Source organism: Larus michahellis, chromosome 13, assembly GCF_964199755.1.
Source record: "Larus michahellis chromosome 13, bLarMic1.1, whole genome shotgun sequence".
In the NCBI taxonomy this organism is placed as follows: domain Eukaryota; kingdom Metazoa; phylum Chordata; class Aves; order Charadriiformes; family Laridae; genus Larus; species Larus michahellis.
The window spans coordinates 14845031-14916430 of NC_133908.1; the positions used below are offsets into that span (position 1 = coordinate 14845031).

General features: G+C 52.8%; 1 long non-coding RNA gene across 1 annotated transcript; it reads left to right on the forward strand.

The window, feature by feature from the left end:
• The first annotated feature begins 34746 nt into the window (after positions 1–34746).
• LOC141750887 (uncharacterized) lies at positions 34747–37739 on the forward strand. The gene is made up of 4 exons (XR_012589819.1): positions 34747–34957; positions 35233–35416; positions 37079–37324; positions 37435–37739. It is a non-coding gene; the product is annotated as an uncharacterized LOC141750887 (long non-coding RNA).
• Positions 37740–71400: the final 33661 nt, after the last annotated feature.

Here is a 71400-nt window from a genome sequence, read left to right on the forward strand (position 1 = left end):
AATCCTTCACTGTGCGAGTGGTCCCGGGCTGCGGAATCCCCATCCCTGGAAATAGTCACAACTTGACTGGAAAAGGACTGGGACATCCTGCTCTAGCTGTGAAGTTGGATCTAACTTCAAAGCCAATCCTCCTTTGAGCCGGACCCTTCATCTCAGCCTGGGATAAAGGATGCCATCGTGCCACCTGCAAGCGAGCAGCCTCCGTCGGCGGTGGGTCCTCCGACGGCACCAGCTCTGCTCCTCCCTCGCCATCGCTCTGGAAGGAGTCCGTGTACAGATAATTGATGCATTTTTAACTTGCAAATGCGACACAAACTTCCCTCAGGAACGTCTAATTCACATTTTAAGTAACAAAAGGGCTCAAATCCCTTTCTTGCCTACTTAGTCATGCTGCATTTAGTATAAGCGAGATGAAATGCTAAGCCCAGGGAAGATCAGAGAGAAATTGTATGATTTCCACATTATAGGATAATTCCATGGCTGACTTACCCAAATGTGCAAGATGAGACACCACACTCAGACAACGTTCACCGCGCAGAGCTGAACTCCGGATCTCAGAGTCAAAGGAGGATGGAGCAAAGGGGGGAGCAGGATGAGCAGGGGGACATTAGATGGGGTCTTGGAGCATCGAGGCACAAATAGAGCAGTGGGAAGGCACCGAGGCGCCGGAGCCTGGCAGCACCAGAAGGGCAGTGCTTTGCACAGCAGAGAGAAACGCTTGGGAAGGACAGGAGGAGACAGCGGCCAGGCCTCGGATAAGCGACGCCTCCGAGGTGGGCTCAGGCCCACGGAGCGCCCTCGCTGTTGGCAGGGGGTCCCGTCCCCAAGCGTTGCCCAGCACAACACGGGCAGGAGCCGGCAGAGCGAGGCAGCGCAGCTGCAGTCCCCTGGCAACACACTTCTTTGTATGTTAAGTTCTTTATTTTTAAAGGGTGTCTAGACTTCTGCACCGCGGCAGGTGCCGTCAATGCCCCATTCATGGCCTCCCAACCAACTGCTCCAGGTGTTTACCTGCTCTGCAAGGTCAGGACACTGCTTTTCCTTCCCAACCCTTCCATTTTCTTTTGTTAATCAAGCTGAGTTTTATCTCGAAACAGAGCGTCTTTCCAGAACAGAAGGCTCAAGTGCTTCATTTTGACAAAGTCAAAACCAGGCTTTTGTTTTGCCAGAAATATCCCTTTCACTTTTTATTTTGTCCCACTAGTCACCAGATTAAATCCAAATTAACAAATATCGTCACTCGTCCCAGAACTAGATTTTTTGGAAAGCAAACTATTTGTTAAAAAAAAAAAAAAAAAAAAACAAAAACAATAAAAAAATCACCCTGCTTTTGCCAGTCAGGCTCACGCACACAGGGAGGGAACAGGAGCCTTTCCCAGCCCTTCGCTCGTCCGGAGCACACCTCTGCTCCTTCCCCCCCAGCAGGGAAAGCCCAGGAAGATCCCACTGCCCTTCCCACCTCGCAGCATCACTCACTGCTCCTGAAGTCACTGCTATTTATCTTACCACTCTGTTATGGGTGAGTGTATATTTATTACAGCTGTGTCCCCCCCCGACTCCCAGCCCTCTCCAGGAGGGCTCCTACAGCCCTCACCTGCTGGAGCTGCTTCTCCAGACCAAGGCTGGCCATGGTGAGCCCGGCATCCAGCCCTGTGGGAAGCACTTTCCACCTGAGAAGGCCCCAGGAGGACCTGGCTGTGAGGGGGCAGAGACCGTGGGGAGGGCGATCACCCATGCCCAGGGCTTGGTCCTATGGAGAAGCGGCTCCTGGCCAGGGAATGGCATCTGTGCCACTGGCCACCGGCCTCCAAAGCCTCTGCACAAGAGACACTCGTAGCCACTTATCTTGCAGCCCAGCACAATTTAATTATCAGCTTGGAAGCTATCCAGCAAAGCATAAAAAGTCGACCCATTCCAGTTGTTTAGGTATATCATTGCCCTGCTAATTGAGTTTGATGGGAATTTCAAGAGGACTTTACAATATTTTCCTTAAGTGCTGTTATGTTTAACTCTTCCATATTCCGTGTGTTGCTGATGGCAGAGGGAGGGAAAGCTCCCTTCATCCTCAGACTTGGAAGAGCAGATAATATCTGGGGAGATGAGTCCTTACTGAGCCACGTCTCTCTCCCCAAGAGCTAATTCCCTTTTAAAGAGCATTAACTCGTGCTCAACTACAACAACAACGCCCCAGTTGTGCCTGCTGCAGAGGAGGCTGTGCACGAGGATTGCCACCAGTGTGCGGAGGCCAGCCTCAGTAACGCGATGGAGCCAGAGGATGTGACAACCAGCTCACCAGCAATGCTCTTCCACCTCACCCCAAATCATTCCACCTCCAGGGAAAAAATCCACCCTGCTACGATATTCGGATCAAGGCCGAGAGCCCCAGCTGTAACCAGAGAGCCCAGATCCTTATCTCCGCAAGCCCCAAGCCGTGGGAAGCAGCCGCATAAAGGGGGCTTTGTGAGGGTGGCAGGGTTCCCGCAGCGCCTGCGCTGCCCTGGATGCGGCCCCGCACCACCTGCACTCTCCCGGGATTTGGGGTCCGGCTCCGAGTGCAAGAGAAAAGCAGGCAGCCCCCATTGGCGTGGGGGACCCTCCGGGAAAGGGGCGTAGGGTTTCTGGGAAGAGACTCTGTAATAGAGAGAGTCTGTAACTATTGTCTGTGCTGCTCTTATGTAAACTCTCAAGGTGCAACAAGGCTAAGAAAATAAGCAGAATCACTGAATTTGTATGAAAAAACCTTAAGGGGCTCTGCCCAGACCACAGTATACATTGTGCGGGAGTCATTTTGGTTCAGCTGAAGAGGCTTTTACAGAATCCCAGACTGGCAGGGGTTGGCAGGGCCCTCTGGAGATCATCCTGTCCAACCCCCTGCCAGAGCAGGGTCACCCAGAGCAGGTGGCACAGGAACGCGTCCAGGCGGGTTTGGAATGTCTCCAGAGACGGAGACTCCCCCACCTCTCTGGGCAGCCTGTGCCAGGGCTCTGCCACCCTCACAGTGAAGAATTTTTTCCCTGTGTTGAGATGGAATTTCCCGTGCTCCAGTTTGTGCCCGTTGCCCCTTGTTCTGTCACTAACCAAAAGTTAGGTCAGTAAGGCCAATGGGGCCAAACAAGATCTATTTCTTCCTGTAAACCCTGCAAGGAGCTTTGTTGGCCAGTTCCAGCTCCAGCTCATGCTCTGGCCCGCGGAGGATCCGGGAGCATCTCCCTGCCCAGGCGGCAGCTGGTCCAGCATCTCCCTCCCCGGCGCTTGGCTGCTGGGCCCGGGAACGCTGCCAGGGTGACGATATTTGCCGTGACGTCTGCTCTCCATCCACACCAGCTCCCAGACACAGGGGGAAGAGACACTCTTCTCTTCACATCAGGAGCGATGGCAGAGGCACACGTAATCCTCACTGGCACCAGATTCTCCATTTCTTGTTTGAATGATGCTGCCACAAACATTTATTGTCACAAAAGAGGTTATTCAAACACAAGCAATTAGGCAACGATATTAGCATATTTTTCATTGTAATATTACAACAAAGGGTATATTCCTCCCAGTGAATGTATTTATAGGCTTTCGGAGCTAATATTTGTTTAAATGATTAATATGTTTTTCAAATACATGTGACAAGTGTGGCAGAAATATTTTTATCTCCGCAAACAATGTTCTGAAAGGCACGAGCTCACGAGTCTCCAGGAGGGCTGTTTTCCAGGTTCAACCGAGTTTTTCAAGGCATACAAATTAAATTTTTATCATAATGAATTCCGAGAGAAGGGCTTTCTGCAAGGAATGTTTGGAAATAGATTGAGGCTGCGGGACCTCCGCCCCAGCCCAGGTACCTTCCTGTACGGCACGTTTCCAAAGAGCCCCCGGATTATCTCTGCAGTGAGATTGCTGTCTTCAGCCAAAGTGCCCACAATGCTCTTCCTTCGATAAGAGAATCCCAATATACTGATGGTTAAAAGCAAGGCTCGGGGCAGTCCTGTGTGTCACAATTTTTTAACCAACCCTTTACACACACTGAGCACCCTTCACACGAATGGATGTGGGATTTTAATCGAAATGCCGGTGCGTGGTTGGCAGGAGTCGACTTCCCGCATCCAAGTTACGTGTTCCTTTGGCTGGTCTTTACCTTGGATAAACGCATCCCTCCAACCCGGGTGATCCGCAAACTCCCTCTCTCTGTCTTCGCTTGCAAAACAAGAGGAAAAGCACAGAGAGAAGTCAATTCGAAAAGCTAAATTTTGACATGGCTGAGGCTGAGATGCTACTGCTGGAGGGAGCAGAGCTGTGGGGTTACAGCGAAGAGCCCCAAAGAGCCTGGACCAGACGTCGGAGACGGACCAGTGACCCCCTGCTACCCTGCCTGACCGGCTCTGACCAGCCTGCCCTTCTGCAGCTGGTATTTCCCCGCCTAATTAGTTTATATTAAAATCGGCCAGACCCTACTCCCTGCTGAGAAGGTGCTGGGCCAGAGCAGGGCATCCTGAAATGCTGCTCGTTATTTAATACCCTTCACAAAAGTTTGGAAAAGTTATGAATAAGCCCCTTAATTGCAGCGGGTCCCACGGGCAGGTCCCTGAACGGGGCTGTTTATTGACTCGCGCGTCTGCCCCATCGCCTCGCGTCCCGCTTCTCCCAAGCACGCTGGTTTTGGGGACGGGCTGGCTGTAGCAGTCACAGAATCATAGAATGGAACCACAGAATGTGTTGGGTGGGAAGGGACCTTTAAAGGTCATCTAGTCCAACCCCCTTGCAGGGAGCAGGGACACCTGGATGGGACAGCAGCCTCTTGTATCTGCAGTGTCTCTCCAGACATTAAAGGCCCTATTTTTTCCCCCACTGACAATCCCCGTGTCCTCAGCAGCTTTCTAGAGCTGGAGGAATAAAGCTGATGTTAACAGAAGAGTATAACATGTCTCTGATCAATACCGTGAGTGAAATCTCAGCCTGTGATTTTTCTGCCAATTCTAGTCATCTCCCTCCTCTCCTTTTAAACGACAACTGAGATGTTATTTACATTGTACTCAGCTGTACGAGGAAGTGGAGTCTAAAGAGGAATATATTAACACCACCTGTGGAACCGAAATAGCAATCATCTGCGGAGGAAGCCGGGCTGCGGGGCTTCAGCCTGACGTCTCTGTTTGGGAATGGCGAACGTAAACTCTGCCCAGGCTTCAGAGCCGGATCCCATGTTTCTGGGACAAACCCTCTGCGATGGGCTGGGAGGAGCGGCCAGGGAAGCTCTCCGGGGGCAAACCCACGGTCCCACCGCCCATGGGGGTGCTCGTCCCCCAGGCGACGCTGGGGCTGACGTGGTCCGTCACACGCTCAAACCAAACCGTGCCATAGATGTTTTCTCTGCATAGTTTTTACCCCAAGGGCTTGAACTCAGAGCCCTGACCCCCCTCCTCCGGCTCTGCTGGAGCTGCTGCTCCCCAGAGCTGACGGCAGCAGGCAAATTCCTCAGTGCAGTTTCAAGAGATTCCTCAGACTTTTACAATGACCTGGAACAAAAGGAGGTAATCAGTGTTTGGGGCGTTAAGGGTAAATGCAGGCTCTGTCTGTGCAAGGAGAAATAGGGGATAAAAGATCCAGAAAAGCTCAGGGATGGGCCCATGCTCCAGGCTTTGGGAAAAATCCCTAACTTCCAGGTCCTGAAGTGACCATGCCTTCTCTTCTGTGCAGGTCTTCCAGGATACCTGTGTCTTCGATGGGCTACAGAGGGCCATTTTGACATGTTGTCTTTCCAGTTAATTATTTCTCATGAAGGATAATACGACAGCCATTACTGTTTTGACTTTGTGTCTATCTAATGCCGAGCCCAATATGATTTTAGATCAACTGGCTCCATCCTCCCCAGGACTGCTCCAGACAGGCAGTGGGAAGGGTCGGTGTCTCCTGATTCAGAGAGGAGCTCAAAGGGCTTTCCAGCCAGGATTCTTCTCCCCTGAGAAACATCACGGCATCCTCTGAGACCCCCTTGAGCCACCACGATGGTCTCAGTGTCAGAAACGCCCCCTGGCAGTGGGCAGGTCCCAGCAGGACACAGCTTCTGGCAGAGCAACTCATGCAGCTCTAGAGAAGAGGAGGCTCTTGGAAGCACCAAGGTGAGATATCGGCACCGGCGAGCGGTTCCTGCCCCTCCTGAGCCCACCTGCAGCTCCCTCACCTCCCCATGACTTACCAGTTTGAGTTTCCAATGCTGCAGAACTTCCCTCGCGACTAACAACTGGAAACGTCGCTGAAATCCTTACAACAACTGACACCTTGCAGCCGCGCTGGAAATGTGGTTTTCCACCATTTCTGCTATCTGCAGCAAGAGTAAACTCACAGACAAATTCATGACCCTGGATTCTTTTGAAAATTCTCCAAATAGAGACTTAAAAATGCATGGCTTTGCTCAAGATCACCCTGTTTGTGTTGGTATGAGGCCAAAATCCATGAAAAATAGCATGTATGCCAAAAAAATCAATTTTATATAATAAATACAGATCATTTGGATGTTTCTTGCCAAAAACAATGCAAACATATACATCCTTCATGATTCTTATCAGAGCACAGCTGAATGTTTAATACACTCTACTGACAAGCTACTAAAAGGCAAGAACATGCTGTTTAACCACCACCGATCAATGGTTAAAGTTTCTTCATTTCCATCCATTACGATGGCTTCTAACACTCAAAATTCTGAAATGTAGGTTATTGCAAAAATTAATAAGCCAAACCCCAAAGATTCATTCTAAGGAAAAACCTATTTTTAATGAAGAAACATAGGATCTGGTAGCAAAATATATATATATATACATATATATATATATTTGGCAGCACTAAAATTGCTTTATGTTGCTGCAAAAATGTTTACCATGGAGTAACTGGTCTGAGCTCCACATTCCCAATGATCTTGTGTATTTAAGGTACACGAGCATGTCAGGGTGCTCCGTAGCATCCTACGCCCTTTTCTGGACCACAAATATCTTGCTGCAAATAGTTTAAATTCTCTATTGCAACCTAGGTGGAATAAATAAAATATTCCATCTGCCTAATGTGACGTGCAGATCAGACCCCGGTGGGTAATACTGGAGTTCGCAAAGGCGCGTGCAGGATGCTCCGGCAAATTTAGTAAATGTAAGGAGGGTTGTTGTGGGTTTTTTTAAAATAACTTTTATGTTCTCCTTGCTATAAATGATGTAAGGAGACGCTACGGAAAATGTGACGGACGTGCTGGCACACCTTGATGGGGGAAAGCGGGCGCTCAGCCCTGCAGCCCCGTCCCAGGGTCGGTGCTCCAGACCCTGCGAGGACCGCGTTTTTCCCCACCTGCCCTCACTCCGCCGGGCTGTGCAAGGAGGCGTTTTGTTTAGGGTATGAAACGCTCTGTTTCCTCTCCCGGCTGGCATTTCTCAGCTGCGAAGCAGCCGCCGAGTGCTACAGAGCTGCTCGCTAAGGTCCCGCTCATACTGGAGCAATTCCTAATTAAAGCCCTCCTTCAGTACAGCCTCCCGGGGGCCGTCGTCACGCTGAAGGTTTGCTGTGCGCCCCCTCTCTCAAGAGTCCCCCCCCGAATTATGGGTCTCAAAATTGTACACAGGGGCTGTTTAGAAACAGAGGTTTCTCTGCTCCTTTTAAAATACCCAGATTACCATCTCTAACACCGAACAAAACCCCTCTTCAGTGCGTCAGTGTCTGTTCCTGCGTTGCACGGAGGAGCTGAAGGTACAGGATATAATTTCAGTACGTCCCCAGAAACCCAGATAAAAGACAAACATGTAACTATATTAAGCAGCACCTTTTGGCCGTGCTTACAGAAAGCAGCCTCTGGTGTGGTTCAAGTCTGACAGCGCACATATGCAGAAAGCAGGAGGCCACGCTCCGTCCTGAGCCCCCCCACCCCGCTCACCAGCACGTTCCCTGTCGGGAAGGGGGCTTCTCCCCAAGCGTCCCATTGCCGCCCGGCAGCAATCAAAGAAAGCACGGGTAATGCCAGCCCCGGAGCTCGTCCTGGTCGATGCCCCCGTTGTGTGCGGGCTGCGCCGTGTCCCCCCCGCCCCATTGCAGAGGCTTCCCCAGTGCTGCGAGGTGGGGATGCTCAGGGGCGCTGCGAGGTGGGGATGCTCAGGGGCGCACCTGAGCCGACACGGCTCCTGCCATTTCCCGGTTTCACAAACCCGTGTCTCCTGCAGCATCTCACGTGTCGATTCCCCACCTGAAACGCCGGCGATGCTGAAAGGGCCTGGCTTGAAGTTCTTTCAAGTCATCTGCAGAGGATGCCCACCGGGGTCCGAGCACTGGAGCTACGCCCTGACCCGACCCGGCTCCGGGGTGCTTTGTCCCCATGTCTCCCACTCCTGGTGCAGGAACACGCACAGGGACTGGGGCACCCCACCTACTAATTTCCTCCTGTTTTCTGGGAAGGAATAAATAGATAGATAGATAAATAAATAAGTACATAAATCAGGATTATTTTTCCAGAGTTGAAAACACTGTACTGAGAAATTACTTCCTCTCGATTTGGGAAATGTAAATGGTCTTCCCCATCACCGCCCGGCCAGGGCAGCACTGTCCCCACACCACTGACCGGTGGGTAGCTCCTTCTGCGCAAGCGGAGCTGAAAAAGGTGTTTGAACACGGCTCTGGATAACATAAGCCTTTTTTTTTTCCCTTCTTTTTTAGATCATCACTGATAGTCGGAGAGGCTGCATTTCACTGCAAAGTTTGCACGAACTATAAGGGAGCATGTAACTGCTGGTGGTGGTGCCTAATGAACTGTGTTTGAAATATTGAAGTATATGATAAACCATTATGTAAATTAAATTCATTGATAGCTCTGCTATGAAATCGCTCTGGTAGCAGAATAGTAGATAAACATGGAGCTTAGAAGGTGTCATTTATTCATCCTTAAAATGGTTCCAAGTTTCTAGTGATTCATTATCATTCAGCAGAAAACAAAGAGAACATTAGTTTCACAACTAAACCTAAAAAGGAAGGCTCTCGGATTCTGCGCGCATCCATGCCACGCTGAGGTTTTCAGATGCCGTGACTCTTGCCAAACCAGGTCTTTTCTCTCCCCCTCTGCAGGTCCTGCCTTGCCCAGCTGCAAGGGGAAATTCATCCCAGGGCTGATGGGGCCCAGGAGGGACCAGGGGGGTATGTGTGGGGAGAGGATAAAGCGTGAGACCAAAGGGTCCCGCTGCTGCCCGTTGCTGGCGTTTGCTTCCCGGTGACCAGTACAGTCAACACCTAACGATGGAAATGGAGTTTGTTGTGTTCCCTCCGCTGTCAGCCCCTGCTTCACCGCTTCTCCAGGCAGGGAAGGAGAGTCCAATGCTGGTCGGCTTCTTGCTTTTAGTGCAGCCACGTGAAGGAAGGCTGAGGCCCTTCTGCTGTGGCCGTGGTGGTTTATACATTCGCCATTTCTGGCATTACCTGAAGTGCAGGTAAAGAATTGCAGGTAAAGGTGCCTCTGCTGCAGAGCAATGGCTGGGGACATGGCTCAGGGCATCCCACCGGGGAGCCTGGGCTGAACCACCAGGGCCACAATCAGGACATCGCCACCATGACTGTCCCCATGGCCCTGGCCACGGGAGCGGGATGGACGCCAAGCGTCCCCACAGCGCAGGGTGGGAGCGGGCGGGCGCGAGGGGTTAACGCTCCCGCAGCCGGCAGCCAGGCGTGCTGGGAAGCAGACAACCCGCTGCTCTGAAACTAATTTTACAGCTTAACTCCTATCAAATATCCCGGGCCCCCCTCAAAAACCCTCTTTGAGAGGAGTGCTCCTAACCCGTTGGAAAACCCGTGGCGTGTTTTGATTGGCAAGGTTTCTGCCAGACGGTGGGAGTTATAAATAAACATCTCAGCGGGGCCTGGAAAAGTCCGGCTCATTTTGCCAGCCCGAGACGGCGTGAGTGCCGCTCCGCGGGGTCGGTCCCTCGCTGGAGCCCCTCCATCCCATTACATAAGCCCCGAACAGGACATTACTGCATGTGTGTGAACAACTCGCGTTACAGGAACAGCAACTCCCATTCACCGGGAAAATTGCTCCAGCTCTCAAAAGGCCCCTTTTCTCGCAGCCTTTCGGCCTGAGAAGCTGAGGGAGCTGCCATCTGCATGACCAGGGATAAAACGCGGCTCGAACCCTTGCACCCCTCGCTCCTCGCTGGAAGCCGGGGCCACACGGTGGGGAGCAAGGGGTGTCCTGCCTGCCCGCACAGCCCCTCCGGCAGCCATCCTGCATGCCAGCAGCCCCAGAGAGCCAGCGGGGAGCAATAGCAGGGCTGTGTGCGGACCAGCAGCACCCCTCCATCCCCAGGGGGCAGCCAGCCCACCCGGACGATGGCCAGCAGTGGGTGACTCCCCAGGGACAGTCCCCGCGCTGGCATTCCCCCCCTGGTCAGACTGACGGGGTGAGCGCTGGGTCTCCAACGAGGGACGGGGACCCAGGTCGGTGCTGCGCCTGCCCCGTCCATCCCAGAATGACATGCCCCCTCCGCCACGCCATGTCTCCTATGGCTTCAGGGAGACAGATGGGAGCGGGGACACAGGCGCGTGCAGGGGTGTGCTCCTCCTCTCTGCCAGGAGTAGTTGCGCTGGCCCATGGAGGTGGCCAGGTGCCCCCAGGGCACTCCCCACACGCCGGGCAGGGACACTGCGTTGGGTTTAGCAGAGCTGCTCTGGGACGGGGATGTTCCCATCACGCAGCTCCGCAGCACCATGACGTACCCCGAGCCTCTCAGTGCCTTCCCTGTCCCTTGTCCCCAGCGTCCCTGGCCAAGCCAGGCCCTGGGGAGCCGCGCTGCACCCAAAGCCAGGTTCCCACCTGGTTCCCGGTGCTGGCGCTCGCTGCGGCGAGACGGAGCTTTGCTGATGTATGGTGCGAGCAACACTGGTCCGGTGATCGATGGCAGCCATACTTCACCAAATGCCGTTGCTCCCGTGATGTGTTATTGCAATCCATCACTGGCATGACGGGCAGCAGGACCACGAATCCGGCAGGTGCCCTTCATCAGGGCATTTAATTCTCCAGCTCTCAACTTCTCTCCTTTCCCCAGAAAATAAAGGCTGTGTTTCCAGCGTGTGGGCTGGGAGGTTCCCAAGTCACTCCATCAAAGGGCAGGGAAGTGGTAGCAGCAAGTTTAACAGCAGGAGCACCAACCTCTCCGCATGACGAGTAGATCGGATCGTCCCTCTGGCTGTGACCTCTCCCCACAATTTGGAAGTCACCACCGGTTTATCGATCCTGCTTCACCTTCCCTTTCACAGGAGAGGAAGGAATGCCTTAAAGAGGCCGTTTCTTTTGTAAGATGCGTTTTCCCCGAGTCCCACATCTACAACTGATCCCGTCCTGCCTCATCCCACGTCACTTCCCGCGTGCGAGCAGAGGCTGTGCGCGACGGCTCTGCAGCGGGCAGCAGCTACGCGAGTGCTGCTCCGCGTCCGCAGCGCTGGACCAAACCTGCTCTCCCACCAAACCTGCTCTCCCACCCGCCCGCGGCCGGGCAGGTAATTCCCGAGCACCCCGCAGAGCAGAGGCCATCGGTAACTGTGTTCGTTTGCACAAACTGAGTTAATCTTGGGTTAATCACCTGCTGCGACCACTTCTGTCCTCGTCCCCAGGACCGCTTCAGCCGAGCGGGTCCCAGAGCCCTCCAGGAGCCTTCCCTGCAGCATCCCCCCCAGGGGGGTTGCCGTTCCCTCCCCAGCCCTGTTGTGACAGCTGCCACTATACAAACGCCTCCGAGGCAAAACTACTCTGCAGCTCCAGGGCACACGGAGTTACTCTGCAACCGCTTTAGAAACAAGCCAAAAAATACATTTCTCCACCTAAATTTCAGGTTGAATTCAGGTTTTACGTCTCACTGTTGAGGGTCCCTGGCTCCTGGTGTCACTGCGGAGCAAACGGGAAGGGCTGGTGCCACGCAGTAACAATTCAATTACTTTCTGGGGATGCCAGGGAAAGCTGTTCTCATTTTAATGCCGCGGAGTAACTCATTTCATGCTGGAATTGCAAAGCACTCACTAGTCCCGCATACACATGGCCCCTGGAGAGCCTTTTCCAATTAATAATCATTAACATTCACTGCTTCAATAAGTAAAATGATTTCTGCATCATCAAAAAGGGCTGGCTTTTTTTTGCAAGTCAGGCAGTGTATCCCAGGCACCGGCATTCCCTCAGCCGTGCCAGTCTACGGGGCACGCGCGGGAACGCACGGTCTCCCCAGACGAGCTGCGGAAGCGTGGAACCCGCAGATATTCATCTATTTCATCTCCGCGTGCTCTTGTACTTATCTTTTACCTACTCAAGATCGTTCCTTCAGTGAGAAATTTCGGCCAAGTAGATTATCTTCCTATGAATATGTGGCTTTGGGAATGATCACTGTGACTAGTGTGGCAGATTTGGAAACGGCAGCTTCTCTGGTAAGAGGATTTGCTGCTCAGTATTTTTAACCGCAATTAGCTCGCTTTTGTAATATGCACCAGAAACCGAAACCTGGCACAAGAACCATCCTCGTGTGTTTACTTTGTGGGAAAAATTTTCTCATGCATCTGTTGGCATGCAAATTTTTAAAAGTTCATCCAATATTAATCATGTGGCCATTTATATTTGCGGGTGGCCTGTTGTTGTTCATCCGTCGCCGGCACTTAGATACGAAACTGCACTTCTAATTTTAGGCGGCGGCGGCGTTTGCCAGGTGTATTTCTGCAAATGAATTTTTGTCCTATTTTTTTCGGAGCGTGTGGAAGTGTCAAACCCCCAAACCCTTGCCGCGCTGGTGTTCGGCCAGCGCCACGGACGTCTCTTGTGGTACCTCGAGCAAACCCAGCCTGGGTTTCCCAGAACGGCCACGTCAATGGGGCTTCTGGGGTGGATCCGCTGAGATCTGGAGCAAACACAGAGCCCACGGCACCACCAGCTTATCTGCAATGACTTTCTTAAAGATCCCCCTATTGATGTCACCTTCCTCCTTGGCCTCGTCTGCAGGGTGCAGCCGGGGATGTCTCGGGTACAAGGTGCACAGCCACCAGCAAACAGCTCTGCTAGTCCGGGACCCGGAGCATCAGCTGTGAACCTGCCAAAGTCTTCACAAAACACAATCTGCCTCCGTCCCTATAAGTAAATCCTTTCTTTTTTCTTTTTTCCGCGGCAATCAATTTTCTCTTTGAAGCTGCAAAGAAATTTGGCATAGCCTGAATGCCTCACCCTGGCCAGTCAGTCCAGTGGAGGAACTGGTGCCTCCTGCACTACTCTGGGCTGAACCAGCTGCACCCAGAGGTTGGGTAAGTGGAAGGCCACCCCCATGGTCGTGGCCTTCCAGGTGGCAGAATGAGGGAGAGGGGTTGACTGTGCGCCCACCTCCTCGGGCAAACCCCGCCGAGCCTCCAGGTTGCTCTTCAGCACAGTCACCCCGTGCCCCGCCATCCCCCACCCACTGTCCAACAGCTTTGTCAGTCCTGCTGTCACCCCACACGAGTCCCGTTCTCCTTCGCCATGGCCCAGCATCACCCGAGGTGACAAAAGCAGCGATCAGTGACTGGTGCAGAGGGGACACAGAGCTGCCTGTTGCTCCAGGGAAGGGGCCGCCAGGCAGGGACAGCCTTGGCACTGCCGCCAACGCCGCCGCTCCTGCTACGGGACGCCCCACAGATATAGCACAGAAACCCAGGGTTTTATAGACACTGACCCTGAGGCACTGATCGCAAAGCCTCGGGCCACGTACTCTCTGAGAGGTACCGAGGATGGGCCGGGAGGAACGCGGTGCCCGGAACAACAGCAAGCGGAGGCATGTCGCAGCCCAGCAGCTCACTGCTCCGCCGCGGCCCGGGCTTCGCTTTCTGACCCTGCACGGCCCCAGTGGCACCAGCCACGTCAGCCAAGCAGAGATGTGCACCAAAACCTCCCCCCCGACCTCTGGCCCCAGCAGGGAACGAAGCTCCCAGCTAAACGAAGCTCATTTTCCAGGCTCCTCCCGGTCCCAGAAGGCAGGAAAGCGGTGCCAGCCGGGGGGTTGGGTGGTGTGCAGGGAGCTCATGCTCAGTGCTCGTAGCATCAGGGGCACAGGAACAAGGGACACGGCAGCAAATAGCTTGTGAGGGCAGGCTTGGTGCCAGCTGGTCAGGCTGGAGATGCTCGGCGGCAGGAGATGCCTCCCAGCACGCATTGTCCGGGAGCAGTGCTCACGCCAAGTGCCGCGGCTAGCTGGGAATAGGTCATTCACGCTTGAGCTGAAATCCCAGTCACATTATATCACTTACAGCTAATTAGCAGGCTCCAGGCACAATGCAGCAAGACACTGTTTCTTGCAGAAATGAATAACTCGGGACAGCCCTCAGCGCAGCATTTGCTGAATTCTGCAGAAGCAGAGACCGCATTCATCTCCCTCTCGGCGCGTAACCGCAAGCAGGGTTTGGGTATGAACTACCCAGCGCAGGCTTAACCCAACAAGTGACAGGTTATGCTAGGAGACTGCAGGAAGCCATTCCCAGAAGAAAGGCTGCATTGATCTGCAGGGGCAGGGTACCTTTGCACACCCACACTCACAAAGTTGGGTTCCTCAGGACTTCTGGATGTCCAGGCAGCAGCACGAGCTGAACCAGCCTCTCCCCTCGCCGCCGCTCGCCTCCAGCTCTGCAGCCAGGGCACCGCCGTAGCATCATCGAGTCCAAGTGCCACCGAGGGGTTGCGGCGGCGAAGCCACGCTGCTCCGGAGATGGCAACCAGGCTCCGTGACACAGAGCAGCCTCCATGGCCATGCTGTGCCACCGGGAGCCATATGGAACCACGGTGTATGCTCCTTGCCAGCGTGCTTAACTCCCCTGCCAGCACACGGTGGGGCTGGGGGAGCATCTCTAGACCTTCAGAGGATGCAGGAGACACCAGAAGGGTTTGAAACTCAGCGGGCAGGTGGAAGCAGAGGAAGAACCTGCTGGTCACCCATCTGATGACCCTGGGAAAACCAAGCCTGAACGCACAGCGAGCCACTGAAACCACTGAAAGAGCAAAGGCTTCCTCTGCTTTAGCATCTCACTTGGCGCTCTTTATGTCCTCTGGTCGCAGCACTTTCCCTGGCCCAGGCTCGGAGAAAGGATCTTCCCATTAAGGCAGGAGGGGGTGCAGACAGCGCAGGACCCAGCAGTGAAGGAGGAACCAGGGACTGGGGGCTCCTGGGAGGCCGGGGCGGGATTCCTCCAGCAAAGGATGGGCAACTCCAGCATAATTAGGGCCAAAGACCGATTCCATCTAATCCATGAGGCACTTCAAGCTGATGAATATCTGCCGGTTTTCCACGGCCTTGACCAACTGAGCCATGAGGTGTCTGACCTTTACTTATGAGAAAACTAGAAGAGCTCCAGTGGAAAAGGAGCCAAGCCCTTCCAACCGAGCGCACATTCCCACTTCTGTTCCAAAGCATTTTCTTTCTGAAGGTGCCCAAAGGGGATGAAAAGAAGGACATGGGAAGCACGCAAGTATTTTGCCTTCTGTCGTGACACAGCCAAGTAACTTGCTCATGCTACAGACTCCAGGTGATGCACAACGGGGGCAATTAAACCCATTTTTTCATTGGGAGCCACACTGGGCTGGCTCCGCGAGAAAGGAGCTGACTCTCCCACCACAACCATGGCCCCCAGGTCCCGCTGCCCAGCATGGGCAGGAAGGACCTGAGGAGCTGGGAACAAACACCCTCTGTCAGGCTTTGGGTAATTCAGGTAGTATTGATCAAGATTGGTTTTTTATTTTCTATGATTGTTATTATTTTTGTCAGTTCTGATTATTTGCCAGGAACAAAGGAATTATTTCTTTTTAGCCAAACATAGCAGCGGCGTAGACAGTTCAGCTCTAGCAAAGCCTCATGGAGGATATTTCGGAACAGATTTACCTTCCTTTAATCCACATTAGTGCAAGCTGAGCAGGCGCACCTCAGTAAATTCTCTCTGTGCGTGTAAGGGGGCATTTCTTTGGAGAGATGCTGGTTGTGCAATTTGACTAATTACTTGCAAAATCATTCTTTTACTTGACAATAACAGCTACCACCTGTTCCTAGGGCCGGCCTGTGCTCTGGTCAAACAGTTCTCTCGTTTATTCATTTCTCCGCCTGGGAAAGTGAGAAATGGTCTCCTTTTATACAAGTTATTTCTAAAAAGCCATTCTCAATAGAGGAATAAAGAGAGCACTCCCGCAGAAGCCAGGGAAGTTAGTCACTTTTGAAACGCAAACATGTGTTGGACTTGCACAGAAGGAGAAATTGCAGGATTAAAATCCTGGACTTGAGGAACACGGACAACAGGTCCCTTGTGCTGCTGCTGCTGAGGCAGAAGCCTCACCTCACCGGGGCGCTCCCCTGGGGAAATTGCTGGTGGCCCAAACCCGAAATTGTTTCCGTTTCTTCAACAACTGTGTCAAACCATTACCTAAGACCTCCTGAGGAAACGTTAGCAGCTAACCCCAGCTCCGTGAGCCCTGCAGACGTTCCACAGGCTGACCCAAAGTGTTTACGCTCATGCACTTGGAAACAAACCCAATGAACCCCGCACACCAAATAACGATAATTACAAAGGCTGGCAAAAAGGGAGATGGAGCTTCAGAGGCAATTAGCACATCCGAGCGTGTGAGCCACCCAACCTCCTCACCCCAGGCTCAGCGTCGCATCCCACAGGGAAAGGCTACCAGCAGTCATCCCTAGGGAGCCCCCGGCATCCTCCGCAGCCGCGCTGGCCACGGGGCAGCCAGGGCAGGAGCAGGTTGCCTCTGGCTCATCGGGTGCCACCAGCCTCCAAGGACCAGATCCAGACAAGGACACGGGGACTCGTGGCCACCTAACCCCGATGTTTCGCAGGTCTCACTACACAGAGCTCTCTCTCCTAACACAGGGCTCTGGGAAAAGCCAAAGAAATGAGCAAAAAAAAGCCGTTTTTGAGGCTGAGGCTATTTTGAGTGCCAGTGGATTATATTGTAATGCAGCCCAAGTGCCAAAATACACTATGCTTGGGGGTATGTAAACTAATTCCCAAAAAAATCTTGGGACTTTATTCCACTGTCCTGTCCCTCCATCTGACACGGAGCCAAGCCTTGCACAGCCCAAGTACCACAGCCTATTAGAGATTTTGCTCTAAGCGGCTTGAGAGTGTTTATTTGGTGTGCAAAGAAGATTGGAGCTGGGAAAAGCACAAAAAGGATTATTCTGTTTATCACTCAGCTTTCCCTGGCCAATCTCTATTCATGGAAAAAGTCATTTACTCGGGTTATCCACAGGCTTTGCTCGGCAGAAAGTGTTGAAAGCCCTGAAAATTAGAGAGATGCAGAATGGATTGGCAAAACATAAGGCACTTAGGAGCATCTGACACACAGAAATACACAAGCCTAACGCAAGGCTTTTTCAATCCCAACTTTCCCCCACTGCTAATAAGAAACTGTCCAAGTCCCAGCACGTGCCAGTTAAACCTCTCCATAGGCCAAGCAATAATTAGATGGATTGTCACATCTGGGAGGTTGTTTTTTGAGAAGAAAATTAGAAACCAAAACATCAGATTGAGATAATGAGTTCTTCATTAATTCTTTTCTTGAGCTTTTTGCTTTTTATATAGTCTACAAATGTCACTTGATTTTATTTCTGTTGTAGCAAACAGGAACCAGGAATCCACTGGGCTCTTGCAATAACTACAGACAGGGAAAAAAAGGGTCAGAGAAGCAGGACGGCCGCTTCTTCGTTCTCAGCCCCCGGCACATGGCATCACCTCAGCACCCAGCCTGACGCCGGCATTGCGGGAATGGGAGAGATGTGCAGATACGCCATGGGATGCAGAATGCCTCATTGCAAAGCACTGTAATACACCGGGGAGAGAGACTCTTAGGCTGGGGTTTGAAACCAGCACTGAAAATAAAACTCTGAAATTAAATCTTCTCCCTTCCCCCTCCCTGAAAAAGCAAAATTCATCATTTGACCTTGTGCAAAAAACTGCTGGCAGCGGTCCTCGGGGAGCCTTTGCGCCGGTGGGTGCTGAGGACGCCCAACTGGAAGAGCGTGGGTTTGCTTGGGTCCGTGGCTGCACGTCTGGCGGAAGAGCTGGGTCCTGCTGAGACCTCTCAGCCCAGTCCTTCCCAGTGCCCAGCCGAGAGCAGAGCTGGCCATCCTTCATGGGCTGCTTTGCACTGGTTTGGATAAGAAAACTAATTTGGAGAAACGGGTACTGAGCCAGATTGCGGAGAGCATTGGTGGGACACTCAACGGAGGAGAAACCCAAGCCCATGAACATGTGTGCTGCTGCTGCTGCCAGGAGAGCCCCGGCCTCCTCCCTGTCCCAGTGGCACTGGGAGCCCCGCGGCCACTTCCAGCCCCCCTGCTGGGATACGGCTGAAAATTCATGATTATTAAATGCTGATGCTGAAAAGCAGCCCGTGTAATGGCGGGGCCGTGGTGGTACTGCTTAACGGCGACACCACCTCCTGCCTGCTCAGGGTGACACCGGAGCCGCGGTGAGTCCTCCCTCCCCGAGGAGCTGGGGCTGGCGATGCCCGGGTGCCACATGTCCCTGGGTGCCATCCCAGCACCCCGGGGGAAGCGGGGACCCCCCCGCGGGGATGCTCGCCCCGTGGGTCCCCTCGCACCCCGGCTCTCGCTGGAGCTGGCCAGACGGCTGGTCTGACACCACGGGGCCTCCCTGAAAAGAGAGATTGTTTCTCAAAAAATAAATATTAAATAACTCTAAAATTTCAAATAATTCAGAGCTCTGCTATTTTCCATGCATTATGAAAATAAAATTGAGGGGAAAAGGTATGTAATACGTTTCCTATTTCCTGTTTCTGCAGCCCTGCATGTGCCCCGGGGGATCAGCACAAGTGGAATTATCTATCCTCTGGCTGGGAGCGTTCATTTCGGGCCAAAAACACCAAAAAAGTATGAACTAATCCCTACATAGAGCTAGGGAAGTGTGGGATCGCAGGCCAAATGCTGAAAAATGAGGCAATTTTCCCCATTTCAAGAAGTGACTAAAATCCCTCTGCTGTTTTCAGCACAAGCGCATTCTGTTCCACCCCAAACCACTTCAAGAGCCGGATCGCCTCTCCTGAGGGCAGACAGCGAGGAGAAACCGGTGCACAATGCAAATACTGTCTCTCTCACCAGAGTTTCTGCGTGGAGAAGGGGGCACTTCTCAGATATTGTTTCATTTTCACTGTGATGCTTGGAGCAGCTGGAAGAGCGGCATTAAATAAATTAAAAAGCGTGGAATACCAGAGCAAGAACTTCTGGAAACTGATAAACTCATCGCTGAAAGTGGGCTTAGCGCAGCACAAAAGCATCCCCTTCCTTGGAGGGGGGGAAAGACAAGCTGGAGACACCGAGGTTGACCTTTCCCAAGCGCCACCGGCAGGACCAGCGCTCCAGCTGGACCAGGGGTGGGAAGGAGCATCCCCCCTCTGTGGGAGATGACTTGACGGGGATGCCCATGGGCAGCACAGAGGGTCCCAGCAGCCTCACCCCCCCACAGCCCATTCACCGGAGGTTTTGCCCGAGCGGCTCAGCGCAGGGCAGGACGGGGCGCGTCTGCAGACCCCCCCTGCACAGGACGAGCAGCACCCAGCACTCCTGGGCACTGAGAGCGAGAGGCAGAGCAGGGCCTGCGGCTGCCGGAGCGGGGAGGACTGGGGGGAAGGCAGAAGTCACCTCTCCTTCAGGAAAAAACCTGCCAGCCAAAGGCAGGAGCCTGCACGAGATGCAAAAATTACAGGAATGTGATGCTCTGGTTGCGTAACTTCAAAAAAAGTCAAGAAACGCAGCAGTCCATGCTCACACATCGTACCCAGCAACAACTCGTGAACATTGTGCAATGAGTATTTTAACACTTTGTGCTAGATAGTTAAGGGTAAATCCAAACCTTTGGGCACATGCGTTTGCGTCCACCAAACAACACACTTCTGTGCGCCACGTGTACGCGTTTGCTCTAATCACATACCCACAGCCCGGCTTCCAGCAGTTCTTTCATTCTCAAATGCATCTTTCAGATTTCCAAAGACTAGCAAACACATACAAGGATATACATGGTTTTCTGTCTGGTCCAGTTTACTACACATTTAACCAGAAAAATGTATCTTCTCCTTAAACTTTATGAGCACCAGGGTGGAGAAAGTCAATGTGAGAATCCACCTTTTTCATTTTTCCTTCATTTAATAGTGCAACTTCAGCAACGAAGATCCTATTTGTAACTCGCTTACTTAAAAAAACAAACAACAAACTTTAAAAGACGCCACTAAGCATGAAAATCTTCAGAGCGCTCATCAGACTTACGGTTCTTCCTCCAAGTAAGTATATGTTTTAGGGAAGGGGGAAGTTCTCACCCTTTGTTTTTATCATTCTTACTGATGCCTTTTAATAAAGCTTTTCAGCGTGGAAAGAGGGTTGAGAAACGGACCCGCGGTTTGCGGAGCGTGTAACGAAGCACACGCCTCTCGACTTTGCTGCACGGGGTGTTTGTCCCCAGTGCCGGCCTGGGGCTGCTGCCCCGTCTGCCCACCCTGCCCAAAATACCCCCCCAGATCTCCCCGCCCACACCTCCGTCCACGCTGGTACTGCGACTGCAAAGCTCACGAAGCTGTACTAGGCGACACCAAAAAAAAGCAAAACAGAGAAATGATGGAAACATAGAGCACGCTCGGAGTTCCGCCCTCCCCCAGCCCCTCTTGCCCAGTCTCCCATTTTCTTATCCCTTTTTTTTGCTTCACTTTAATCTTCCCACTGAGGTACTTGGCTTGGAGAGAAGCTAGGTTCAGGCCAAGTTTCAAGGCTTTTCAGACTCCAGACTTTTTTCTGTAGTCCTGTCTGAAGAAGAAGGGGGGAAAAAAAGAGTAGCTAAAGATTTTCCAGTGGGAAGGGAGTATTTTCTCTTCTCCCATAACTCAGACACAGCGGAAGGAATTTTTCTCAAGCTTGAAAACAATTCACCTTCAGGCAAACAACAAGCATGGAAAATTTAAGCCCAGCAGGTGAATGTTTGGGAAAATTTTTAGCCTATAGAAATTCTCATGTAACCTTAACTATAGGGGTCGCTATATGGCATTTAACCATTATGCAGCACCCTCCTCCACGCTGCCGGCTGTCATCAGCTTTCCCAAAGACTGCTGCAAGTATTGGCATGAGAAAATATGATCTTGGAAAAAAAAGCATGCACCCAACCCCTTGAAAGCACCGTGCGTTGGCTGAGACTCTCCTCCGCGTGTCGGTTCCCCCGCCGAGGGTCACCCGTCGGCTGCCGTCACCCGCGGTGGCCGGGCAGGCAGTGATCCTGGGCAAGCAGGGACCGAGCTCAGCAGCCACCATGCCTGGGACCACACAGGAACGCACACAGGCCACAAATTCAGCTTTGCTTAGCAGCCTGGACTCAGTGTATATATTTAAGTTAATCAGAAACAACCGAGCCACCAAGAGACTAATTTCACTGTAGTTAACTAGCCACCGCGGGACCATTGCAGGGAAGGCTGAAGCGCGTTCTCTCAGCCCGTTGATGTGAGCTACCATCGGAGCAAACATCCCCAGAAAAAGCAAGCAAGTTAAATATCTCCTTGGCAAAGCAGTAACTCTATGCCCACGTGGCAGATCCACCGCGTCCCCTTCCAGGTGCGTGGCACCGCCGCTTAGATGATCCTGAAAATTTAAGCTATGATAAAGCTCATTTCTTCCCCCTGACTTCTTCCTCATGACATACCTCCAGAAACACTCAGCAGTTTTAGCAGAGAGCATCCAACTTCTGCTCAGCTGACCGTAGGCCAGAATGGGAAGGCCAGCTTCATCTGGAGATGTTCTGGTGCACTGACCAAGAGGAAAGACCTTGGACCCCAGACAGTCCCAGGCAGGGAGAACCATTTACCAGGCAATGTGGCTTTGAGTCCCTCTAACAACCATCCCGTCCCCTGTGCAGGAGCAGCTGCAGCAAATGATGATATTTGGCCAAAAAGAGAGGGAATTTTACCACTGCTCAGAATTAACAATAATGAACCATCTCTGTCCCGCTGCTCTGGACTGCAGGCTCCCTTTGGAGGTGCTGGGGTACCTGCGCAGAAAGAACCACATGCGTTGTGGTCCCAGATGGAGCACCCATGGAGGAGCAGCAGCAGTGTGACCACCCATCTGCCTGCCCAGAGGTCCCAGTGCCAGTCACGGACGGCCCACGGACACAGGACTCACCAGAGCATCCCTGCTGTGCAGCCCGGGGAGCAGATCCTGCCACTCGGCTGCTGGCCAGACCCCGACCCAGGCACAGGGACGGAGAGTCCTTTGGGAGTGAAGACCCATGGCAAAACGCTGCTTGGCACAGGCAGCCCCTCGGACCACGGATCCCACACCCCAGCTCGTCTGCTGGAGGATAAACAAACACAAGAGGTGATCGATGGTTCCCTTTGGAAAACACTAATCACTTGGCTGTAGCGCATTTAGCAAGGCAGAGTGTGCATCAATCCCAGCAGCTGCCTTCAATCACGGCCGAGTTTAACTCAACCAGTTTAAGGGACTGCTATTAACCATCATCTGGTAGACAACATGCCCCTATTGTAGTAAACATTCATTTACAGCTGAAGGACAGCAGCACTTCTCATTGTCTCCACATATTTGTGGTGCTCCAGCTGGTCCGGAGATGACTCGCTGAGCGGCAGTGGAAATGGTGGCTGAAGCGCTGGCTGGATGTAGTTACTGTTGGAAGGGGAAGATATTTTGAAAATACCACGGCTGATATTTTTATACAATAGAGACATCATGTACGTAGGAGGCCTTTTTACATTTTAAAACATAAACTGAATTACCAAAGATAGAAGAGGAACAAACCTACAAGCATATGAACGTTTAAGATCTCACAGATTTCTCTCCTCAGCACTCCGGGAAGCCAACAGGCAGCATTTGGAGGCAGCTCACAGGCAGGGGCATCACCTCATCGCAGCAAGGACCGGTGGGGATACGGAGACAGAAGCCACCGGTTTCTGTCTTCCTCTTCCCCTTGAGCTCACCCTCACACCGGGGCACTAGAGCAGCCGCCAGCGCAATGAGAGGAGAGGAGGCCTGCCCAAAGGGAGCTAAAACCTTGGGTTTATGGTCTGGATCTGGAAGCACATCGTGCTCTCCAAGCAGACAGGTCAAGCCAGCGAGCTCCCAGAGTGAGGGCAGACACGGGCGGTGGTGGACAGAACGTGTCTGCGCCCAAAGGCAGAGCTCATGGAGGACCCTTAGGACACCCAGGAGATGACAGCCTCCATGCTTGGATCCTCTGTGCCCACCAGGGTGGGGAGGCAACAGCTTCATCCAGCCCCCGCACAGGGCAGCTGCCCCAGGAGCTGCCCCCGGCAGATGCCCACATCCAGGACCAGCTGCTAAAGACGCCGGGCAAGGTACAGAGGAGGTTGTGTTTGGAGAGGCAAATAAATGAGAACCAAATGGAAGGATGGCCACTTGGAGCGGACTGGACTAGTGCTCCAAGAGTTTGAAATGCGCTGCACTTTAATTACAGCTCTTACCAATCAGGCAGTAATTACTGGTATCCTTCCTGTAGCCTACAATTGCCTAATCTTGTTATTTGAGAGCCATCAAGATTTAAACAGCTGGCGAGCTCTGCCTGCTTCTCAAAAAGGCATCGCTTGGCCCCGACACTGGTTGTTCTATCTGGAAACTGTGTGTGACAACGTGCGCTGGTGTTCCCTCTGCAGCTCCTGGGGTCCCTTGGGGGTGGCAGCCCTCGCCACGGTCCTGCTGCCCCTTTCCAGTGCGGGGTTTGACCCCAACTTAGCTGCACAGCAGACCCTGCCCCTCCGCGGGAAATACTTCACACGTGGAAATAACGGTTTGTGGGACGGTTTGGGAGGTTTCCCTGCAGGAATGCAGCACCTCCCTCTGCTCGCCTGGCTGGAGCCATCCCCAGAGGCGACACTTGTCTTCAGATGTCTCCAGAAGCAAGCAGCTTCTCTCTGTGCGATAGAAGCTTGGGCAGCAGATCACCAGAGAAGTCAAAAATCCACCTTTTGGCCACATAAGAACAGATCAAGCCTTCACATAGAATCATAGAATCACAGAATCATAGAACTGTCTCGGTTGGAAGGGACCTTTCAGATCATCAAGTCCAGCCATCAACCTAACTCTGACAAAAACCATCACTAAACCGTATCTCTAAGCACCACGTCTACCCATCTTTTAAATACCTCCAGGGATGGTGCCTCAACCACTTCCCTGGGCAGCCTGTCCCAATGCCTGACAACCCTTTTGGTGAAGAATTTTTTCCTAATATCCATCCTAAACCTCCCCTGGCGCAACTTGAGGCCGTTTTGTCTTGTCCCATCGCCTGTTCCTTGGGAGAAGAGACCAACCCCTACATCAGGTTTGGGTTGGAAGAGACCTTAAAGCCCATCCAGTGGCACCCCCTGCCCTGGGCAGGGACACCTCCCACCAGACCAGGTTGCTCCAAGGCCCGTCCAACATGGCCTTGATTCCTCCGGTGTCTATTTACCCTCAAGCTGCTGCAGTCCAGCCTTTGCAAATCAGCCTGCTTGCAAGAGCTTTGGTGGGATTTTGCCCGAATGCAACCTGGGTTTGGCACTCACGCCACTGCTGGCCCCCCCAGTGCCACGAGCCCCCGGCGTTGGGCTCCCAGACTCACATCCAACAGTTTGGTTTGTTTTCTCGACATCAGAGACTCCTGTTCTTAAAAGGATACGGTTATTAAAAGCTCGGTTATCCTCAGGGTGACACAGAGGTGACTTCTCCCCAGATCCACATGGCGTTTGGAGCCCCTTGGGGAAGAGGAGCCATGGGGCAAGGCTGTCACCAATGCACCGAAGACCCACAGACCCTGTTCTGCTGCGCCTCGAGGCTAGCAGGGAGCAGACTTGACTTGCCATGGCCATCGGTGAGCCCACAGAGTGAATCCAAGCACAAACTGTCCTAACAGCTCCTAACGCGACTCTGCTCAAAGCTGCAGTAAGTGGGAGTTCTGGAAAATGGTCGTTTCCCTTTGGTCATATTTAAGAATTAATGCCTCGTGGAAATGCTGATTGTATCTCCGCACCGTTCTTCCTTGCATACTTGTGTGACTTATCAGCCTGGGAAGCAGCTGCGGAGATGTTGTCAGCGGCATCCACCTCCAAAGAGAGCCTGAAATGATTGTGATAATACTGCAAAGGCTTAGGGCGTTTATTTTCTGAGCATTCCTAGTTACAGGGGGACACAGAAGGCTCTCAGCTAGAAACCTCAGCTCGCGAGGAGAAGGGTATTTAAGTCGTGCCGGGGCAGAGAGGAGTGGGCTGCCGAGAGCATGACGATTTCCCATGGCAGCGGGGACCCTTCGGTGGCCCAGCCCTTGGGTCTGAGCAGCGATTCTGTGCGAGGGTCCGAATGCTGCTGGACCTTCCAACAGCCCTTTCTGCTCCCGCAGCAGCCAGGCAGGGAAACCACCACTTTAACCTCTGCCTGGCCAGAAGGTGAGAGCAGCGGAGCTGTGCCTGCACACGCTTTGTGGGGGTTGATTTGAGAGCCACCACCCTGGACGTCAAAAAGGGCAAGTTCAAGTGAGGGCGAACCCGGCCGTGCGGGGGGAGGCTGGGGAAGGTCGAGCTTGTGGCCTCGGCCCCTGCTCCATCCCTGCAGAGGGGCTGGAGCGCAGGCTGGGGGAGCGGGGACGGGGCACGGGCAGTATCTGATTGCACCGTCCTGCCAAGGGACGGCAACCTCTGACAGCTGAGCACAGTAACCCTTTAATCCATTGCAGAGCTCGTCTGTCAGAGCTCCAATGCCCATGGGGAGGTATCAGTAACAAAACGCAGGAAAGAGAAATGAGAGTGGAAAATGTTTGGCTTTTTGTCTCCTTACTCGCGAGGAACACAACTGCTCTTGTTTTGCCGGTGGGAGCATTTCTCCCACCGTGTCTCCCGGTGCCCCCGTCGCTGCGGGCTGCACCTCACCCCCTTGTGTGGAGGGTGCGGGTGGGAGGACCCCCCAGGACCCCGCACAAAGGCTGTGACCGCATTAAACCCGCACCCATGGGCCAAAGAGCTTGGGTCGCTTCACGCTGTGCCCTGCCCGTGGGTGCCGGCACGAAAGCCCCATCAGCAGACGGGTGCAACCTCCCTCTCCAAGGGCTGGCCGGGGAGCTGCACCCCAACCCGGCTCCGGAGTCGCGGGATTTGGAGAGGAGGGAAGCGATAAAGCCCAGGGGAAGGCAAAGGGAGGGGACCCTATTTCTGGGCAATTTAAAGGAGCAATCGGCTTTACCCTTGGGCCAGTGGGCTCCTTTTCCCCATCTTCTCACCCAAAACAAAGCGAAAGGTGTGGGGGCGAGGGGGCAAGTGGAGGCTCTGCGCCTCCCCCGCTTGTAATCTGCGGATTATAGCTTGTATAACGGGATTGCTGGAGGCTGAGGAACGGCAGCGAGCGGGACCCAAATCACAGAGCGAAACAGGAGAGAAACCTGGAAGAATGTCTCGCACAGTACGAGCGCATAATACGTCCTCGCTAGACCACATTTATATTTTAATATCGAGTTTTCTGTAATGCAGAACATACTTATGGCCCAGGTCCCTTGCTGGGCAGCTGCTGGGTTTCAGCGTGGAGGAATTGGCAAGATCTTTTCACCAGGTGAAATAAATAGAGTGCTGGGCCCCAGATAGGATTACGGTTTGTTTTCTTTAGGTGTATAGAATCCGCGGGAAAGCTGAGCCCAAACGGAAACTCAACTCCTAAAGAATTTGGCCTATACTGGCCAGCTCCTGTCTGCCTGCCAGGCATGCTCTCCTTGCCTTGTATTTTGCTTTTTATCTTTTAAGAGGCTTTGTTAGCGACGTATCAAGCTATTCTTTGTGTGCCTAGAGGACAGGGGGCTTCTTTTCAAATTATTTGAGGGTGATAAAGTTACAGGGTTTTACCTGGAGAACCGTGATGAGAAAGTTCTCCTGGGCATTTCCAGGAACACACACCCCCAGTATCCAACACACACACCCTCCCCAACCCCAATTCCCAGCATTTTCACAGCGAGGAGCGGGGGCTGAGCTCAGCTGGGGGGAGAAGCACGACCTGGCAGAACCTCACCCGTCTCTGAATCCGATTTTCTGTTGCTAACACGTTTTTCCTCCTTGTTGATTTTATCTTTTGTCCCAAAAGGCTTGTGAAAATCTCTCACACAGGGAGAGAAGCGTACGAGGTGCGGACTGCACAGCGGCTTCCAGCCAGTGCTGCGTTCTGCCCCTGCCCCAAAACAGCCGCCGCGGAGGGGATCGGGGCGAGGATGCTGACTCAAATTAACACCGCAGACAGAGACAAACGCGGCCCCAACGAGCCGAAGGTTTGCGTTCAGGCGTTTGCTGCACGTCTCTGCTCTCTTGCTTCCCTTTGTTTCTCTGGTGAGCGGCTTTTGGAGGAGAAGCCTTGGCCAGTGTACGCCGGAGCCTGCAGGCAGCTGCCTCCTCCCGGCTCCCTCTGCCTCCCAAATCCAGGGTGGGAGCAGCCCCGCGGAGGGACAGCCCCGGGACAGACCCTCTCAAACTGCCAGCTGTGGCCATGTGGCAAGAGGAGCTGTGGGACCGGCACCGTCCCCGGACGGATGGCGGGATGGCACCGCTTCCACCAGTTCAGAGCAATAAGTGGAGCAAGTCTCATTGCAATTAGACAATGCAATAAGTGCATTTTGGGAGCTTCGGAACAAAGGGGATGGCTAGATGTGCCCTGGAACGGGCATGGGCGCGTTGTGTCAGCGCCCAGCATGACGTGAAATGTCCTTCATTGTCACAGGAGAGCCATCGCCGGGGTCCTCACCCACCCGCTGCCCCTCAGGCGTGGGTGCCCCCAGCCCAGCTCAGCCCCGCTGGGGCACTTCAGACACCGCTGGCATCCCGGGGCATCTCACAGGGGAAAACAGGACCCGACCCTTGAGATTAACACCTACTAAAAATTCTGGGCCGCAGGACTTCTAAATCTGCTGCTCCAACGAGACAGCCACGCGCATTTTAAAGCACAGAAAACCGTTTAGGCGTGCATTTCTCTCGGCTGGATGGAAGACCTTGTGGCTGCAGTTCAGTGCAAGGGGCAATGCTGGGCACGGAGGACTCGCAGCGGGCTCCGCCACTCCCGCAGCCGGGACCAGCCTTTGCTCTTCTTGATTAAAATACAGTCTTAAAAATCCTTCTGGGAATATTGAGGGGAATCTTGCACTGAAAATATATTCAGTTCACTGTACAACTGCTTGCATTTTGGTAGTTTGTGCAAAGCTTATTTTTTCCCTTTGTGCACGACGTTCTTTACCCAGATACCTTTTATTTGGCTGCGGAAGGCAGCATCTTGTTTATTCTAAGAAAATAGGGGAGGTAGAGTGACCTAACCAATATTGAGCCAAACACAAGTCCCCAACAGTAAAGTAGACCACAGTGGTCTGAGTTTTCCTCAGATGCTGGCTACAGGAGCAGTAATATGTGTCAGCCCCCCCAGAACCATCCCGCGGGGGTTGCCTTTCTCTCCAGACCCTGCAACAGCAGCTGAAAAATGGGTCTGCAACTTCAGCAGCCCAGGTCTCCACTACAGCCAAACTTGGGGGGGCGTGCAAGGAGGCTCTGAAGACTAATTCGGGGCTTATTTTAGATCTTTCTGTGTCTTTTCCCCCACCGTAAAGTCAAGGTGGCTCCGTGTGCTGCTCTGACGTGCCGGGCTGTGAGCAGCAGATGTTCCTGAAGGCGAGGAGGGGACGGTGGGAGCAGAGCTCATCCCTCCGTACCACCCCCCTCGGCTTCACCACCTGGGCAAAAAATTTGGAGAGCTGCAGAGACATGATCGGAGCTGCCTTAGGGAGGACGAGCATGGCCGAGCTCCTGTTGCTAATTACACACACCCGGAGCCCTACAACTCCTCAGGTGAGCCCTTCGCGAGCTCCCGGGAACAAAGGAGCCCTTGTAAGGAGCATGCTCGGCATGGGATCTTCGGATGTGTAGGAACCCCAGCCTTCCTCTGCCCTGCGCTCTCAGGCGAGGCTGTGTGGAGCCTCCTCTGCCTCCTGCCACCCAGCTTCCACCGCTCAGCCCGTAGCGCTGGGGACCTGGTCAGGAGGGGGACATTGGGGATATTTGCGATGTTTCGGTTGTCTTTTTGCCCGTAAACTGCCCCTTCACTTTTGCTGAAAAATTCACAGAAAACTGACCATGACCTAGCCTAAAAACTGTCAGCCCTAGAGCTGTTGACTCACAGGTTTATGAACATCTGGAACCGGCAGATAATAAGGGGAACTGGCTTTGTACCATCAAGAGAGAGCCAGGGAGGCGGCTGTTGCCCAGGCGCGGGCAGCCGGCTGGTTTGCCACGAGTTACCCGCCTGGCAGCGGAGGGGAGGAGTTCTCTATGAAATGAAAAGATCAATATTTGTTTGACATTCAGAAAATTCTCCCAGCCTCCGCCTGCTGCAGTTACAAATCAGAGCAATCGCTTATGCGAGCACTGTGAATGCGACGCTCTGTGGAAGGCTTTGGCTTTTTAAATGAGCTACCCACCTCCTGCCTCACGGAGACTGGTAATATTAAAGCGTCAAAGTCCCACATGTGCGTTTAACAGGGGAAATACCAGGTCAGGGCCCATGATAATTGCCCACCTAAGGCCACGCGAGCGGCCACCGACAGCAGTAATCCCAACTGGGAAGCGCTGGTGGGTGACCAGCATAGGAAACTGTTCCCGCAGCAGCTTGTGACAGCCTGCAGAAAACCAGCCTGCGCTGGGCTGGCACGCGGCACGTCCCCACGCTCGTCCATGTCACTCTACCAGGACCACGAGCATCTGGAAACGCCGTTTGTCGGACTCCAGCGCTGGGGGCCGGGGGAGCCGCCAGCCTTGCAGCGCCTGAGCACACCACATCCACAAAGAAATGGTCGGATCATGATATCACACCAGGAACTCTCGCCAAACCAGCTGAAATCATTCAAACATTCAGACCGTGCTTAGGGAGGGGGGGGACCCACTGTTCTAAATATATTCCTTTGAAGGCAGCTTGTTATTTAAACAACTATTGCAAAACAGGGTTTACATGGAGCTGCTCTAAACTGAAGAGGGAGGGAAAGCTGGTTGCGGGCACACAGTCACCACCCAGGTATTTTAATTGCAAATCCCAGCATGTTTTATAGATGTCTAGAGAGTATCTTTTTACGTGGGCTCCGAGGATTACAATAAGATCCATCATGTTTTATATGAACCTAGTGACAGTACGTAAGTCCCACCCTGACGATGCCTAAGATGGGAGGATACCGTGTAACAGCCCGTCCACGGAGCCAGGAATAGTTCGAGGCATCTCCACGCGGCCGAAGGCTCCCAGGAGAGTTCAGCCGAGCGGAGCAGCCGTGGGGCAGTGCCTCTGTCGCACAGGTTGGAGACGCGTTGTCTCTCGATGCCTTCCCACCCGCCTGGGCTCAGCACCCGCGGGTCCCGGGCGACCACGGTGCAGCAGGGGAGCCGGCAGCAGCCCAGCCTCCGCATCCTGAAGCCAAAGGGCGGATCGCGCCTCCCTTCCCAAAGGGCTCGGTGGGGTAAGGTAATGCAGGATTTCCATGGCTTTCCTGGTGTTGATGCTCTGATTTGTATGACGCCGGCAGCAGGAGCTGGCAGAGAGCTGGAGCGGCCGGGCAGCATCTGCTGTCCCTTCCCATGGGCACTGCATTTTCGGGATGCGAGGCCAGGACTACGCCTGAGCCCAAGGCTTCCCCCAATACACCAGAGCCTAATAATTAGAGCTGAGCTCCTGAGACAGCCCCGCTCACTCTCCCTGCCCTCCAGGAGCACCAAGAACCCACCCACACAAATACAGGGACATGCCTTTGGCTGACTTGTTTTCCTCCACCCTCCCAGTAGCCCAGCAGCAGCCAGGACCAGCCCTGGAAATGTCCCTGCCGGTTCTGCAGAGGCTCGTCACTCCCGCAGCCGGCGCGGGGGCTCCTGCCCGTGCCATCGCAACGTTCCCGTGAGGAGCCATGCCGCCTGTCTGTGCGATGCCCTGCTCCCGCCAGACCTTGCAGCATCCCAGTCCCAGCTCCCCGCTCCTACAGACAGGCCGTGGTTCTGTGGGGTGCTGCTTTTAGGCTCAAAAAATTCCAGTATACGAGGAAAAAGAGACGGTCTGCACCAGCCTGCACCACTTGCCGGCAGGCACAAGGGGAAGAGCTGCTGCGAGCCTCTGGCCATTCCCCGTTGCTTGTGCACATCGCTCAGCTTTCGTTTTGTTGTTTGTACAAATAGGGGAGTCCCAAGTGTGTCTGCATCCCGAATGCGAGATTCCCAATGGCAACCAGCCCAGCAGTCAGCAGGGGCAGCATGTCCCATTTGGCCTGACATGACCAGTGCATAAATGCTGCAACCTGCTACAGCGCTTATTCCAGAAATCCCAGGGGTGCAATCTTTCCTGAAAAGTATGTCAGTCTGTGCTTCAGACACAGGTTTTGCTTCCTGCCTTAGAAAGCTTAAACAGAGAAGGTGGCAGGTCCACCGTGCCTCTGCTGGTCTAGGTAGCCATGCACAGCCCTGTTCTTTGGAGGAAGACTGTGCCTTTTGTGGACTTGTACATCCGTAAATTCCCACTTGAGGGTACTTAACTGTGCTTTTCGAGTACAGCACCGCCAAGGGGGGGAGAAGCCCCTCCAAAGCGTGCAGGGTGGGAACCGTGGCGTTAGCAATCACTCTGACACTCAGCAGCGCGGGCACGGGGACACAAAGGCACTCGACTGCCAGCAACAGCGTGATGGCTGCGTACGTGACGTGAGTGTTAAAGGAAGATGTCACTGTAGCTCCTGCAAAAACACTGGCCTGAATATCCCCCTTTTCCCCATGACCTCTGTCCTGACACAAGGGGCAACGTTTGGGCAAATTCAAAACTAAGCTTCCGTTCACCGAGCTCTTCCTACGCTCCCCGTCCTCCTCGTGAGTGCTGGCTGGAGCTGAAGGTTGTTGTTAGAAATGCCCATGGCCAATGACCTGCTGGCCCCTCGCTGGAGCTCGCCCCCTCACAGCGTGGGCTTTGCTTCGGTGGAAACAGTGAACTGTCCCCCTGGGCTCTGTAAGCGAGGGCAGCCTTAGTGCGACCACGCGCAACCAGAGGGAAGGAAGGTGGTTCCCATGCTGCTGGTCACCAACCATCGTCCCCGAGGCCGGGACAGGGCATCGCGGGCTCCTCTGGCAGCCAGGACCAGGGTGTTTCATGGGATTCTGCCCTGAAAAGCAGGGACTCGGCACCACTCCTGCAACGCTGGAAAGCAAGCGTGAGAAAGCTTACCTTCAGCCACCAAGTGACACGCCAGCTCTCCCCAAACCTTCTGCAGGGCACCTCCTGCCCCGGAGGATGGATGGTGGACCCTCGCTTCTTCTAACAGGCAGTTTTCCTCTCACCTTTACGGTAAGTGCCTGAGGACAGGAGGGCTGGAAAAGCCCCAAACCTCCCCGGCACCTGTGTATATAAAGTACTAATAAACAAGGACACAGCCTCCAGGGCAGCCACAAACACAGGCAAAACAAGAAAGTGTTCGTGTACCAGTACAAAAGCATCATAAATACTCTCCCACTGCCAAAAGACCTCTTCAGTCTTTTACTAAATCTCATCACAGGAACAATTTACAAGCCAATAATGCTGAACAACTCCATTCCAAACTCTGTGTTAAGCTTTATTTCAGGCTTTCACACTTTATCATGTTAGTACCTCCCGGGCTGGCACTGGACTAACGCATGCCAAGTTGAGAAAGGGGAGTAATGGAGTGGGGCTTGGCCCTGCGACTGAAAGTCTTCCAGTTGGGAAAAACTGCGCTTTCATGGTCACCCAACTTGCAGAGTGGGCTTTGTGTCCCCTTCCCAAATAAATGTCTCCTGATGGAGAATTTTGGCCTTAATCATTTTTCCCTAAAACACAGTTCTTCAGTAGACGCGCCATCCTGGACAGCATGTTCTTGCAGGTATGTCCAGACCTTAACTTCTGTGACTGGGGGAGGCCTTGTACATTAGGAAAATCTGAATATTCTGGGCTCTGTGTTCTGATGATCACCGCACCAGGCAGACCCCCTGTGTGCTTCCAGCCCTGCCGACAGGACCAGCCCCGCTGGAAGCCCCACGTCTCCCTCTGGAGACGCGTGTCACCCCCATGCTTATATCAAAAATAGCCATTGGCCAAGAATCTACAAAAACTACATGGGAACTGACGTGCTGTAGATCATGGAAAAACACTCTCGTAGACTGAGTTTGAGAAGGGAACTTAATGTAATTATCTTAAATTAATAAGAGTAGAACATTCCTCTTTGGAGGTCATCTCCATTAACTAATGCAATCCTATTCTGCTCTAATGTAATTGTGTAAGCATTGTGTCTCCCATCCAGGAGCTGGGGCTCATTACAAGAACAATACAACTCTGTTACATCCAGTGTCAAGGCACCGGTATCCTTCTTAGCTTGTACACTGATACCTAAGAGCTGGAAGACACGGCTTGCAAATTTTCGGTAAACAATGAGGGGATGTAAAAGGAGACGGGGCCTGGAGGATCACCTGGGGGGGGAACGGCAGGGTCTTTCTCCGCGCTTAGCAGCATGGTGTAGGGCTTTCCTAAACCTGGCGGGGGCTCACCGTTTTTCCCTGACTTCAAAACTCAGCGATGCTCTGCCCCAGCTCCGTCATGCCAAGTCTGCTCAGAGATTTCACGACCGCTAGCGCACAGCGAATGTACACAGCAATCTCCGGTGGCTCGCCCTGAGAGAACGTGTTACCAATGGCTGCTTAATTCAAACTGCAGCTTCTTTAGAAAATACTTCTACAAACATTGACACTCCCAAAAAAAAGAAAAAAAAAAAAAAAAAAGCTCTCTTTAGCCTTTTATAAGCTAGGAGTTTATTTTGTTAATATTTTTCTGCATGACGTGTTTCAAATGAGAACATTCTGAAAGTAAATTGGCAGAGTATTTATTGCTGTTTATTTCTAAGCAGCTATAAGCCAATAATAATAGAGAATCCTCTTCAAGTGAAAAGTAAATTCCTTTCGGTTAAAATGCTCAGTGCAAAGTCTGAAGCTGCGTTTTGTCAAGCAGATGCAGAGTGTCACCTTATAACGCCCATGCTAATGGAGTAATAGGATTGGAGCTGCGGCTAGCTACCCAGATCATTACGATAATCCTGGCCTAGAGAAAACAATTCCGCGTTAAGCATTGCTGCTCTGGAGAGAGCCCATTCCCCGGCTGGCCCAGCCACCTCTGCTGCAGGCACACGCTCACACTTAGACACAAACAGGCTGGGGTTAGCGCTTAATTCTCTAACTGCCCACGAACGCCACAAGTATTCAGCAAAACAGAGGTCTGGATCCCCCCGCCGAGTCCGGACTCGCTGGGAAACCTCAGGTGCGGTTCTGCCCCATTGCTCCTTCTCAGCAGGGGATGCTGCACGGTGGCACGCGCACCCCAAAACCGCCCCTGCCTGCTGCCAGGGACCCGGGGACCTGCACGGCACAGGCACCGTGGGCTCTCCATGGCAGTGGCTGCAGCTGGGCATTGCCATGGCACTGAGCCCATGCGTGGTTTCACCCCAGGTGGCATGGAGGGAGTTAAACTGGGTGGCAATCAGGGACCAACTGAACCTGGACCCAGCTGCTGGGGATAAAAGCACTGGTGGGGAGGTGTTCTGGGAGTGGGGTTACTCTTAGTGAGGGCTAATAGGGGACTGGGACTGGGACTGGGACTGGGACTGGGACTGGGACTGGGACTGGGACTGGGACTGGGACTGGGACTGGGACTGGGACTGGGACTGGGACTGGGACTGGGACTGTCAGCTACAGCAGAGGTGAGGGGAGCACGGTCTTTAGATGTGTCCCTAGGAGCTGAGATCTCGGCTGCAGGACCCTTCAGGTGCAAACCACCTCCTTCAGGGCTTCCCCACTCAAAGGCAGCACTCTTAGGAGCAAAGACCAGGGTATAAAGAGGATTTTATTTACTCCTCCTGGAAATCTACCAGTTCCTGAGGCTCAGGACAAGCAGTGGTAAGTCTGGGATCTGAGAGGCAGTGCTTCTCAATGCCTCAGGAGGTTTCTCTGTCCCCACTGGTGGGGCAGCCAGCCCAGGCTCCCCGGGAGAGCCCAGGACACTGCTACTGGGAGACCTGAGCCTCCTGTGTCGCTCCCCTCGCTTGCACCGCACGGCCGGTGGCCAGCAAGGCCACTGGTCTTGCTGCAGAGGGCTCTGGAAAGCGGTGTGAATCGGACACCTCTGCGTGCTGCTTTGTGTGCTTGGAGCTGTTCTCGTCTTGTTTCACCAGGGACTGAAGAGCACCCGACAGAGACGTCCTCAGCCGCAGAGCTCCTGCCCATAGGGATGCCAGGAACTTTATGGTTCTGGGTACCGGCACGGTGGTCCCTGCTGAGCAGCTGCCAGCTAGCAGAGAGCTGTCCTGAGACAAAGGAACACCTCGCTGTGTCCCTGCGTGCTGGCAGGGGTGACAGGTACCACCTCGTTTCGGCTTGCCTTCAGCAGCACTCCGCTGCCAGCGCGTGAGACCGGGCTCTGCTGCAGCTGGAGCCAGGCCAGTCCTGGTCCCTGGCCGGGCCACCGTGGTGGCTGTGCTTGCTAGGTGGCAGTGCCACAGGGTTCCACCCTGGCTGTTTGCTCTTCTGCTGCGTATTCCAGAGCCTGACCTTCCCGGTATCATTTCTACTAAATGCAATGGGTGTGCAGCGAAAGTTCCTCTGGCAAGAGTTAGATACCGGTGCTCCTGTCTGTGCTGGGGGCAGGAGGTCTCTCACAGACATCCACCCGCTCAACTGGCAGTGGTTTTCCTCTAGATCCTGGGTTTGCTGATGGTTTATCCTGGGTTTTCCCTGGGGCTTGGCAGCATCATGTGCATCCATGACACCTCTGCACTGATACGCCAACACAAGCCACTGTGCCCGGTGGGAAAGGCGCTGAGCTGAGCATGCTGGGACCGAGCAGAGGTCTACAGGAACTGCACTGGAGATTTTCCTGCCTCAGTGGGCAGCGAGGCAGAGCCGGGATGCTTTCTGGCAGCAGAGGACGGGGCAGAGCAGCCGGACCAGGTCCTGCAGGGCAGCTCTGCCCCAGCCTGCGAAGAGACGTGACACCTTCCCAGCCGCACAGAGTTAAACAAACAGGCAGCCAAACCACAGGCTTCAGCTTGGTTTGACCTGCAGTGATTGAGAACAGGGCTGGTGATAGCGGTTTGAATGCAGAGGAAGGAGCGGAATAACTCGTGAGCGTGCTAGGGAGTCTGGCAGCTGCTGGCACCGGCCGGTGAGACGCGAAGCGCTGCTCGGTGCTTCCCCAGCCATGCACCCAGCGAGGCTGCTCCTACAACACACGAAGGTTACGAAAGGAAGGATGCCAAACCGCTAAGAAAACAAACCCTGCTGGTGCAAGGAATCCCAGAAGCGTCTGGAATTTGCTTGTGAAGCTGGGCAGCCCCTGCTGCCCATCCGCTCTTCTGGTGTCTCCGTTCACACACTCCTCCTCTCATTCTTTTACAAATTAAAAATGGCAACACTTTCTCCCCAGGTTTGAAGCGAGTGCAGGGAGGTGGCTCGCGACTGAAGTGCCTCCCCTTTGCTCTGAACTGAGCCTGGTTTGTGCTTCCCCCATCTCTCACCCAGCCCAATCCATTGCCCTTGGAAGGTTGTCTTTCTCTGGAAGTGTGAACCGACCTGCCTGCTGGGTGAAAACTTGCTAAGCGTAGCATTCAAGGCTGGTCCCGATCCTCCTTCTTCAGAACGGGTGATATTTTTTCCCAGGGTCCACCAGGGCCCTGACAGCAGTCCGGGACCTCTCCAAGGAAAGGAAGGATCAATCGCTTTAAACTCCAGAGGCTGCAGAGATGACGCTGGGGCCGTGTGTGACGGTGGCACTGCCTGCACCCTGCCCGGTCGGTGGGCTGGTGAGCACCCGCTCAGCACCATGCGCTTCTGATCCCATTTCCAAAACTGCAGGCTTTGTGTGGCCACGGGGCAATTACTAAAGGAAAAATCCTTTTATCCAGAATACAGTACTTTGTTAATCTGATTACTTGTTAATTGCTTCAATTTAACTGGAAGTGGGCAACCTTTACGTTTTAACCATTTGTTGGCTGTTATTGAGTCAGTGACTTGTTTTCACAGGGTGTTCGCTCAGCTTTCCTGGACGCTGCCCCATCACTGCACCCCTGAACGAAGCCCACAGAAAAATACCTTCTCCCACAGCAGCCCTGGGTGCCGGGGCTGGTGGAATTCACCGTCTTCAAGTTCAGGCTCTGAATGAGCATTTACCACATGTTCCCCGTGGACCGATGCTGGGGACGCAGACCTTGGGGGCAGCTCTACACTGGGCTGTTTGTACAAGCCACTTTTCGGGGGCGGGGGGGAAGGGTAAGTTTCCCTTGAGAATGCATTCCAGCTGCTGACACACAATGCTGTTACTAAAACTGGGGAGTGTAGTGCTTGTATGATCACCCTTTATTTTTATTGCTTCCTCAAAGGGTGAAGAAACTTGATTAAACCCATTTTTAACGTTGCCACTGGAGTGCGTGGGAGCCTCCCCCACCCCTGACAGACCTGGCTAACTGCTTGTTGCAGGAAGCTGTAGTTTCCATCATGCCCAAGGGGACGAAGGCATCAAGACCAGAATTCTGTGGTGGAATTAACTCTGTGCGGCCGGCCGTGGCCCCCAGCTGCTGAGCTGGATGATGCCAGCTCTGCCGCGTTTGACCCCGTGCCACCAGGAGCCACTGTCCCAGCCGACCAGCAAGGCTGGGCACCGAGCCCAGCTCCAGCTCTGCATCCCCCTCACGCTGGAGGAGCTGCCAGTAAACGCTGCGGTTCCCGTTAATGCCGTTGCATTCCTGAGGGGATGCCTGGCCCTGGTGGGTGCTGGTCCCATGCCTGCATCCTGCCAGTCCCATTGGGAGCACCCCGGGATCCGTTCTGCTGCGGTTCTGCCGTGCATTTGGCAGAGGCAAGTGGGCACATGTCCTGCACCCAAGCGCTTGCTCCCAAGCCAGGCTCCTTGCATGGCCCAAGGACTCCACTTGGTACGGCAAAGCGAATATTTACTGGTCACACATAGGTGTCTGAGTTGGGAGCTTTCAAAGCGTGGTGCTCCCATCATGTGCTGCTGGGGGGAGGGCAATCAGCAGCACCAGCAAGGGTCTCCGTGGGCCTGTGGAACATCAAACCCCCAACAAAACACTTCCATGTGCGCCTTCCCGCTCCCTGCATGTCAGTCATGCTTTATTAATCCATTGGCCGGCATGAACGTTGCTGTCCCCACAAGTGTTCTTTCATGTTTGCCTACAATCTCAATGTCATCGCACAAAATCAAGAGTAATTATGAACAGATACCAGCCCCTCGCTCTCCCTCCCCCTCGTGACTGCTCCTCCACATCTGGTTTCCACAACCGCTCTCGGGGGTGCTCGGAGCCGCAGCTTCGGCGTGCAAGACCTTTGGAGCAGCTCTGCTGAGAGTTAACCTCCGCTCCCCCTTTCCTCCCTCCTTCCCCCCCATAATTTTTCATTTTGATTGGTGATCGGCATCGAACAGGTTTTAATTCCCCAGCCCACCACTCCGGACGGGCTCATCCCAAGTATTTTGGCAGCACAGAGAGACAGCGCACCGGCCCTTCAGGGGGACCACATCTGCCCTGTCCCGCAGCAAACCCCCTCCGTCCCAGCTCTGTCCTGGCATCCTCTGCCATCACTATTTGCCATTTCAAACTCTGTTTTTAGAGCACCCGCCCAGCTGCTGGCTGCAGGGCTCTGGGGGCAATAACTGCTGCCATGCCCACGTGCAGGGAATTTAACCGTTGTCCTTCTACTGAGCCTTTCTGTTCGGATCGCCCTGCTGTCACGCTGAGCCAGACACAGATTTCTCATCAGAGCATCTTGTTTGTTCCTTGCACCCCTTGTCGCTTCCACCTTCCTCCAAAGAAAGTCCCCTGAGGTGTCCGCACAGTTGGGCATAACACCTCTCCTTGGGTTTCTCCAGGAGTAAGACAAGAGCAGGTCTGAGGTCTGTCTGCATCCCTGGGCAGCATCCCTCTCCCACCACTGGAGGTTATCAACCCCAAACTGGAAAATGCTGGATGCACTGAACGCTTCTCAAGTCGTTTGAAACTGTTCATGTTTATGTTTGCAATAAAAGACGAACAGGTGCTGGCAATTTAACTAATCAGGTACCATCTACATCTCCTCTGAAGTGATTCCTTTGCAATACGCTCCAATGGCTGCCTGGCCATCCGACAGCCTGCAATTATGCAAACATCCCCATTCACATGGTCCTTATTACGGGCACAAGATGTGCCGTAATCCTGTAATTTTTGCTGAGGCCTGGAACTTGCTGCATCAGCATTTTTGGGCCCCTGGTGCAGATGATTTTCCTTTGTTGCCCTTTTAGGTGGGAAGGGGCTCCGAGGGGTCCCTGCGGCAGAAAGGCATCACCAAGAGTCCCAAGTGATTTCCTGGCGATGCTCAGAGTGGCCCTGGCTGCCACTGTTCCACCTCCTGAGCTCACGAGCTCTCCCGTGACTTGCTGGCCCAGGTATAACTTGCCACCAGTAGCAGGGACGTTGCAGTGGGGCCGAGGGACGTGGCAGGCATGCTGTGCCTGCCCAGCCCTACCAACAAAGCGACGTGCACAGCGACGACGATGCAACCCCAGACCCACCTCAGAAAGAAAAAGGTCAGATAATTACAACTTTTGTAAAGAAAGCAACCGCTCCACCTCTCAGCAGCCCAGACCCAGCGGCAAGGTTGCTATTTCACCGGCGCATTAATTTCTTTGGGCGAGCAGAGGATGCTGGCTGCTGCCCACTCCTCTCCCACCAAAGGGCTTTCGGGTCCCCCCACCCGCACGGCTCAGAGGGGCAGCCGCAGGGTCGGGCGATGTGCCCCATGCTCAGCTCTCTCGGCGGGCACCGCTGTCTTCCACTGGACCGGGAAACATAAGTTGTGTTTAAAATGAAAAGAGAAAAAGGGGAAAAAAAAATCTATTAGACATCATACATTTAACCAATTCTGACTTGACCAGAATCCAATAAAATGCAGTTCATACAACATTTTTATTGCTAATTGGTTTGACTGTTAAAATTTAAATGCATGAAGTTACTTTAATGACAGACAGAGTGGACCTTGTTAACCTTTAAAAGGGTCTTAATTCATTTATATACCTCCTAAAATGCTTTGCACTTCTCCCTCTGGTGCCCGGCCCTTGCTGTCTTGGCCAGTCTCCTGCGCAGCCCCCGGCCGTGCGTGTCCAGAGAGCGGCTCTTGGAACACGTTATTAAACACAAAACACAGCAGACACGGGGGCCAGCAAAGCATGGCCAGTGCTGGCCAGGGGGTGCAGGCGCAGCTGCGGATGAGCACCCAGCATCGGGGGTGGGGGGGGGTCCGGGACTCCCTGTATGCATGAATAGGGGTGGGCTGTTAAAACAGTCAGTGTATAACTTCAGTGGCTGTTACAAGGTGAATCCCAGAATCCCAGAATCCCAGACTGGCAGGGGCTGGCAGGGACCTCTGGAGATCATCCCCTCCAACCCCCTGCCAGAGCAGGGTCACCCAGAGCAGGTGGCACAGGAACGCGTCCAGGCAGGTCTGGAATGTCTCCAGAGATGGAGACTCCACCACCTCTCTGGGCAGCCTGTGCCAGGGCTCTGCCACCCTCACAGCAAAGAAGTTCCTCCTCATGTTGAGATGGAACTTCCCATGGTCAAGTTTGTGCCCGTTACCCCTTGTCCTGTCCCCGGGCACCACTGAAAAGAGCCTGGCCCCGTCCTCCTGACCCCCACCCTTCAAGTATTTATAAGTGTTGATAAGGTCCCCCCTCAGCCATCTTTTTTCCAGACTAAAAAGACCCAAGTCCCTCAGCCTTTCTTCGTAAGAGAGGTGTTCCAGTCCCCTCAGCATCTTGGTGGCCCTTTGCTGTCCCCTCTCCAGCAGTTCCCTGTCCTTCTGGAACCGGGGAGCCCAGAACTGGACCCAGCGCTCCAGATGTGCCCTCCCCAGGGCAGAGCAGAGGGGGAGGATGACCTCCCTCCACCTGCTGGCCACACTCTTCTTGATGCCCCCCAGGATGCCATTGGCCTTCTTGGCCACAAGGGCACATTGCTGGCTCAAGCAATGCAAAGAGGGACAGAGGGGGCTGGGAGCCCCGCGGCGGCTGCTGCAGCCCCGTGGGCGCTGCAGAGGCGGACGAGCGTCCTCCAGCGCAGCCCGTCTTGCTCCTTGGAGGTCTGCGTCCTGGCACCCCGGCGTGTTTTCACCACAGCCCAGGGACCCCGGCCTCACACAGGTCCTGGTGTGTTACACGCTGCCGAACGTTTTCTATTTAAATGCAAATTTTGACTTTTCACTCAGCGGCTCGAGAAAGTTTTTCACACCGGAAGGAGGGTCACGATAATAATTTATCCACAGGCTTCTTTCTACAATTACTATTTGTACAAGAAAAGTGTGGATACTTGGGTGGCTGCGTGAGGAGTCCCACAGCAGAGTCAGACGGCTGCGGGGAAGGAAGGCGCACGATCACATCAGCATCCAGCCACGGTTTTTTCCTTGGAATAATCTCAACACATGGATATTGCTGGGAAAAAAGCACTGCGACCTGCAGGACTGGCACAGCTAACGGTGTTGCTGGTGGGGTCCAGGCGCTGTGTCTCTGGCTGTGGCAGAGCTGCCAGGCAGTGGCAAAACTATGCCAAAGCCCACGAGCAGGCTCTGGAGACCACGCAGGGGGCAAAATTCTCCTTGCTGGGGTTTGGCGAGGTACCTGTCCTCTCGCCTCGGCTCGGCTGGATACCTGAACTGCGGCATACTACGTTTGTCAGTCTCTAGGAGTCTATCTGACATCCCTTTATAATTAATTACTTAATCACTGGCACAAGTGGGCATCTTATGTTCCTCAGTGCCATAATGAGAATTCAAAGTCAACAAGAGACGAGATGGGAGATAATGCCCCAGGGAGGGTTAAGCTGACGGGAGACCTGGACCGGCAAATTACCTCCCTGTAACCTGAACACCACCGCGCTCTCCAGCCCGTTACAGCAGCGTGGCTCATCCTGTGTCACCAGCACCGCTCGCCGAGGGCACAGAGAGGGTCCCAAACCTCCCACAGCCACCACCCTTCAGGGACCCGTGGCTCTCTGAGTGGCACAGGAATCAGCACGGCGCAGAAGTGCCGGCCCGGGCACCTGCAGCTCAGCTCCCGAGAGCCACCGGCAGCCACAGAGGATGGACGGGCACCAAAAACTGCCCACGTCCTGCAGGTCTTTGCTTCAGAACCCCCCAAGCTCCCCGGTTCACGATGTGCCTGGCCGGAGGTTCAGCCTTTCTCCCCACGCACCCCATCCCGCCCTCGGGTGCAGGGTGGGTGCTGCAGGTTGCTGAGCCAGGGCGTTCGGCGACAAGAGGTCTGAGCCTGAGGATGTTTTGCAGACTCTGGGACCATGCCCACATGCACAGACATGGCTGAATTGTGCACACCTGTGTTTCTTTGCGAGAAGAGCCACTGCAAGAGGCAGATGTGGCAGTTCCTCTCCCCGTGCCGTGGATGATACCTCTCGGGAGCAGAGTCCACCACCACAGGGGTTTGATCCACATCTCCCTGGTGCTGAGCCATAGGGATCAATCAAAGCCCTTGGGAAGAGGGCCGGGAGCCAGCTTTGATGACTGGACGGAGCTGTTGAGCAATTGTTCGCCTGGCACAGACACCCCCTTTGCCCAGGCTTGCGCCGGGCTCCCTTACAACGCCTCCAGCCCCGGCCAGCGTCCTGGGGCGAGCGGCACCACGGCGAAAATCACTGGGTGCTCACCTTTCCCGGGCAAAAGCCGGCTCAGCCCCTGAGAACAAGCTGTCCCTTTGAAATGCACAAAATGCAGCGTAATTAAAATCACATAAGTGACATCATGTTATCGTTTCCAAGCCAAGCAGTCAGAGTTAGGAAATGTTAAAATTTAGGTGGCCATTGCAATTTTTATTCTGTTCATTCTGCTCAGCCGCATTTAGACAGAGCCCTTAGCTGTGTGATGCATGCTGAACTTCCTACAGTGCAACTCTTTTTCAATATTTATCTTATTCTCATTCTTCCGTACACGGCCCCTGCCAGAGTTACCATGTTTAAAACTGCGCTTGGAAGACAGAGTGTTTATTTGATGCGCCAGGGAGGCTTTTCTGCAAGGCACATCATCACAGTGTTTGATAATACACACAAACGTATCTTCATTTATCTCCGAGCCTTCTTACAAGGTACCAGGGATGATATTTCACAACGTCATAAAAAAGGGCAGAGATGCAAGAAGATTAAATTCAGTGGCTTCCACTAATTTTGGATATCCAGTAAATAGCACCTGGTTTTTTCCAATCACTGAGCATTCACGGCATCCTTTTTACTCACGATCAAAGGGTGAATTTGGGTTGACTTTGGCCATTCACTGTGAGTTCTCAGCAGTCGCAGCCCGTGGCCCCAGCAGCGGCCGCCTGTGTACAGCCCAGCCCGTCTCCCAGGATGGGCTGGAGATGGAGAAGCCACATCTCCTGAGACGTGCTGCACCCCCGAAACATCACCCCCCCTTTCTGTTGCTGTTATCCCCTGCTTCTGGGAAGCAAAGGCAGGTTTCTGTGGGCAGCAGCCTCCTCCTTGGGCAGCCTCAGCCCCGAGAGCGGGACCAGCCCGGGGCCAAAGGGACAGGAGCTGAGTTTGCTGGGCACTTCCCAGCCCCAGACTCTGGAAGAGATGACGCTCTCCTGCCCTAATCCTGCTTTTTTTCCGGGCACTCGCCCTGCTTGGCCGGCATGGTCAGCCCAGGGCACTGGCTGAGATGCTGGTGGGGGCGAACAAGAGCCTCGCACGGCACAGGGAACGGCTGGCACCTCCCGCAAGTCGTGTCCCTGCATTTCCCTGCTCGCTGCCGGGACAGGGGACACAGCAGAGCCACCCGCGCTGCCTCCCCAAGCCCACCACCACCAGACGCGCCACCTCCACGTACGGCAAGAGCCACAGAAAAGGGATGTGGAGCCGAGGTCACATCCTTTTTCTAATGTGAATTAGTCTGAGCACTAAATGAGTTCAGACTTAATTGTAAGCATTTTCTGTTAACTAAGCAAGAAATCTTATAATAACACAATAAGGTGCCATTTCACAGCATCCAAATGGAGCAATAAGCTAGTGCCTCATTTGTATGTATTTTTTTTTTCACAGTGATTGCTGACGCTGCTGCTTTTAATATATTCACATTGGCACAGCCATTTGCATTCAGATGCAATTATGAGTTAGAAACTCCCTCCCTTCTGCAAGCTCCAGAAAGGGAGAATTTCAGCCCAGAGACACGTTACTGTTCATTTTGTGGGGTCTAATTAAGGAGTCTGCTCTGGCAGGAATCGAATTCCTATTGTTACCAAAGGGAGCGTCCTGCAAAGAAATAATTAAATTAAACGAAGCCTTTAAAATTCTTCCTTTTTCTCCACAAAATCTTATTGATCTTGAGCAGAAATAGTTGTTTCCTATGGAAATAATGACCCTTTGGGGACAGAGGCCAAAAAGATGCGTGAACCGCAGCCATTCCTGAAGAGCGTTATCAGGTTACAGCTGTGCCACACACAGTCTGCTGCCGGATGAGCGTCACCGAGGTCCTCCACGCCAAGGAGGGCTCGAGGTTGATGGCAAACCCTCTGCAGACCTGGTTGCCACCAAACCTCATTCCAGCTTGAGAGCAGCGACAGGTTTCCTGAGTCCCATCAGCAAAGGCGGGGGACCAGGCTCTCACTGGGAAAAGGCGGTGCAGGCGCTTGCTCCAGCGTCCCTGCAAGAGCAGCTGAGCTGAGTGGCCTCCAAACTCTGGGCTGCATCCGTAAAGAGATCCCAAATCAGGGGAAAGTGTGCCTGGGAAGAGCTGGCATCTCTAAATCTCGGCTATTAACAGGCCACAGCATGAGGCTCCGTGGTGCAGGCTGCTCTGGGACCGGAGGGATCCCCCACTTTCATTTATAAGGATGCTGCAGGCAGGCCAGCTGTATGAAAAATTGCAAATATAAATTCTGGCGCTTTGCCTGGAACAAGGGCCCTCCCACATCCCCACAAGTTGCAGCTGTCCCTTGACCCCTCCTGGTCAGCCCATCTCCTTCCCCCGGTCTACGAATCCAGTGCGATTCTCACAGCTCCAAGGGAAGCCTGTCATCTCCTAAACGTTCCTCCCCAAGACAAAGCCCCCACCTGGGTTTGAAGAGGCGAATAACCCACGTCCTGACACCCACAGCCTGCACATCTGCCCAGGAGGCCGGAGGACACCCCTCGCCCTGCACCCCCCTGCTGCTTCGGGACATGCCATGGCCTTGGGGGTGGCTTGGGCAGGTCCCAGCTGCCTGCGGAGGTGACAGCACCCTCCGACATCTTGCATGCGTCCCACGTCACTCCCCTTCTCTTTGCTATGAGCTCTACTGCCAAGATGCCACAAAAGTGCGACTGGAAGGGAGCACACCCCTCCAAAGCCTTCCACCTGAGGAACTAAAGCAACAAATGAAAGAGAGAAGAGAAAATAAAGAAACAAAGAGAGGTTTGAGCTCCAGCACAGGATTTAAGCCCCCTCCTGCAGGGGAGGCTGGGGTGGGAAGAGCAGCGAGGCTCTTGCCTTGGGCACAGGCACCGAGCCAGCACCATCCACGATGTCCGGTTGTGCTACGTGAGAGCAGCGAGGAGCCAGGGGCTTAGAAACACCCCGCAAAGATGCGGTGGGAGAAGGAGCATCTGTGCGCCCAGTGTGGCCTCACGTCCCTCCCACCTCCATGAAAGAACCACAGTGTGCCGAGACAGGCACTCACTACCTTGCCACTTCCACCTCGATTTCCAGGAACAGCAGTAGGATTCCGGGAAGGAACGCGCTCAGGAGCAGCCCAAGGGCCGAGCCACGCCAAAATCCCACTCTGGCCGGGGAAACCTTAGCACACCTATGGGAGCTGGTGAGAGCAGGAACCTCAGGTGGTCCCTCGAGCTGGTCACCAGCCCCTTCTGCCGCAGCAGGGCCAGAGCTGGACTCCTCAGGTGCTGGCGGGCGGCGAGGTGCCGCCTCCTCCTCCTCCTCCTCCTTCTCTCACCAGGAGGGAGAAGTAGCAGAGGGAGGAGGAGGAGGAGAAGATGGTGTAATTACTGCAGCACCTGAGATCTCATAAAGAGTGCCATGTAGATTACCTCCTCCCGACAGGCTGGAGCTTTGGTTTATAGTTTACACCAGCATATATCGAATTAACCTCAGAGAAAAAGGTTAAACTATCAATCACGAACTGCAGTTTAAAGAACTGCATTCCCCGTGATATATGGCACTGGCAGGCACGTCAGAACTAAGCCAAAGACTGCTTAAAAGTAACTGGGGATAATGGGCCCGGCTCCTTATGGAGATAGATGTGCAGTGTGTTGACTTTAATATGCTGCATAAATGAGACCCCGGTGTGGAAATATTGCATCACAATGTAAAACAATTTCCTCTATTCAAACAACCTCTAAGTAGACTTCTCCTATTTAATATTCGCTGGGTGGCTCGGCCAGCTCCGGGCTGCCCTCGGCCACGGCAAAGGTGCCGGCGGGGTGCCAGAGGGCACCCAGTGACAGGGGGGGACCCGGAGCAGCGCCGGGGATGGGGGCAGCCGGGGCAGGGAGCACCGGGCAGCCGCTGGCACTGGCCTGGAGCGGGGCCCCCGCTAGCAGAGGGCTTCTATTAGCTGCACATGTGTAGAGCAGCGGGGCTGTAATTTGAAGACATGTAACACAGACTGTTTACATTTTTGCAATCCTGGATAGTTATGTGCTGAATTTCCCTACTGGAAAGAAAAACTGCATGAGCGGGGAATGTGGAGAAGGAGGAGGCATCTCCCCTCCGGAGCATGGGGGATGCATCGCATCTGGGAGCGGGCTAGGGAGAGGACACGCACCCTCATTGCCCCAGGCCGGGGTGTCCCTGACGTCCCTGCTTGGCCAAGGGGGTCTGCAGCCCGTGGTGGTTGTGCCGGGCAGCCGGGGCGGTGGGATTGCTCAAGACTTCGGGCTGCCCGTGCCCTGCTGAAGAGGCTGGCAGCTCACCACAGGGCTGATGCCACACTGGCAGACATGCAGAGGTGGGTCCTTGCCCGGGGCAGAGCTGGGACCCCCTGCTTCGGCCACGCTCCAGCACTGCAGAGCATCTCGCTGGGGGCAGTCCGAGGCTGCTGTGTCCCCGGAGCTGGACCGAGAGGCAGCTCCACACGGAGACCCACCACTGTGACCACTGGCTCTGTTATGCGTGGGAATGCATCCGCAGTCACAGACTGGGGACATGAGCTACAAAGTTGACTTTTAATTGTAATAAATATAATAGTTAGGTTTGGGCAAAGCTACTCATTACTCTTTCAAGAACTTTGGGAGAATTATCCTTTGGTACTCTCAGCCAAGGATAACACCGTCCAGTTTTCATTATACACTTTCTAATTGCAATAGCTACATAAAACACGTTGCTTTGGCCAAGGGATGGGAACGGTGGCACCTGAGCAGCTGTGACAAACCTTTCCCTGCACCAGGAATGGCCACCCCCAAATCGGGAGCACGGCTCCCACGGGCGCAGTGCCGGGAAGGGCGGCGAGAGCAAGGGCAAGCAAGGGCGAGCAAGGGCAAGCAAGGGCGAGCTCCAGTCCTGCTCTCTTGGGGTGGTGTCTCAGGCGTTATTCCAGCTGCTGCCCTGCCATCCCCTGGCCCCGGAGAGCTTTGGAGTGTCAGGGAACATCCCCTCCGGCCCGCGCCTTCGGATCAGCGCTCCTTTCGGATGAGCTGAGGCCAGATCGGCTCGGCTCGTTGTAGCCTTTGAGCCTAAAAAAAGGCTCGTCTGAGGTTAGCGCTCCACCTAACACGTTGTCTTGAGGAGAAGAAAAGGTCAGAGAGACTTTTGAAATAAAAATGTTTCCATCTCAGTTGAGAAAAAGCCCAGATGGGTGAGCAAAGTTTAGAAAAGGGAAAGAATTGAGCAAGCAAGCAATACTGTGAGAAGCTGATAAGAGGAGCTCTAGCAGGAGAATAGGGGAGCCTTGTCTATCAGCCTATTAAAGGCTATTCTTACAAGTTTTTTTTCTTTTCATTAATACGCAGGGTGAATAGAACATTGAATAAAAATCAGTACTTACTGCACAATTGTAGGATTGAAAGGTAACTGTCAACAGAAGGATTGGGGTGACAAAAGGGGCCATTTCAGTGCTTAGCAAATGATTTTCGGCTTGTCATTTCAATAGGCCGTGTTTTTCAGAGATTGTGTTTTTTTGAATAGCGTTTATTACCATGCTTTTTAAAAATTTCATGTTGTCTCTTTGCAGGCACCATTCATTTGCAGATGCAGTATTCCTTTTTGGTTGTCAGAGGGATACTGCTTTAGAAAAATAAAGTACAGTCGTCCAGTGAGAAAAAGGATTCTCTTGTGAAGCTAATGGCTGGGAGAAAAACAATCGGGGCAGCTCCTACCTTCTTGCCAGCCTGACCCAGTTTCTCCCACTGTTCTTTATTCATGATCGCGTGGGCCACCGGTTCTCTCCATTTCAAATTAGGAGCGCGATGCTGAGTAAGATAAAACTTTTTTTACCAGAAAGCCCATCTTCCCTAACGCTCCAATTTTGCAGCGGGGGACCCTAAAATACAAATAGGTCTCCTATCTCTCGTCTACAGACAAGAGGTCCAATTTTGCAGTCTTTATTCAGACGAAATCCCATTTACCTCAATGGGTGCTTTAGCTTGAATAAGCAGTGGGCAATTAATGCTCGGACTTTACAAAAGAGATACGTGGGGTGTTTAACGCATTGTGTGTATGCCCGAGAGGAGAAGCTAAGTGACAAAGTTTTACGGTTATCTGCTTTAAATAAAATCTTTGAAAACATGTGTTGGTTTAATCGAAATGATCATGTTCATTGCTACATAATTGCTCGCATAGTCCAGAATTTGCATGACACTGTATACTAAGCAATAGTGGTTAAAAGGACTTGCATTAGGATTTCATATCATTTTAACAAAAACCACCATTTTTGGCACCCTGGGCTCCTAAGTAGAGAGTAATCTAGAATTAGTGAGAAATAGATTTCATGGCTTTAAGTCACTTTATAGTGTGCAGGTCTTGAACCCTGATCTTTTGTAAATTGAACCACTTGTGAAAAAACAAAGGGCTCTAATCCTTTTAAACTGCCACTGCACATCCCTGGCCCAGTGCCCTTGAGAAGTGATTTAAATGGCATTGAGTATGGCAGTTCAAAACATACTCAAATCTGTTAAGAGGCTGATATCTATGAAGGGACTGGAAGCAGGGTAAAAAAAAAAAAAGCTAATTAAAAGTATTGATGAATCTGCCAGAGAGAATAATATCCTTCAGCCCTCTGAAAATCACCCGGAGCAAGACCGGGATCCTCCTGAAATTGCTGCTCCAGGGAGGAGGAGAGGGATGGCTGGGAGCAGAGGGTGCCGGGGGGCTGGTTGAAGTGCTTGTGATGCTGGAGAGGAGCAGGACGAGCTCCCCAGTGCAGGCCAGTGCCCCACGCATCACCGGCACCAGCTGGGGCTGTGCACCCACCACCAGCTCTGAGGGCTCCCGGCTGGATCCCAGCTCCTGCATGGATCCCGCATCACTCCCCTGGGATTGGTACCCGGCACATCGCCTGCTGCTTTTGCTTTTCCACAACAGCCTCTGTGAGAGGTGATTCAGGGCAGCCGCAGCCAAAATCCCCTGGGCAGCGGTGGCCGGAGATGCTGGGGCAGCTCAGAGCCCCAGCTGGCCATGTGGCCACCCCCAGCCTGGCCTGGGGGCCACAGCTGCCCACCATCAGGACCAGCCACATCCACAGCCTCAGCGGTGGGCACAGGCTTTGGCCACGGACCCACTGGGTGGGCAGCGGGCAGGGAGCTGCCCCCAGACATCCCCCTGGGGTTCCTCTCACCTCTCGCTGCGTGGGGCCTCTCCTGCCACATTAACAGCCCCCACGTGTTCAGAAAAATCCCTGCTTTTGCAATTCGGGACACTGTTCAGAAGATCTCTGCGCAGCACACTGCTCTGTAGCCTGCACAGTCTCGTAGCCGCAGACCCAGCTCAGGGGAGGGTTTTGCCTCTTAAAACCCCTTTTTTCCCTTTCCTCCTAAACACAAGACACCACTTGTGAACTATCCCAGGTGACCTGGAGTTTTCTGTGTTAGATAAACATTACTAATTCAAAAGCACTTTTCTTTTCAACAGCTAGAATTAAATCAGAACTCTTTCCCGAGGAGCCGCAGCAATAATGGGTGTGTTAATGAGGATTATCCTTCCTGCCAGCCCCAAGGAAGAGCTGATAAATCAATAGACCCATCATACAAGCACTCCTTCCCCGTCTCCCCAGTCTGCGGGTCCCTGCGAGGTGTGTGGCAGCGGCGGTGGGGAGAGGCACGACCGGTGTCCCCCCCAGCAGGCAGCCGTGCTCATGGGGATGCTGGCCATGGGGTGGAGGGCAGAGATCCAGCCATCGTCACCGCTTTGCCTGGCCAGATCCTCCTCATCCCAGCCACCTCCTGAAACCGAATGTGCCAGGCTGGCAAAGCGTCACCCGGCGCTGCGCTCAGGCATCCCACCTCTCCTCCGCACGTGCAGGGAAAGATGCTTGGCCTATTCTTTTTTCTTTTTTGCACTGCCAGTTTGCACGTCACCCTCTCCCGTCGCCCTGCCAGGGCGCCCTGGGAGCTCCCGTTACTCCAGGTCTCTGCAGGGCTCTCCTGACGTGAGCTGTGCTCCGCAGTGCATTTGTCAGCATCCCTGACCTCCCATCGGACGCTGAGCCACATGCGTGGAGCCTTTTCCACCCCAGCAATAAGCGCTGGAGCTCAGGGGCCAGCAAGGACAAAACGTTCAGTTTCCTTAGCAATAGCAGAAAAAAAACCTAAGAATTTCACTTTGAAAAACTTAAAAAAAAAAAAAGGCACTGTTCTTTAACAAACCTGCTGTCTGCTCTTCTCCCAGGGGAAAGGCTGAGACAAGGATCTCTGCAATAGAAATGCCTGACTCGGTGTTTAAAGTGCCCTTGTTAGCCCTGCCTTGATGGCTGTCTTGAGAATCACAGATCCCACAGATATTTAAGGCCATATAATTTGCTTATCTCCTCGTACAGTCTTAAGCAGCCCCTGAAGAAAGAGAGAGGCTGTTCCCTCATACACGCTTTTGTTTTCGGCAGATGTTTGGGTCACAGCAGAGGGACCGGGTGACAGCACAGGGGACCCCACCTGAAGCACCCACCCCTGCACCCCATCCTCAAGCAACCCCACGGCACGTACGTGGTGGGAGTGTGGCCACCACCAGGCACCAGCCAGGACCACCGGTGGCTTCTGCTGGCCATTGGACCTCCATGGAGGCAGGCTGAGCCACGGCCCCGTGAGCACCATGGCAGGGGCCGTCGGGGATGTTTTCTGCAGGATTCGGGCTCTGATCTGGCTGCTCCAGTGGAACAAGGGGTTTCAGGGTGCCACCGTGCCCTCCCAGGCACCAGCAGCCGATCCCTCAAGCCATGGCCCCACTCCCAGCCCTCTCCACGCAGCGGTCGGTGGTGGCTTCCCCAAAGCCTCGCGTTGTAAATATTGATGGAGAACCAGAAGGAAAGGCCAAAGAGCCCATGTTAGAGCATTCCGTGGACGTTAGTTAGGCAAAAGACTTTAAAACAAAGTTCAATTAGGTGTGAAGGAAATTATGGGCTATGCAAGCAACAGTACCACGGTGCGAATTAGAGAGATGTTAGAGTAGGAGACAATATGCAGCCCAACATAAATGCATTTGTCTTTGCTCCGCACCAGCCTTCACTGCCAGCTTATGCTTCAAGCCGTGCAAACAGAAGCCTCCTGGCATAATTGGAAGATAGTCAACATTTCCAGCTATAATATTTTAATTATAAAGCATGCTGTTGAGCCCGTTATATGAAGCAACCGGCTCAGTGAAAGGCCCGGTGCCACCAGGTGTGGGCTCTAAATGGGATGCCGGGATAATGCTTCTCCAAAAAGCAAACGGTCTCCTCCTCACAGCCAAGCGCGGGGCTTCCCCACCGCTGCTGGCTGCGCTGCCGTGCCCACTCCAGACATGGTGCCACCATTTGTGCCCAGGAATAAAGCGTTTTGTGGCAGTTACAGCCTCCTTACATCTTCCAGGAAAGCCGATGAAACACAGCAGGGGAGGATGTGCGGCGTCTCCAGCGCAGACAGTCCCTTGGGCAAAGGGCAGCTGAAGAATCCATAGACCCTCTCTGGAGGCAGAAGCGGTTCCTCCTGCGCTGCTGCAAAACTGTATTTGACTGGAATTTTCTGAGGACTTTTCCAGCTGCTGGGATATCTCCTACATCCCCGATTCCTCAAGTCCTCTGTGCCATCCATCCCTCCTTCCCCTGTATCATCATGCTTGCCTCTCTCATAGCCTTTCCACAAGCCCCAGCAATCGCTCCGGTTGCAGAGCTGTGATACCTCGGACAAGAAGAGCTGAGCAGCACTGAAAGGCTGCTGTGTCCCTCGGTATCGCTGCTGGGAAATAGAACACGGAAATACAAATTCAACAAGGAAATAATAAAAAAATGGTCATCACTAAATGCAATAGACACTGAGTGCCCAGGGATAACGTAAAGGGAAGCGGAGAGCTGCAGACACGAAGTCCCAAAGTCCTGGGAGATTAGACAGGAATGCCATGTTGCAGCGCGGGGATTTTGCTCTGGGACTGCTTTGACACTAAATCAAAGTTTGCGAAGTTCTCATCGGAATTAGTACGTGAGCCCTGGCCAAGGCGCCAGCAGCGAGCCTGCGGTGTCAAACTGCGGACGCCTCGAACGCCGTTTGGGCACGTATGGGAATCTGGGCTGCACAAGTGCTAGCCAGGGGCTGGACAAGGACGACTGATTGCATTTTAATTGCAGGCTCAGTATGAAACAAGGTGTGGGCCAAAGTGCAGCTACAATAGGTGCGGCGCCAAGAAGGATTTGGTGCCAGCAATAGATACTCTGGCAAACTCATCCCTACAGCTCCAATTATGGGACTTCTCTTATACCACTGTCTCTAAACATTGGCTTCTGACTGCAATGCCTTATGCCAAATTGTAATCACCCTCATTCTACTAATGGTCAAAACGCTTGGAGTCCAAACGGGATATAATAATCACCGAGGAGGAGAAAGCGCACTTCGGAGATTATGCTCAGCATAGCGTGTGGCAGCGTATAGAGAATTGCAACATATGTCATCGCACTGTGATTACCTCACAGGATCTGGAAAAACACACTTTTCCTGTTCAGGCTCCAAAACGATCATAAATTCAAATGGGTTTTGCAGCTTTCTGTGAAGAAGACTCTCCAACAAACTCCACCAGCCAGTGAACCGCCAGACCGTCTGCAGAAAGGGACTGGCAGCGCAGCGTCATTCCCGGGAGCGCTAAGAGGGCCCGTTGACACTCTTCACACCATCATAATAAGCCCTGATTTACAGCTTATTAAAATAGAGTGAGTTGAGATAAAATGCCAGGAATAAAAAAAAATATGACTGGATTGAGTGTGACTTGGCTTATTGGGTTTGTTTCCTATCTTTTTATAAGGGCTATAAAAACAAACAGCCCTCACTTGACTAAAGAAATCATTCATTAAGTTCCTCCACTTGCTCCAGCACATCCAGACACAGGCAAATAAATTCCGGGTGTCCCTTTTAGCAGCTGGTCCCAAGAACGCTGGTGGAGCCCTTCGGCTCCGGCAGTGCCACCAGGGCAGGGACAGGCTGGTGGTGGCACGGTCTGCGGCCACACCAGGGGGTCCCCGTGGTCCCCAAGGCTGTGGGGCTGCCCCCCGGCCGGGCAGGACCGTCCACCCGAGAGCCTTGGCCAGCCAGGTTCACATCCAGCCCGCTGAGACGTGGCGATAAATGTAATTGAATAAAGGAAGGGAAAGGAAAGGAAAGCCCGAGCAGCCGGGGAAGAGAAGGAGGAGCCCGAGGCAAAATTTATTTCTGTCAACTGGTGGTCTATTTCCCTGATACCATTTCCTTGTATACAGATAAGGAGTTATCTTAAATGACCATGTCTTTTTCAATTTGTACTTAACAGTCAGTCCCATTTTCCTTATATGATACTATCACAGCAGGATGAAAAATGCATTACAATAATCCCTAAGGATCTTCATATATCAATATCAAATGGTCTGAAATTGACCTGTTATAAAAACCAGCCTTTCAAGTCAGAAAAAACTTAAATAAAAAAAGCAAATTTCAGAGCTTGCAGTATGCTCCATAACCCAAATACTCAGGCACAAAGAGCAACGTTTCCAGAATACTTAATGAAAACAAACCTTCAACATCCACGAAAAAAATATTCTTACTATTGATACATCTGCTTAACGTTTGCTGCACCTTGGAGGAATGCTAATCCCGGGCCGCACCGACGCGTAAGCAGCCAAAGGAGGTTGAGCCACTGATTCCAGGACCAGCGATGTAGTGCCGGGAATTTTCCTCCCAGCCTGCACAAGCTGGAGTGGCGGCAGCCGGAGAAGAGGAAGGGAAAGCGGCTGAAGCCGATGGCACCGTCCTTCTGCCCCGGCCAACCTGCTCCGTGCATGGTGCTGCCAGAACCCGGCTCTGCTCTGGCGGCAGCAGGGGCAGAGGGAGCCCTGGTGTTGTCCCAAACTGGCACCAGGGGGTCAGGAAGACGCTGGCCGCGACTTCCCTCAAGCTCCCCTGTAGGCTGGAGCACGGGATACTCAGCGTCAAGCTCTGAACATTTTTCCTGCGATTTTTTAAGAAGAAAATGTACCTCCAGGCTTTTCCACACAATGAAATTAGAGGATTGGGCACTTTGCCGGGATAACGCCCGTGGCTGCAGCTCAGGCTACAGGCGGGTTTGCCCCTCGTTCGCTTGGAAATACTCACAGCAAGAGGAGGGGAGAGAAGCCCAGGGTTGCTTGGAGGCAAAGAGGCTCTCTCCGTTCAGCACATGTTTGCAATCAGCACAAACACCACATCATCACACCGCTTCAGTCTGCCCTAACCATCGGTACGCACTTCCCCTGGCGGTATCACAGCTATTGGGGATTTGTCATCCAAATTAGAGCTAAAGATACAAAAATACCTGAGCAGATCCTAATCAGAAGAAGCTGTTTCTGCTGCGAGTTATTGGCCCACCACAAGCCAGTAGGAAAAAAAGAAAAAAAAACTAAAAAAGGAAAGGTTGCAAAGGAGACAGGCACCAGCAGAGCAGCCTGTGCCTAAAGCAAGTCAGAGGCGAGTTCCAACCGCGGCCAACGCGGACGACAGCTGCTGCTGAAGGAGATGCAGAGGCAACTCTCGCCGTGAGGGAGGACCCAAAACTCCAGACCCCAACACCACAAACCTGGGGCACGTTGAAAATCTGGCAAGGGGCCGTGTGGTGCAAAGGACAGTGTTGGGGGCCAGCAGCCACCGAAGCCACGTCCCCTGCCACGTCCCTGGGGCCCAGCCCCGTGGACTCAGACACCACAGAGGCCTGTCCTCAATGTCGAGAGATGTTGCAGTCCCAGAGCGGTGTCCTCGAGGAACAGGCGGAACCGACGGAGGTGGGCGTAGATGGGATAAGAAATCACATATGGAAACACCACCATTAAGCGAGCTGGGACTCGTCAGCACTTTGCCCAGAATTCAGGGATTCTCTTCCTTCCCTGCTGTTTTTACCCTCCTGCTTCTCTCCCAAAAAGGGGGATTGGAGGCCGCACTTTTACACCGCAGAAGCTCGGCCAGCACTGCCCTGCTCTCACAGCCACCTCTGCCGCGTGTCCTGCTTTGGCACACGTGCCATATGGCTGCGGGATGCTCTGCGCCAGGTCTAAATCTTCCACCCCTCCAGGAAGGTGGATCTGCCATGAAGGAGGGGAGTAGTGACCGCTCAGAGGAGCCTTGGCCGCGCTGGCCCCAGGACAGTCCTCGAGAGAAGGGCTCGCTGTGTGCCAAGCGGGGCTGCGGCCGTGGCTTTGCCCTCCCGCCCTGTGCCAACTGCAAAAGTTGCGGTGCCCAGGGGCCCTGGAGGAGAGGCTGCCGAAGAGGAGACGGCAGCGTGAATCCTGGCACGCCTCTGCAAGGAAAGCCGCCAGCTTTAAGTGAATTTCATGAGAAGTGCATCGGGCTACTTATCATTTTAAATGAGACCAGCATCTAAAATGGGAGACACAGGAGGACGTAAGTAATGTCAGAACAGAGCCCTTTATTAATTAATAAACAGGAGTGCAAGCTAAAAGCTTTACATCTACCACTGCTAAATGCACAGTTAAAAGCCCTATAATAACCTGTGTTCATAATATATTCCAAGCATTCTGCCTCACTCAGAAGTGCATGTGATATGACACCATCTACCTGCTGCAGCATGCAATTAAAATTAAGCAGCGGTTCAGGCTGTGATGAATACGAAGTGAAACGCCACGCGGCAATATCACCTGGCAGATCAACCTAATTGTCACGGCATCTGCAATGCCAGAGTTCAGCTGGAATGTATGTGTTCATTACAAATCCTGGCTTTGCTGGGATTTCTGACGGGGCCTTGTGCTCGCGCGCGCTAACTGAAGCTTGCCGGTGTGGTATAGCTCTCAGCTGAGCTTTTTTTCTTATAATAACACCTAAGGCTTCCTAAATCATTTTAAAATCAAGGCACATTTTGATTTACTTGGTTTTCTTCTGCCTTCATGGTTGCTATACACAAATTCACGTGCTCTTGCTCGCCAAGCACAGTTACCATAAGCGAACATGCAGAGCAGATATTAGCAGGCACACATGGCCACTTAGATGTCTGCTCATTTGCATATGCAAATACTCGTTTTGCATGCAAAACGTGATTTACAGAAAACGGACATCTAAATCGAAGTCGCGACGTGTGTACTAGCACTGGCTGCAGTAATGGCTTTGCCACTGCTGCAGACAATATTGACATATATACTAAATTATGAGCACTGTTGATGAAAAGTGCTGTAAAAGGCGTTATTATTGTTTTTACAGCCAAGGGGATTCATTAGCATTCATTAATTTTTAAAAGACACCTTTGGAGTGGGTCAGTATTATTAACTCCTCTGCCCTGGCGTCCCCTCTGTACGGCAGGTACCGCAGAGGAGGGACTGCGAGGCGTTGGAAACCCCCCCCTTCCCTCGAACAGCCAATTCCCGACAATCCAACCTGCTCAGAGCAATGCCAAGGATGCCTTTTAAGAGGATTACGAGGACAGTATCTCTAACACTGACTTCATGAGAGACCCTGGGAGCTTCCAACAGTTGATGGAGACCCTGGGAGCTTCCAACAGTTGATGTGTTTGGCAGAGACTCCCTGAGCACGACTGAGCCCGAGGCACGGCATTGCCCGCAGTCCCTCTCGCTGCGTATGCCATCCCTGCCACTGCCGGGATGATGGCACTGATGATGGCATTGACGCAGCCGTGCCATCAATGCCCTGAGGGCCAGGGAAGCACTGAGCCCCTCTTCGTAAAGACAACAAACAGGTGAAAGATGAGCCCTCCAAGTCCAAGGGAGACTTCTTGCCCCAAGCAGAGCCCGTAAAACCAGTGAACCTCCCCGCCGACACCAGCAGCCCCGCAGCTGGGTCGTGTCCATCCTGTGCTCCTGGAAGAGTACTCCTTACATCCCGCACCTCCACCACCAGCACCTCCACGAGGCTTTCCTGCCTTCCCAGACCTCGTCTCCTGCTTAACTCTTTGGCAGCCTGCTGAACGCACGCACCGGTGCTCTGCTGCACACAAAGAAGTCATTCTGGGAAATCCTGGCTTTTGGCATGACTGAGGTTTATAGCAAAAAGTGATCCCATTTTCAGGCAGATTTCCACTAATGAGTAAAGACTTGACGACCATATGGTCTCCACAGCCTCTCCTGCTTATTGCTAGTTCCTTCCACTTTCTTCTTCGTAATGGGGAAAAGACATGATAAATTTCTGTGCTGTTTCAGTATTATATTAGGATTGTTAAGCTTACCCACATTAAATCAAAGAAATTAAAAATAACAGCAGGATATCAAACTTAATTACTTCTTTAAGACTATGCTGTATAGCTTGATGGGCCAGCCTCCTGCACGCCGGAGACCAGAGATCCCTTCCCTCCAACTGCATGGCATTAAGAAAGCGCACATGACGCAGGTGTGAGTGGAACGCAAGACCCTTTATGTCATAGAGTCACGGAATGGTTTGGGTTGGAAGGGACCTTAAAGGCCACCCAGTGCCACCCCCTGCCCTGGGCAGGGACACCTCCCACCAGCCCAGGTTGCTCCAAGCCCCGTCCAACCTGGCCTTGAACCCCTCCAGGGATGGGGCAGCCACAGCTTCTCTGGGCAACCTGGGCCAGGGGCTCACCGCCCTCAGAGTGAAAAATTTCTTCCTGATATTTCATCTAAATCTCCCCTCTTTCAGTTTGAAGCCATTACCCCTTGTCCTATCACACAACATCTATGTAATATCACACAATTATTTACAAACGCATGTGAACACAAACACAAAGCAGTATTTCTATCCAGCTGTATGTACAAAAACACATACGTCCTCTTACAAAACTTTTTGAGATATTGCAGGTCTCTGCATCCCATAAGAAAATACAAAACTACTCTCGCCTTTAGTGCGTCTGATTCTGCCTCTCTCCTACCTGAGGACAAGCGAGCCTTAAAAACTTTGCAAAGCTGGAAAAACTTCTTTATCCTTGGCAGCCCCATAAGCAAGGTATTGGAGAGCCAGGGAGGTCTTTTACCTCATGGATATAATACCGCAGAGGTACAATTTGCGTTCCTCGCTCTTTGGCTAGGTATTATCATTCCCCTTTTAGATTATATTCAGAAAATATGTCTTGGCAGTTAGACTTGGAATGCTTGTTTACAAGCTTTAATAACAAGGTAACGGGGAATATTTCTTTGAAAAGGAACTGGGGTGTTTGTGTGAAATTTGGGAATTGATGAAAGGCAGCAAAATCCATCATTTACACACAAAATTGCAGCGACGCCATTGACTTGCGTGCAGGTGACAACAGCAAGCGGAGAGTGACGGAGGGCAGCCGCCGCTCGGTCCCTGCTGTGGGGTGTCTGCCTGCTCTCGGGGGGACACCCCGAACATGGAACCCCCGCGTAACACCCTGTTTGTGCTTCTATTTTCCTGCGTCTCCAGCCGAGCCGAGCACCCAAATATTCAGAGTGATGAATGGGTGTGACGGCCAGAGACTGGATCACAGCCGACAGCTTCACAAAAAGAAAAGAAACAGATTCAGAACAAAGTTTGAAGCAGTTCTTACAGTTTGTGCGGCTGATAATGGCAAACAAAAAGTCAGAGAAACGCTCGCGTGCGTGTATGGCACACTTTGGTTTATATTATAATAAAAGCATGATTTGACATTAATTCTCTGCTTTCTGTAGAAAATCCCTGGGCAAAGCTTCTTAGTCACTAGCCCGGTTTGATGTGCTGAGCAGCCAGGCTTCACACAGAAAGGGTTAAAAGAAAATGTTATACTAAAAGAAATCTTTCTACAAGTATAAAAAAGCAAAATGATTGTAAATTCCACCAGGGGAATTCTGCCATGAATATGCTTCACCTTTCGCAGAATCTCCCGCCCTGCCTCAGAGGATAACTGACCTTTGGAGAAAAATAATGAAAAGAAGAAATTCCTTGGAGAAAATAATGTGGCCAGGCCTCAGTAATGAGATCTGCTCCCTTTATGTTGCTATGACAACCGCAGTCATTTTATAATACAAAATACATGAATGGGAAAGAGGGCCATCTCCTCTCACCGGAGCCGGCGCCTCGGCACCCTTTAGCCCTCACACACTTCTTGTAGGACGGCAACATGTTTGATTTGATTTGTGCTCTGCTTCATTTCCCTTTAATGCACATATGATCAAGAAATCCGACTCCTTTGAATGCTCTAATTACAGCTCATTAACTTGTTTCTGGGGCTGCAGGAGCCGGCTGGGCTGTGCCCGTGGGTGCCCAGCCTGCCTCCCTTAGCGGGGGCACCCCAGGCACGTGCCCCCAGCTCCTTCCTGCCAGAAACTCCAGACTGGAGCCTGTTCTTGGAAAGACTCTCCTGCTCTTGACTTAAAACCACAGATTTCCCACCCCGGCTGAGTGGCGATGCCCTGCCCTGGGCGCATCGTCTTCTGCCCAGTCACTGGGCTGCAGCACAGGGACAGCCAGAGCCCCGGCTTTCCCCACTGCTGGCCGCAGGGACATTTGTGGGCTGTAACATCCAAGTCCCATTGTCATGACCTTAATTCCTGGTCCCCCTGTCTCCCTGCTCACCTTCCTGCACAGCGCCCATCAAGGCAGAGCCCCTTCATTGAGCCTCCCAAAGCCTCGGTGACTGGCGGCAGCAGCCAGCTCCACCACGCAACCATCAGCAGAAACACATCAGTGATGTGCACCCAGAGGACAAGAGCCACAGCGGGAGCTGCGGGCAGATCACCCCTCTCCTCCTCCTCCTACAGCTTGAAATTTTCCCCCATCTCAGCTAGAAACTGTGTGTGTTTGAGTCTCTGCCTTTCTTGCCCGGTATGGCAGGGTAGCTGGAAGGAAGGCTGGGTGCAGGCAGCAATGGCTGTGTACGTCAGGAGGCACAGGTCCAAAACTCTGAAAGGAGAGGACTCAGCTGAGCCAAGGCATCGGGAGGTCACGGGGAGAGGGGTATTTCTATCCCGAGAGCTATTCTTGGATGCTCTTTCTGAGTGAGCCACTTCTCCGCGAAATCCTGCGGTTGCTGTGCTGGATCTCCTGGGCGGCTGGGACGGTCCCAGGGCCACTTCCACGGCACGCCTGGGTGCTTTGCAACCAAGCGCTGCTGGCCAGGGACAGAAACGGGGCTGAGAAAGGAGAAAATATGAAAACAGTGGGGGCAGATATTCATCAGGATCACATCCAGAACCGCACAGGAAAAGAAGGCGCTTTTACTGCAGAGATGCCTGTATATGGCCCATGCATTCCTCCCTGTCCCTCGCTTTTAGTTTAAATTACACTTCATTTTGTACGCTGCTGGTAGGCTGGAGCTGTGCACTTCCAGCCACTGCTCAGGGAGGGTAGGATTTCAAAAGCAGCACAACCAGCTCCATGCTGCAAGCACAAAGGCAATTCCCCAACGCCTCTCGGCCATGCAGAAGGGGTTGTACAGCTCAGGCGGCGGTGACAGAGGTGCACGCACATTCCGGGGACGGGGATTCCCAGCGACCGGGCACCCAGCTCAGGTCAGAGAACGAGCAGATCCAGGGAGGCCCCTCAGGCTGGTGGCTGCCACTTGGTGCCCACATTGTCCATCTCTTGTGCCAGAGGCTCCTGTCTTCAGAAGGATGTGGCACCAGAAGTATTTCGTCAGATCCTCAGCGTATGCAAAATCCTGGGGTTGTATTTCAATTACTTCCATCCCTGGAGGGGTTCAAGGCCAGGTTGGACAGGGCTTGGAGTAGCCTGGTCTAGTGGGAGGTGTCCCTGCCCAGGGCAGGACAGTGGAACGAGATGGTCTTTAAGGTCCCTTCCAACCCAAACCATTCTATGATTCTATGATTTTGTGAAGAGGTTGCTGACGCAATCTCCATTCCTCACTTGGGAGACTTTCCCAGCTCTAGAGGCACGCTGCTTGTGCTTGTGCAGGGCTTTCCTCCTCAGCCAGCTGAGCAAAACATTGCAAGTCAAACAGAGAAGTAGCTTGTGACAATGAGGAACGAGGGGCCAGACAGCGCCACTCCCAGAGCAGGTTCAAGGCCACTGAGGAGCTGCCTCGTGAGCACCACCCCTGCTCCGCAGGGCCTCAGAAAGCCAAGCTTTTGTCAAATCAGACGTCAGCAAAGTGGGAAGATTTGTATGAGAGGCTGAATGTACATCCCAGGCTTTTCCAGAGGAAGATGCACTTACTCTTTGGCGTGCAGGGCCCTCCAGCTCGCCTGGAGCCACTTTCATGTGCGAGCATGATTATGACTGCTATGGACTAAAGGCCCAAAATCAGACCAGGAGATGGAAATGGAGAAGTCAAGGGGGAACTAAGTATGGTCTTTCAGTTAATCCAGAGCTTCAGAGTGTTTCCTGTTTCCCAGGTGGTCTGCTGGGAGACCTGAGCTCGCCTGCAGAGTCAGCAGAATTGCCGGGCGAACTGGAAGAGTGCTGGGAAAAAACTACAAAACTGAGGTTCACAAATGAAGAAAACAGCCAGAAAAACGTGGGAAACCAAGAGGATGGAGAGAAAGGAGGCCAAGAAACCAGGAGAACAAGAGGCTCCACTCCACGCTTTCATATAGCTCAAGCAAGTAGCAGCCTGGAGGAGGGTGCCAAGGTTGTCTGATGGGATGGGGCCAGATGGGTCAGGGTTACTTTCATCTCCCTCTCTGCTGTCCGTTCACGGTGACATTTCGCAAAGAACAGAGGTTAGCAGGAAAGGATGAAAAGCTAAGGGGAAACAGAGTCGCAGGCAGGCAAAATCCAGACTGCTAAAACCAACCGCCATTTTCCAGTTGTTTCAATATGGTGATATAGAAGTTTCCAGGACAGGTTTTTGGGTCAACGCTTCTGAGGATGGAAGTTGAAGTGGGGCCTGCCCCTTCTCCAGCATCTGAGGCAGGCAGCACCATTAGCCAGACCCCTGAATCTCCTTTTTCCACTCCAAAACACTTTCACTTGCCTCTGGTAACTAAGTCTGGCAACCATGGAAGGATTTCTGCAACAACCTAACTACCTGAGCAAGCCAGAAAGGTGTCAGGAGTAACCACTACATCAGGACAACTCAGAACCACTCAGATGCAGGGAACCAAGGTATTTCCAAAGCCAGAGTAAAATTCAAGTTGCCCTCTGACTGGTGCCTCTTTTGCATGTGGAATTTGCATGTGGCAGCAAGATCGGCCTTATATCAAATACCAATGCAAAAGCTAATTTAAATTCTTTTTATGCAAATGTGCAGTAGTATGGAACAGTAATAAATCTGGGAAACCACTGGAACGATGTTTAAGAGGACATACACATTCTGGTCACACATCAGCAATTAGGAATCCCAAGAAGGAGAAAGCACCTGTCTTGGCCTTTATTGAATATTATTCTCAATTAGAATATTCATCATATACACAAGACAATTCCTTCATTCAAACTTCTATAGACATGTTCAAATTACATCATATCTGCAAAACAGAGAGATGGAAGTTATCATAACCTGTCTCCGAATAAAGCATTATTGAAACTATAAATGGTCCTGTCTGAAGCTTGCTGAAGTGCAGAAGCCTGACAGATGCTGCACAGAAATATGACTGGCTGGATGATGCCTTCTGAAACAGCTTGCAGGAAAATGATCCCATTATGACTGAGGCTTTCCAAGCAGCCACCATGAATACCTAGCAGGAAGGCTCTGGTGCGGGGAGGGCCACACGCGGCACAGCGAGCGAGGTGATTCTGGAGATGCTGCTGGCGCGTGGGGAGCGTGGGCCCCCCCCGGCAGGCTGCCCAGGCATGCTGCCGCGAGATTTCCCAGTTCAGAAGACTGGTAAGCCATCCGGTGGGCAGCCACAAGTTCATGCTGGATGGAACCAAAAATGTGAGCTTACCCCGGTGCTATTCACCGCTCAAAAAGGCGTGCTCCGCGTGCCTGTGTCTGCGAGGTTGGTAAACTCTGAGGTTAGTCTTTGCCTGAGGCTACCCCTGTGCACGGCGCTGGGAGCAGAGCTTCAGTTCAGAAACGCTCCTACCCCCGTCCCTTCCCAGTGATGCCAGTCAAGCTGCCAGGTGTTTTCTAATAACAGATCATACATTTAAGGCCAGAGGGATCCTCACGCTCATCTGGCCTGTGTTAAGCAGGAGATCAGACCTGAGGGCTTTTCTGTGTTGGTTCCTGATATAAATCCCGTGTCTGTGCTTGTAGTTTCGACAGGACTCCTCCATGATAAGGGCTCTGTTCCCCAGGAAGCAACCTGGAGACTCCTCACCTGCCCCTGCACGCCTTTTTCTGAATAATCTAACAAGACAGAGCTGCTGACATCTCTCCTTATCGCGCACATCTGCCGCAGCCTGAATCCAACCCAGTGCCTCTTCCGTGGACCCTGCTGAGCTTCCCCAGCCCCTCGGTGTGTGGGTGCCAGCCCCACATCCAGTTCTCAGCCCGGGCGTTTTCCACCCTGCTGGGTACTGCCCTGTTGATCCCGCAGCAGTCGTGCCCCTGCCCCCATTCTCCATCACCACAGTGGCTCCGCTATGTACGGACCAGACAGAAACCCTCAACGAGAGATGAAGTTCAGGCTGCTTTCTCAAGAGCTTTTTTTTTTTTTTCCCCAACACCTTTCATTCCGCCTGTCAATAATTTTGTCCGAGACTGTCAGCTGACAAACCTCTAGCAGTTCAGCTCACCGTCCCTCCTCATCTTTTGCAAATTCTTGCACAAACTTTTCTCCTCTGGAATATCCTCAGTGCACCGAATAGTATGCAAAGTTACCGGTAAGAGTCCGGGCAGGATCTCATCCTGCTCTTTTAATATGCTTGAGTGCGTATGTTAGCTGGCTTGTTAAAGGTCCAGTCTCGGTGGCCTTTCCAAGGTCTGTCAGTGAACATCCTCCTCAGCCAGGTTGTATTTTGTGCCGTATGGTAATGAAATGTTTTTCGAAACTACAGCGAAAATGAGAAACATTTACTGAACGCTTCCAAGGCCGTTCACAGCCAAATGATCTCTCTCTGCAAGATCTCCACTCGCCCCCCAGGAGCCGGCGGTGCCAGCTCTCCTCGCTGCTTGGTATATTTGCAAATGCCTCCCTGCATTTTCCCATGCTGTTTTTCCTGCAGGCAGAACCTCCTCGTTACTGCTGGAAAAAGCCATGGGAACATTCTTCTTTGATTTCTGCAATTTTTTTTTTTGTGAAATTCACAAGAAGCGTGGCTGCAAGGCTGAGCGCAGCGCCTGACACCATGACCCGTATTCCCATGCTTCCTCGCACTTTCTGCTCTCTCTCTGTCATTCCCACTGCACATCCCTTGTCCCTACAATGTCACCTCTCCCAACGAGGACCACTGTAGTGGTATGTACAAGCGCAGCCGGGGTACGACCCACAGCCATGGTCTGCAGGCACATGAAAAATGCAAATAAATACTGATACTGCTAGTCGCTACACTTCATCAATAAAATTCCATCGCCAGCAGAAGGAATCAGATGAAAAGATTAATTACCAGGCTCAGCCCTTGAAATGGGGCACAGTATCTTTAAAATATCCAGGTCCCTCCCTGGTACTTCATCCATTAAATTTTGGTCAAATTAGCAGAGTTAGAAAAATGAACAAGGTTTAGAAGGAGTTTAGGAGGATGCAGCTGTAACAAGAAGCAGTATTGATTGCCACCAAAGAGGCTTTATAAATCTTTCATGCTCTCTATCCATCTGGACCTGCCCCACCGAATTTCCCAACACCGCTTGTTCCTAAGGTGAACTTCGAATAAAGATTTGTTACTATGGACCAGTGGCTCAAAGAAATCCCATCTCTCCTTTTCACCCCGTGGTCTCGGTGTGACACGGCTCGCTCCAGCCCGATGACCAGCCATGCCTCTTCTCATGCCCAAAATGGAGGCCCACCATGCCCAGCCAGGCTGCCCACCCCGAGGCACCTCTTGGTGCCGGTTCGGATGGGAGCAGCCCCAAGGGGGTCTTGCCCACACAGGCCCCATGTTTTCGGGTGCTGCAGGGTGGGTTTTCGGGGTGTCTGTGGCTCAGACCCCACATGGGGGGGTCCTCTGGAGAGCAGAGGATGGGTCTGGGCTGAGCGCCTGCAGCGGGATGACTTATCACCAGCCATGACTGGAGAACCCGGGGATGACAATTGCGTTGCCATAGCAGCGGTGTTCATTTATGGATTGATAAAACCAAACCCGGGAGTGGGGACGCTGCACAGGGATGGTGTTTGATGGCGGCCGGCAGCAGGACCCCCTCGCAGACCTGGACACGGCCGTCTGCCATGTCCCCTGCCCTGCCACATCCAGGCCAGGACAGCACATGCTGTCCCCATGACATCCCCACGCCGTCCCTGTGCCGTCCCCACACATGCCATCCCCGCGCCATCCTCTGGGGCTCAGCCACAGAAACCAGGCCTGCAGTGGCATGAGGGCCTGGGGAGGGCAGCGGCGCCATGGCGATGGGGACAATAGAGGCAACCAGGGCAACCTGGCCAGGCCAAGATGGCCCCGAGCTCCTGGCCCTGCTCCCCAGGTCCCAAGGCAGCCAGGTCTGGGGGCACCCGCTGCCCTGGCAGCTTTTGGATCTTGTGGAAGCAAGGGCTGGGCTGCGGGTGCAGGTTCCCCTCCCACGGAGACGCACGGCGGTTACAGTTTGAGGAACCCACTACCATTTATTGTCATTTAGACAACTATTCTGTCACCCGATGACCCCTCCCCACCTGGGAGGGGGAATCCGGGAAAGAAAAAGGAAACCTGAGGGTTGAAATATAAACAGATTGAATAGAATAAGACTAAATAAGTAACATTAATAATACTAAAGAACCAATATTGATCCCAATGCTAATATAAGATATACAAGGACTATACTCAGCCCATTCCATCAGCAGGGAGCTGGGCACTCATCAGGGGACAGTAAATGTGGGACCCGGCGAGCGCTGCGGCTTCGGGAGGAAGGGAAGGGCTCAGGGCTCCGGCACCAGGGTGAGGAGTTCTCAGGATCGCCACCATCAAGGAAAAGAGAGAACTCCTCAGCAAACTCTCTAATTCATATTGAATGTGCCGTTCATGGTATGAAATAACCCTGTTGGCAGCTTGGGTCAAGTGCCCGGGTCTCGCTCCTCCTCATCCTCACACCTGATGACCTCGAAAACATTAAGACCTTGAAACCCGCAGACCAGAGCTGGCGATAAGGTACATATTTTCACAAATTCAGACACTAGAGCCTTCTAAAGATGCAGTTATCCCAGGCATTAGAAGAGACCTTATTGTAAAATAAAATTACTGAAAGATAAATTAATCTTGTGCTGCTCAAACCAGGACAACGACACACATGGGCTGGGGTGGGTAACACAGAGCTTCCAGCTCTGTCCTCCACCAGCTCCAGGAGAAGTCATATTGCCCAAAGTATCAGATTTAGGATACAAAATGAAGGTGAGACAATGTGCTTTAAACAGAAGTCACCACCCTGGGGAGGGCTGCGGGACTTCTTGTACCAGCCAAAGATGGAGAAGTAAATCTGCCCAGCCAGCAGCATCCTCGGCCCCCCGCACCACCGTCCCACCAGACTGCAGCAGTGGCAGCGAGGTGCCACCACGGCTGCTCGGTGCCAAACCCCGTGGGAGCGGGTCCAGGCGGGTGCCGGGGCAGGCAGAGCAGAGAGACAAAGCTCTGCCGCCCGCTCTGCGGTATCACAGAGGGAGCCGGGACCCCGGGGTGACGGCTGTGATCCTGCCCACCTCATAGATCTCCCGGGTCCCTTTGAACCATCACCTCGTGCTGCAATTTATCTGGCTTCTGCAGAAATAAAAGGTATTGAGAAAAATCAATTATAATTCATTGTATCCTATGATTTTTAAAGGCAATTAAGGCTAAGACAAGGTAAGAGGTTAGCAAAATCTCTCATTCTTTAATATATTGTATCTTCTCATTAATTCTTTAATCTTGTGACAAATTCTCCTAGGCAGAGGGCCAGCTTCCTGCCCACTTGAACTCTGGCTGAGTTATGAATGAAGCAGGTAATGCCTCAGCCCGAATTGCCGGGCTGCAGCTAATGAGTGGCACCGTCCAAGTCCGGCATTTCGCCTCCCCCGCACTTCCCAGCAGCGTGTTGGGAAGGGTTAGGGGGCCCGTGTGGGATTTCCCCCGGCACAGGGAAGTGTCACCTTGCAGGCGGTTTGTCCTTCTGACCCTCTGCCCGCAGAAGGAGAGGGGCTTTCCTGCAAACCGCCGCAGCACAGCGAGGGTCCCGGCAGGTGAAGCTTCCCTGGGCCACCAGACCCAAAAGCGGTGAGCAAATCACTCCCGTGCAAAAAGAAGTCGATACTCCCTACTCCTAGCCCTGCACCGAAGAGTTAATAACTAAATTACTGGTAATTAGGGATACTATGAATGAGAACGCATCACACTTCTGCTAATCACCAGTGTTTCTGTGTAATGTCTGGAAAATCAAAATTATTAATGAAGAAGTTATTTTGGAATTCAGAATTTAATTCCGCAAATTCTGGATAATGGCAGGCTGGTTTGCCAGCTAATTTTCACATCAAAACATCAGAACCCCTTAATTAATAGTGAACTAATTAGAAAACACTAACTTAAAGACAGCAGTAGAAGTTCCGTTTGCAACGACAGGCTGGTCAGAGCAAGGCAGCCGCGAGCCCTCCCGGTGCAGAAGGCGCAGAAATGGAGACGGCAGCTGCAGGACACACACAGAAGGTGAGGGTCACCCTGTCACCAGCCGAGGGGCACCTTCCGAAAGCCTGGCAAGGGGCGAGAGGAAATTCTCAGTCTCATTTCCAGCAAGTTTAAAATCAGTTGCTCTTTGGAGGGCTCGCCACGAGGACTCCCTTTGGAAACACTGGGAAGTGTCTCCTTCCCTCCTTCAAGAACAAGGCTGAGAGCTTTAGCCCCGAGTAAGGCAGACGCAATGTTAACAACCTAAATATTCACCTGCTTCGTTCTGTGTCCTATTTATTAGGAGTATTTTCCATCTCTCCGCCTAACTAAGCAGAGTTTCCCCTAAAAACGGCAAATATGGCCCTTCATTCTACAGAAATTTATTACTACAGAGTAAAAATGCTACCGTATTCCAAACATTGGCAAGAAAGCTGGGAGGCTCCGTTCCTGCCAGCTTTTAATAAGATACACATTTAAGCTGCATGTTGCTTGCAAGTCGCGTATTTATTTAAACAAGAATTTCCAAGTGTTTAGGGACAGAGGTTGCTACAACAAGTTCTTATCATTAAAAACAATGGTGCTGAAACTTTCAGGAAGGAGAATTACAAATGGAGTCACTCCGCGGAATAAATCACTGATAAACTTTCAGCACAACTAATTTTAACCCAGGAAGAAGTACTGCTGGATCTTAACTCTCTCCTAATGGATGTGCACACTCCCAGGATGGTTTGGGACCTATTATGAGATGAAATGATTTATTTAGGGATTTCAAATGCTTTAAATAAATCTTTCTTCTAGACTCTGAATTATGTACTTTTCTAGCAGAGCCAGAGATATGACGCTTTCTCGAGGTAATTCTACAAGGCCAGGATTACCCAAAACTTTCCATTCACCTGCCGAGAGAAACCTCTTCTGCAGCTTCCAAAAAATTAAGCACAGAAAAGGGTGCTCAGGGGCTGACATTCGCCTTCGGTAGCGAGGATAAATGAAGCTTCTCAGCTTAATTGTGCCAGGGGGCATTGTCACACCCAATTAAACCATCACAGGCACGAGGCCTGAGGAAGGAACGCTGCTTGGGCAACAGGGTGATGCTTTCCCGCGTGAGGAAACGTCACCTCGCAGGTGCCCGTCCGAGCCTTACCCCGGCTCCCAAGCACCACCCGCACACCGAATGCGAGACACGGGAGAGGGGTTCATACATGGGCCTGGCGTTATTAACAAACGGCTACCAAAATGGCCACCCGGGGCAGCTTGGGCAGTGGGGTGACGAGCCCGGGCATGGAGGTGTCAATTGCCATCAGGTCCTCAGTGCCCAGCACCAACCCGAGACACTTGGGGAGCATCACGAGAGCACCGGCACCAATTCTGCTGTCGCAGCTTTGCCCAGCACAACCAGCAGCTGCTTTAGTCTCTGTAATTCAAGATATAAACTGCCAACAAGGGCACAAACTACACTGGAGATAACAAGGCCGTGTGGCTGGGGATCCAGAGGTGCCCCGGATGGCCCTGCGTGTCCTGAGGTTTATGGTTTAGCCTTTGGCTCCTCACCAGAGGAGGGACACGGCCCCTGGGCTCTCCTCAAAAGAGAGTTTTGCTCTTCACACCTGAACCTCTCCCTATCCCCCCAGAGACCCTCCTGCCCACCATGGAGACCCTCAGAGGGGTCCCACCAGGAGGGAGCAGCACACCACAGCGGCCTGGGGGGAAGGCGGGAGCGTGGCCCTGACGGGCGCCGTCGCTGGGACCAGCCCCGACCCTGTGGCAGGAGCCGTGAAGGGTCCAGTTTAATGAGATCTGAAAGCTGCAGGAGCCGCACGTTGGTCTTGCGGGATCGCTGGCCGGTCTGCTGTATGGGAAATCGGCAAAGATGTCAGACGCGATCGGATCTCAACCCGCGTGCGTGTCAGAAAAGAGCTTGCAGACGTGAATCCTTTGAGTTTACAGCTCCGTGGTCTAAATGCACCCATATGCCTTCCGCATCCAGATTACCATCAGTTGCCAACCAAATCACAGAGGCGAGGGATAAAGTCCGCTCTCCCTGACCTATTTTCAATACCCGCCATCGCTCACTGACGGCCCAGCGATGGAACGGGAATGGTTTTAATTCACTTTGCTCTTACTAATCTTAATCAGGCTCTGAATGTGGTGGCCACGTACTGCATTGAAGCAGGAGGTGGTGCAGGCTCCAGACTGCTCCTCTCGTCTCACGGCCGTGCTGCAAGTGCTGCACCACGAGCCACATCCAGCCATCGGCCCCACACTGGCTGCTGTGGAACCGGAGGAGAAAGAGAAGCGATCCTCAGCCCCGATGCCTACAGGAAACTGCCGGGGCTTAGTAAATAAAAGAAGCCTCTAAATATTATTTTTGGTAGGGATTTTCGTATGAAAAAGTAAAACACCATAAATCAGGCACAATGCTACAATCAGCACATACTTGTGAATAAATGCATCCTGTAGTACATTTCAGCATAAATTATAGCCATTTGATTTAGGCTTTGCTGCACAAAGCCATATTATTTAAATTCAGCCAGAATTGAGTCCACTCGCATTGCTACACATTTATAAAACATATTCATGATTATTGTCATAAACTCCTGAGAACTGGCTGTTGAGTTATTTTGCCACATCATCATCTACAGTAAACAAGACTTATTTTACATTTCTCTTTTCTTTCCCGACAATCTGCTGCAAAACGCTCTGCAGAATTAATGCCGGAGTTATGACCAGATTTCCTCCAGCAAGTGTGAAATAGTACCTATACCCAGTATAATAAAGGCAAACCTGTGCATGGCCAGAAGCTCTGAGCTCCGCAAGAACCTGTGCAAAGTTCCCCATGTCCTCTCCTTTTCCCTCAAAAAAATACCAGCTGCTCCAAGCACAAAGGCCAGAAGGCTTGGAGGAAAGGCGGGGGGGGACCTTACTGGCACAGGGATTTCTAGGCAAAAAGGGGTTTTTCTGCAACATGGAGAAGGACGACTGGGAATGAAAAGAGAAAAGTCAGGATTCTACATGGCCAAACTCTCGATTTCCTGGGATTCTCTGTTGGGGCGGTGAGTCCTGCTGGGGGCTGGCTCTCCCACTCCCTGCAATAATTAGCAATTATTCTCGGCAGCGCCCTGCTTCGCCCCGGCAAGCGAGTCTCTCCTTGCTGAGCCAGCA